Consider the following 72,089-nt stretch of genomic DNA (forward strand, 5'->3'; position numbering starts at 1 on the left):
CCCCACAAACCAAAAGAGACCATGCTCTTAACTATGTTAACTTGCTCTACCAGAGTAATAGATGCTTATCCTGCAAGAAAGATTTTGTTTTTTTTATAGAAGAAGAAAAAGAATTCAACATGCAACGGAGCAATGGAATTCACACTCTGCATTTAACCCATCCCCTTGGGCAGCAGCACCCTGGGAGCAGTGTTGGGTTTAGGGTCTTGCTCAGAGACCTAGAGTGACAGTTTATGGGAGTGGGGCTTGAGGCACTCCCACAGATGATTGCCATGAGATTTTTTGAATTCTACAAACTCCCAAAAAAACATGTTGCCACAAGCTGCTTCATCCTCGATACATAAATGTTTCGGACAAATAAAATTCAGTTATGCGTATTATGTCATAGTGTCAACCAGGTCCTCTGAATGGCTACACAACAGGCATCTTCGACATTTAGGCCACAGCTCGTGGGACTCATACTGGCCGTCTTCACATTTTTCCCACATGTATGACTCTGTGTATTTTTCAGGAGAGCAGTAGCTAAGCAGAGGCATAAATAGAGAGAGCTACAGAGGGCTAGCATTTCTCATTCTCGTATTCATTGACTTCCTGGGCAAAGTCCCGAGCAGCAGTCTTAGCCGATATGTCCAGACTTCACTCTCCCCACAAACCTCCCTCCAGCTCCTCTGGGGAATGACAGGGGCATTTCAGGTTAATAATAATAATTGAACTTTATTGATCTCACATAAACATAAATGTATCTCTGCCTTTAACCCATCCCCTTGGCCAGCAGTGGGCTGCTATTGTACAGTGCCCGGGAGGAAGTGTGGGGCTAAGGGTCTTGCTCAGGTTCCCAAAGTGCAGGCTGTGAGGATCATACCGGGTTCTTGCAACCTTCTCAGAGCACAAGCGCACTGCTCTAACCACTAGGCCAACACTCTCCTGAGATGAAGTCCATCCCACGTGTCCAGGACTGTATCCAGGCACTTTACAGAGACTATTCTGTCAGAATCCAATTGACTTTGAAGACATGCTCCTCCTGGATGAGCTTGGTGCAATGATTTCCTTTGCATTTTGACATTGACTCTTCAGCAATTTCTCACACAAAGCGTGCTTGTAGCGAAAGTGGAGAGAAAAAACTCCCTTTAAACAGAAAGAAACCTCCAGCAGAACCAGAACAAGACTCAATGTGAGCGGCCATCCGCTGAGGTACAGGTTCAACAGAGCTATGGCTCTGGGTAAGTTTGGCAACTGGATTGAAAAAATCTAGGATTATTCTTATTCTACTCCCTTAATGGTGAGAAATATTCTGCTCCTGCTTTACGAAGGGTCCTCTTATACAGCAGTAAACTATTTTTCCAGACTAGGTAGGATTCCCGTAGGCCTGTGGAGCGATATCTTCTCCCCAGTTTCCTAATATTTTGCTTCAAAGTGGACAGCTCTGCATTGAACTTGAATTAAGCTTTCCATTTTTACATTTCTATTTGTTTGAAAAGGCTGTTATCTAAAAAAACACTGAGAAAGTTAGAGATCCCATCAATAAAATAATCAGTTTGTGAAAGGGAATAAATAAATAAATGGCAGCCCTCTGCAGTATTGTTAGGCGATACAGAGAAAAAAAAGTGGAACGGGTTCTTTAAACTTTATAACTGCACTATCTGATAGTGATCTGCTAAAGTGAAACCTTTTTTTGGAGGAGCAGAACTCTGTTAAAGTAATCCTGAAGGTTATTAGAAAGTGGTCAGAGAGGACAGGGTTGTGAGGAAATACTGTTATTTCTTCACATTCTATGCCGTATGTCAGCACAAGATCCAAAGTATGAAGATGAGAATGTGTGGGACTATTAACATTTTGAACAAAGCCAAGATAGCATTAAAGGCTGCTCTTAAGCTATCGCCTTCAATGTCAGCATGGATGTTAAAATCTCCCACTATGATGACCCTGTCAGTATTTAACACCAAATCAGAAAGGAACTCTGAAAACTCATCTAAAAATTCAGAGTAAGGACCTGGTGGACGATACAAAGTTACAAAAAGAAGAGGTTTTCTTGCTTTGCTATTTGGATGAGGGAAACTGAGGGTTAAGTGCAGTGATGTCAAAAGTTCACACATTTGTTACTTAAATAGAAGTATAGGTACTGCAGTTTAAAAACACTCTGGTAAAAGTTGAAGTATCAGCTTGACCTCTTTACTCAAGTAAAAGTGAAAAAGTATGTGCTCCAAAAACTACTTAAAGTATAAAAGTATAAAGTAACCTTTAAAAAACAGCCAGATGCCACTAGATGAACTGAAAGCTCAATTTTCGACTATTTCTAAAACTTCTCTGAGATAGGGCCAAGGATGAGGGAGGTCTTGTTGGTCTCCGTCTCCCGATACGCTCTCGCCTGTGTCCGACCTTTCAGACATTTCAACATCTTTTTCTGAATCCCACATTGTAGCATGGCATAGACAATTCACGTTAGCAGTTTGAAGAACACCTGCTTGCTTCTGATGATTTCCTTTAGCTAACCAATGAGTGTTTGCGTTATAGGACTCATCCAATCACACTAGTTTTCACTAGATGTGGGTGGAGCCAATGATCTGCATTGGATGGAGCACATGACGGGAAATAAAGAAAGCATGCATGAAATAAAGAAATTAGAAACATTAAACCAGAGGTAACCAATTAAAAATTAGCTGGTTAGAATAAAGAAAATCCTCAATCAGTAAAGATCTATAGACATTTTTATGATCTGTTACTTTAAACAGAATTTACCGCTGAAATAAAATGAGGTGTTTATGCATTCATGTTATACATTGAATTTTGAAATAAATAATAAAAAAAAAAATAGAAATTGCCAAAGATTGCATCCCATGCTATCTCAGAGGAGTTGAAACTTGTATGACTGTATTCTAGTATCTTCATCAGTACACAGGAAAAGCGATCTAGAAATAAGTAAAAATTTGTTAAATTAAGTGCATTTACCCTGAATTTGAGTAGGTAAATTAGATAGTTTGTAAATGGAATGTGTAGTTTTACACTTAAAATAAGATATTTAGATAATATGCACTTGAAATAAGACAATGCAATTGTTTTTTCTTATTTTAACCCTTTAAAGCCCGATCCAAGAATAAAAAAAACTGAAAATTACTTTTTTTTGGTTTGAATTCCTTATTTGGCCTTTTAACAAAATATGTAAAAAGAAAAACATAAATACATTTTTGATATTAATAATTCATTACTATGCGATAAGTCAAGATTATTTTTGAGTAGTCTTCTACTGGCTGTTATCAGGTATATCTGATTGTGTACAATAGGATTTTGAGCAAAGTTTTTACCATTAAATTATGTAAAAGGTGTCAGACGCAAAACATTTCAGAAACCGTATGTATCAAATACAATACATTTGGTATTACAGGGTTACGTGTCAATTGTCTTGTTCCATTGGCAAGACGTCTCTTCTACCTCCTCAATTAAAGACAAAATGCACTTATTTTAAGAAAAAATGACTTATCTCGATTTTGATTTTTTTCCAGTGTAGTTAAAGGTCAAGGGTCAGAAAATGCTAATTCTTCCTGTAAAACAATAACAACATAATTGTTGCTTTATGATCTGAAGCCTTATATGGAGCTTTTAAACAGGCTTTTGAAAAACTTTGATAATTTGCTGCTTCAATATTATAGATTTTATTAGAATAAAAAGCTAGCAGATGTGCATAATCAAAAAATAACAGAAATACAATTATAGAGCATTTAGTATTGTAAGAAAGCCCACACTGTTTCTGAATAAATACATTATTGTATGAGTTAAGTTATGTTTATGTCTCTTTCCTTCTAAGTCTGAAATGTCCCATGCTCCTGAATGCACCATAGCTATCTGACGCTCCTGAATGCATCACACTGAACGCTGGTCTGTGTAGATGCGCGTTTGATTTTTCTCTTAAGACAAAGCTTTGCAGTTTCCAAACTCCTGTCAGCATCACTGTTTATTGTTGTGTGTGAAAAACAAGAGACTAGAACAAATAAATCAGCCGAACCTCGAACACAATCTTTGGATTTAATGTTGTTCATAACACCCGTACTGGGGATGCTTATCTCAGCAGGGATGCACTTTTTGGCATAACACCGGACCGCAGTCCGCTAATCCGTGACCTCTGCATTAAACCGAAGCCGAGAGTAACGAGTAACGATTGCTATAAAAATGTAAGGAATAGAATGAGTAAAAGTAATGAGTAGAAGTCAGAAGTAGAAGGGAAATTAGCAAGTTCAGGCAGGTTCACTGGAGATAATCAAACTAGAAAAGGATTCAACCAGAGATGGCCAGAAACACTACCAGTTAATGTTAATCATCCAGCTCTCAGTGAAGGCTCTGCTGCACCTTTAATCCCAGCTCTCTGATGAAGCTGACAGGCTATGTAGGCAGCCCAGGTACTCCACCAAGATCCTCTCAGGTGAAGATGCATCACTCACACTCAAACGCACACACACACAGAAATCCTGACATTGTCTCATTTATGCTCACATAATATTCTTGCTGCAGCCAGGTTTCTGTAAGGCAACATAAATCAATGTGATTATCACAAATCAAGTCATTAAATGGCAGACTTTTAGAGGAAAGAGATCTTATGTTCAATAAACCACATTAAATAATTTTACCTTTTTCCCCAATTAGGGTTACAGTGGAATCCACTTATAATGGTCATGTTGGTCCAGAGCCAATTTGAACACTATAAGTGGTTGATTACTAAAACCAAATTTACTGTTATTTTACTTATTTTTTATGCAGAATATCATCTAAATGTCATTTGTGAGGTTTTCGAATGAGAAAAATGAAATGAAAGGGATAGCTTTCACATTTACTGAATTTTATTACAGTTCCATGCAACTTTAATTACAGTTTACTGCGCTGTGCGCAGACATGGCTCTGGTAGCCTACGTAACTAATGTGCTGTACGCAGCTCTACAGTGCAGGTTTTTAGCCAAGTCAGAAGTTTGAAGCAAACGGTTTCATAGAACAACAACATAGATTATAACTCCATAGGCTACAGAAAATTAAAGCTAGCCTACGTCTGTTTTGTGTTGCGGCTCTGCTGCACCGCAGGTTCCCTGGATCAGAGTGTTCAACACCGAGTTCATTTCTTTTTCAAAGTGATGTAAAAGGTCAAAGTTTTTGAAGCCAACATGCATGAGACAAGTATTTAAAATGCAAACTGCATTCATCATCTCAGCTCTGGAAGGGACAACAGTCTCCTCCTCCTCCTCCTCCTCCAGCAGCACTGGTACCCGCACCAAAGCGCTCTCGTACCTCCGCGGTGATGTCTTCATCCATCCATCCATCCAGACACAGGAGTGCTGTCATCACTTTGGATCCACTTATTAATTATTTTTGCACATGTTTCCATTCATAAAATGGCCAAAAATGAAAACTATAAGCGGATTTCTTAAATACAATAAACAAATTATTTAAACAGCATTTGTATAGAAATTATTTTGTCCCAAGCCTTTTGATCTATATAAGCGGTTGATTACTATATCCATGACCACTATAAGTGGATTCCACTGTATTTTAATGTCAAGTAGATTATCATCATATACTTCTTTGGAAAGCTTTGCTAATTTATTAGATTTATTTTTTCGTGTGCAGGTGTGTGTCTGGATGGAGTAATGAGTGGGTAACAGTAGAGAAGCTGCAGAGAGGTTTGTTAAACTCCAACTCTGCTTCCTGCTCTGCATCCTGGGTTAATGTAGCTTCTCTTCATTGGCTTCCTTTTAAATCCAAAATAGAATTTAAAATCCTCCTTCTCACATATAAAGCCCTAAAACACTAAGCTCCAGTACTGAGATGAGGTATTGAAGTGGTTTGGAAACCGTCCTGGGATCTGGCACTTTATAGTTCACTGCTTCCAGGCGAAGGAGATAGCGAAGATTGTGAGAGAATCAGGGCAGTAACTTAGCCCTCCCTCCTTCTCATCCCCTCGGACCAAGCTACCCAAGCCTAGTGACCTCCAAACTAAACTATCAGAATGTCCCAAGCAGCCCTGGGGGGCTATTGTTCTTTAAAGTAGGTCAAAGCCTGTTGCTATCACAATCAATTTGGACTGATTTGAGAACAGTGGGGCTGTAGACAGGGAGACACTGGCTACATGGCCTATCACTCTTGTTGATATAAGCTGATGGAACAGGAACTAATGATGGTATTCTTTCAATTTCATCAACCTTTTTTTCATTCTATTCTCACAAAACGTGTTCTGTCTCCCTATGCTCCTCCACATTGTTCTTCACACCACCCCCTCTCCCTACACCAAAGCTTTCTTCTCCCCTTCTTCTATAGTGTAATTAGTCAAGTGGAACATATGGGGCATCATATTACATAACCCAACAACAGCTGCAGCTAGAACAACGTAGATTGGGATCCGGGGCCACACTTCTTTGGCACAGGAGGTCTACGGCATCTAGCTGTGTCAAACTTTATAGATTCTATGTCTGAAGAAGAAAGCTAAGAAGAAGCACATGCTGGTGCTGGCCTCTTCCTTTCTTTAAACTAACAATCAATGGATGCATCCATCATCTTAATGTACCATCCACTGAAGTTTCCTTAAATATTAAATGATCTAAGCTATAAAGAAAACATGATGGTAGTAATATCATGCACCTGTAGGTTAATGAAAGAAGAATTATTTTAGCCGCCGGTAAGAGTGATCACTATTTTTTTTTCAGTGCTCAATTTTAGCAAGAAAATTGAATCAGCAAATGCAGTCAAGTAAAGGTAAAAAAAAAAATGAAAAGAAAATTTAAAGCACAACGAAGTTAAATCAATTCAGACTGGTTTAAAGAACAAGGATGAAAAAAATATATAAAAGCAATGATAGAAGAAGACTGTGTGATATAATAACCTCCGTAATCTTAACATCTCTGTCAGGTTTAAGACTAAGATACACTATATTGCCAAAAGTATTTGCTCACCCATCCAAATTATTGGAATCAGGTGTTCCAATCACTTCCATGGCCACAGGTGTATAAATTCAAGCACCTAGGCATGCAGACTGTTTTTACAAACATTTGTGAAAGAATGGGTCGCTCTCAGGAGCTCAGTGAATTCCAGCGTGGAACTGTGATAGGATGCCACCTGTGCAACAAATCCAGTCGTGAAATTTCCTCGCTCCTAAATATTCCACAGTCAACTGTCAGCTGTATTATAAGAAAATGGAAGTGTTTGGGAATGACAGCAACTCAGCCACGAAGTGGTAGGCCACGTAAACTGACGGAGCGGGGTCAGCGGATGCTGACGCGCATAGTGCGAAGAGGTCGCCAACTTTCTGCAGAGTCAATCACTACAGACCTCCAAACTTCATGTGGCCTTCAGATTAGCTCAAGAACAGTGCGCAGAGAGCTTCATGGAATGGGTTTCCATGGTCGAGCAGCTGCATCCAAGCCATACATCACCAAGTGCAATGCAAAGCGTCGGATGCGGTGGTGTAAAGCACGCCGCCACTGGACTCTAGAGCAGTGGAGACGCGTTCTCTGGAGTGACGAATCGCGCTTCTCCATCTGGCAATCTGATGGACGGGTCTGGGTTTGGCGGTTGCCAGGAGAACGGTACTTGTCTGACTGCATTGTGCCAAGTGTAAAGTTTGTTGGAGGGGGGATTATGGTGTGGGGTTGTTTTTCAGGAGCTGGGCTTGGCCCCTTAGTTCCAGTGAAAGGAACTCTGAATGCTTCAGCATACCAAGACATTTTGGACAATTCCATGCTCCCAACTTTGTGGGAACAGTTTGGAGCTGGCCCCTTCCTCTTCCAACATGACTGTGCACCAGTGCACAAAGCAAGGTCCATAAAGACATGGATGACAGAGTCTGGTGTGGATGAACTTGACTGGCCTGCACAGAGTCCTGACCTCAACCCGATAGAACAACTTTGGGATGAATTAGAGCGGAGACTGAGAGCCAGGCCTTCTCGTCCAACATCAGTGTGCGACCTCACAAATGCGCTTCTGGAAGAATGGTCAAAAATTCCCATAAACACACTCCTAAACCTTGTGGACAGCCTTCCCAGAAGAGTTGAAGCTGTTCTAGCTGCAAAGGGTGGACCGACGTCATATTGAACCCTATGGATTAGGAACGGGATGTCACTTAAGCTCATATGTGAGTCAAGGCAGGTGAGCAAATACTTTTGGCAATATAGTGTATGTGTTTTAGGCCAAACAAATGTTTTTAACGGAAAAAGAGCAAAGCGCCACGTCAACTGGTGCATTATGAGGCATTTTGTCTCATCGGCAAAGCTTGAAGTAAAGAAAAAATATCCTGGAAAAGTGTCTATATCAAGTCGGTGAGATTATTTAAAGGTGTTTATAGATCAGAACTTCTATGTTGCTTTTCTATGAACCCAAGATGGCCGCTCACACTGAGCCTGGTTGTGATGGAGGCTTCTTCCTGTTTTCTTCTGCACTATCACTGCATGCATGCTCAGAGTGAGGGACTGGTGCTCGGAATGAGTCAGCAGCACACTGAAAGGGAATATCTGCTGTTTCTACCTGCTCAGTCAGGAGGAGACAATCCTGCAAATGTCAATTTTCTGCAATAATCTCGTTTTCCGGACACTTTATAGACCGTATGAGTGAACTGGAGGGTTTAAAAGTGTCAGCAGTCCCATCGTACCATTAAACACCACAACCACGACTTAGGGCTGCAGGCGCCGGTCAGACTCGTCTATCCGGAAGTAAAGTCAAAGAGAAAAATTCCCTTCTTTGCACATGAGATAAATGGATTCATAGACGCTTGTAGCTCTGCTTCCACAGCAGACCCAGTCTCCTCTCAACATCCTCTGTATACTACATACGGCGGGACGTACAAGGAGGCTGAAACTCGCCTGATGCAGAATACTCTCGCACAAGTGAACATCAGGCCAAAAATCATGTGGTGTTTAGAAAACTAAACCAATTCAATGGATTTCCTCTGTGCCCTGAGATGACGAGTGAATCATGAATTGTAGCTATTTAAACATAGTGCACTGAACTGAATGTGATAATTGGCCGCTCACACTGAGCCTGGTTCGGTTTCTTCCTGTTCAAAGGGAGTTTTTCCTCTCCACTGTCGCGACAAGCATGCTTAGTGTGAGGGATTGCTGAAGAGTCAATGAGTCGATGCAATCAACTGGTTTTCCTTCGATAGAAAACTTTGACCCAATCTGACTGGATGATCTGGTTGAATTATCTCTATAAAGTGACCTGAGATGACATGATGTGACTTGGAGCTATAGAAATAAACTGAATAGAATTAATAGTAGAAATAAACTCTTCAGGATCTCCTCAGATGATCAGACTTCCTCGGTTCATCAGGGGAAGCATTTTCTCTAACGGAGAGGGTGCTAGTGACTAGCTCTGGTTTCCTGAAGGGGTTAGAAAACAGCTGTTTCTTAAAAACACATAAAGTTCCAGTTTAGTTGATATTTTCCTTTTAAATTTTATGGGTATAAATGACTTCAGAAAGACTTTACGTCTGCACCTGAACAGGGGAACTATGTCTAATTTACTTCAAAAATGATCTAAAAAAAACTGTCTTATTAAGAGTATTTACTCTTAATTTAAGTTGATAAATAAGATGATCTGCCAATGAAATTAGTATTTTTACTCTTGAAATAAAGTTATTTGATAATATGCACTTGAAATATCTTTCTCATTTTATCTTGGCAAAGTGTCTCATTTACCTCTTCAATTCAAGAAAAGATGACTTATTTGAAGAAAAAAACACTTATTTGAAGAAAAAATGACTTATTTGAAGAAAAAACCACCTCTTTAGATTGATATTTTTTGCGATGGAGGAACAATGCAGGTCTGGACCCTCCCATGTCTGGTATTTACAGCAGGATCCTAAGAAGCCTCCAAGTCTAAGCCTGAAGCATTTTGTTTTGAACCGGCCCGACAACAATTAGATCTCTCACCTCTTTGTCCTTAAACTGACTAAACCCTAATCATAGATTATGGGGTTGATTAGCCATGTGTTATTCCAAGCTCCACATAATCCTGGGAGCCTTTTTTTTCTTTTTGCTGCCACCATATGGGGCAGGAACTGGACTGGACCCACAGACTGGAACCTTTAATGGCCAGACACTGAACAGGTTTAGCTGTTATGTAATAGTCTTCCATCTGCTCATTCAATTTGAGGACTTTAGTCCTATATTTCTCTACATTTCAAATAATGTTTTTAATTGCTTAATGGGCTTATTTTTTTACCAAAAGGTTAAGACCAAAAAATGTAAATGAAATTTTTTAATAAAAATATTGCATCAAGTTTGAATGACATGGTTTTAACACAGAACTCTGTGAAGGATGTTGAAATGTAGATTATTCCCAGGATGGATTTTCTTCTACTGAGCCTGGTTCTGCTGGAGGTTTCTTCCTGTTCAAAGGGAGTTTTTCCTCTCCACTGTCGCTACAAGCATGCTTAGTGTGAGGGATTGCTGAAGAGTCAATGAGTCGATGCAATCAGCTGGTTTTCCTTAGATATAAATAGGCCTGAGATAATCGCTGGTGACAATTCTCATTTGTCAAGGTCATAGTCATTCCAAAAAAAAAAAAAAATGTCAGAAATAGCATGGAGTTCCTGGACCTGGAACTCCACGCTATTTCTGACATTTTGAATAGAAAAAGCTTCCTGGATGGAAGAGAAACGTCTTCAAACTTAGAAACAAAGTCCAGTGGATTGATTTTAAATTTCTTTTTTTAGAATGACTGAAAAAATGTATTAGATTAAATGTGATAAATCAATTATTAAAAAAATTGTTGAAAAATTAGTTGAAAATTTTCAACTAATTCTGAATAGAGGCTGTTAAACAACAGAGCGATCCACTTAGAGCAGGAACTATACCAAGATACAAAACAGAATTTCATTGACTGAGCAGCTTAGAGCAGGGAAATAAACATTTCCATTCAGAAAGTGCAGCAGTGATCAGAATGTAAACAGTGTAGAAGAAAAAAAAACAGTTTAAATTATTAATTGATCGAAAAATTATCGACAGAATAATTGATTTGCAAAATAATCGCTAGTTGCGTCCCTTGATAGAAAGCTTTGAACCAATCTGACTGAAAGATCTGGTTGAATTATCTCTATAAAGTGACCTGAGATGACAGGATGTCCATTGGAGCAATACAAATAAACTGAATAGAATTGAATCCTGCAATGTTTGGCAGATTCAGATATTATTTTCAAGAAAATCGTTTACATGCAGTTTAAAAGGTAACAGATAAAAAAAGATTTATTTAAAAGAGTTTTATTTCTAAATGTCACTTTTTCTTTGTTTCATTTAAGTTTTTCGTCTGACTGACTGAGGTTCATGCAGCAGGTCTTGATGCTCGGTACAGTTTCTCTCTGAAATCGGATGTTTTTGTTGTTGTCTTTCACACTATGATCTAAATGAAACCACAGTCAGACTAAACAGTTCAGGACAACTAAGGACACACAGCAGCATACTGTTTCCAGAAGTAATGGTGGACCAAAGGATCACTAGAAGTGTTCAGGAAAGCTTTGCTGTAAAAAAAACATGATGATGGAAGCTGGTGTGTTTTTTATGATGGAATCAGTGAGCGATGCACTGATATAAATAATCTGCTTGATTTACTTAAAAAATATAATGAATTTTTTTGCATAATTTTATTATGTAGATCCAACAACACCAGTCTTTTTAGAAATTACTTATTTTTCCTGTTTGCCAAAATAAAATTTTCACATAAAGTTAACTTAATTTAAGCATTGCTGTAGTCATTTTTGTGTGTGGGGGATCTACATAACTTTAAGAGTTCCAAATATGTACTTTTGTTTAAATCCAACTTAATTTTTAAATTTCCATATTACAAATTATAAGTGGGATCTACTTTGTTTTAAAACATTTGTTAGTGTATTTTAAAGTTGCATGTACTCAAATTTTCTAATTAGCAACTGAATATTTCTATTGAAAGTAAACATGCAAATAGTTATTTTTTTCACTATTTACTAGTTTCAGGCAAACAGAATGCACGTAGAATGTGCTCATCAAATATGGAAATGTAGTTATAACATTACACAAAGCTGAAAGTTTGGCCAAGTGATATTAAAAACTAACGAGTATAATAATATATATACACATGAGTGATTTTGTACAATTGAAAATTGTGCTAGTGGTGCTACAGGAAAGCTCATTAAGTGAAACTTGACAGGCTTTATTGTCGTCAGAATTATGGTTACAAAAAGGACTTTTCAATAACTACACAAACATTTACATAATATTTTCTACACAATTCTGTTAATACAGTCCTGTAAAGTAACACACTCGAATACTTTAAGGAACAAGGTGCTTTTTGGGAATTTAGGTTATTCACCGTATCCCTCACAGTTAAAGAAATTCCTACATACACTATTTTCATCTCCGTGTGTAAGGAACTCTGATGCACTGACTGCTAGCCTAGCTTAGCACAAAGACTAGGAGCAAATGGCTCCAGTTAGCATACTGTACTCAATAAGTGAGAAAAAATAACACCAACATTTTCCTATAAATATGTTGGGATTTGTATAGTCACAGTGTGTACAAACAACAAGGTCATATGAGACAGAGGCATCTTCTAACCGTTTACATGCTGGGAACTATATTGTCAGAAGGCTTTGTTTCCTTCAAATGCTCATTAACAAACTCACAAACATTTTCCCCATAACAAAATGCAAGAGTGCAACTAGAAAGTCAATTCGAAGAACCGGAGAAATTTAACTGCAAAACTTTCAGAGTGGATATAACTCAAACCCTCTGACATCAACAATGCTTATATCGTTTTCAGGCCAGTAAGCTAATCTTTAAATCGTGGACTTTGGAGGACATGTTTTTGGTAACATCCTCCAGCTCCAGAAAGATCTTCTGAAATACTTCAAATGTGTATTTCAGTTTCTTCGGATGACTAAGTTCCAAGGCATAAATAAGGCCCATAAGGTAGGTGCAAGCATGTGCTACACTGGAAATACCAAAAAGGACCTCTGCTCCCTCGATGGCAATTCCAGCTTGCTTCTCCAGACCTCCATCTTTGGCTTTGCTGACAACAAAAATGTTGAGGACAAATGTAGTGATGGCTTCTTGTATGGCTGCAGAATCGTCGTCACCACAAACCTGTGAAATATATCAAAGAGAATTTAATCTACTATATATTTGCTATGAACAGAAATCTGGGTGGCATTACGTGGTTTCTTTGCTAGTTTTGATCCATATACTTGTGTACAATTTGTGCCCAAACAGCACTGGTAGGATGTGCTGTGTGTTGTTTATATTTGGGTGTGAATACGTGGGTTGCTGTAGTAGTTTTAGCTGTGCTGGGATTTAACCCAATTTTTGTGTAGATCATAGGTCATAGTCAACCAATAGTCATGTTCATGAGTATGTATGCATATATATAAGTGTGCTGTAAAACTTTATATATAAATCAAGAAATCCATTTGAAAATCTTTCAGTATCAATACAAATACAGAAATATAATTTCTTTACCCGTTAGTCCTCTGATCACAGTTTCTCTTCTGGACTCGATGCTGTTGTCCTACAAAAATATAAAATATGAGATCATCTAAAAAGGTTTGTTCATCCGTTCATCTTCAGAACACAAATTAAGATTTTTTTTTAATGAAATCTGAAAGCTGTCTCGCTCCTTTACATACAGCAACGTCATGACCACTTTCAAGGCCCAAAAAGAAATTAAAGACATAGTTAATGTGACTACAGTGGCTCAACCTTAATGTGATGAATTTGTGCAAAAAAAACGCATAAAAACAACGACTATTTTTAACAACTTCTGTGTCAGTCTCCTACGCTGTTTATGTAGTAAACAGAGAGTTAAGCCTAAACGCCGGCTCACTACTGGCCGACACTTAAGCAAAATGATGCATGCATATGGAGCTGACGCAGGAGGTAGCCAACCAGAGGTCAATACTGAGCTGGCATTTTGAAGTAGAACATGGAAAGGCAAAGCTGTGTTTATTAAGTTAACATAATGTGAAGCTGATATGTAAAAGATTATTCCTTTTTGTGGGTGTTTTGTGTGTACAAAGTATTATTGTTGCTTCATGGCATTAACGTTGAGACGCTGGAGTCACATGGACTATTTTAACAATGACTTTCACACCTTTCTAGACCTTGAAAGTTACAATGGTGTTGCAGTCAAAAGGGGGGTCAGAAAGCTCTTACATATCATCAAATATGTTAATTTGTGTTCCGAAGATTAACTTAAGGATCTTAATAGTCTTACGGTTTTGGAACCACATGAGGGTAAGAAATTAAGGACAAATTCCTCCTCGATCTGAGAAAGACAAAAGGAGAGATGCAGAAAGATTTCACAAAATTAATTCAGAAAATACATATTTTAGAAAAGAATTAGAAACACAGGGAAAGAGAAACAATACCAAGTAGAAATGTTACCAAGTATAATTGTATTCTAATAACTCTAGAAATACAATTAGAACGACATTTAAGTGGTCTGATGTTTGGAAAGGGATGCTGCACCCTATAAGAGTTAATTTAAGTGCATGGTTTGAGTTTAGTGAAGTTAGGAGTTTAGTTTCAACAAATTCCACACTACTACAACCTTGCCAGACAAAGTACTTGGTATTACAAAGGTAATTAGACAAGTATTCAAATGTTCTAAATACCTGGGAAAACTCAAACAGGGCAGGCCATCGAGCATATAAGTCAACCACAGGTGGTTTCTGGATCACATCTTTACGACGCAGTGAGAAGGTGTTTGCCATCTTCTCATGAATTACTCTGTTGTTGTCTCTCTTCTTGTACTCATAGAGAAGTTCCCTCTCCTTTTCAAGGGATTCATCCGTTTCACCTTGAGGATGAGGTGGGAGATAGTTTACCTCAGATTTCTTTGCTTTTTTTTAAGTTTTTTGCTGCAGTTTTATCTGCAGCTGACTTTCTCTGTCAATTTTGACATAAATAGTGACCACATACAAAAGCTGGAGTCTTAAATCTTTCTAATATGATAGCTCAGTTTTTAAATTAAGTAAAATGTTCTAGGCAGTTAATAATTGTAAACAATAAGCTGGGGCTGTCAGCGATCTTTCTACTTAAGGGGGATAAATATAAAAATCTTACTCTATAACAAAAGGTCGACCTCGGCCCTTTCCATAATGTTGTCAGATACTTAGAATAATAATATGAGCATATCAGTGACATTTAAATTACTCAATTGCCCATAACGTAGACCATGTAAGACTGGGCCTAACGTTAATAGTTTCACGTCTGAAGACTGAAAAGGTCTAAGCTGAACCGATTTGAAATATTGTTGTTCCCATCAATCACTTAAAAACAAAGAAATATATGTATTAATTTTAAAGGATAAAATACAGCTAAACAATGTTATAGTCCTGCTCTAAAAATCCACATGCTTACGCTACATGCCTTATTTTATTGCTGAATTCTAGCGTTAACTTTAAATTACAAAATAACAAACTATTGTATCCCCACTCGCAAAGTTTCAAATAATGCTAGGCTACTCGTAAGCAACATAACGTTAGCGATGCCAGCGCTAACACTAAAAAATCCACATACCGTTACAACAAACACAATCTTCAAATTACATTAAAAGCCTCATTTTTCTACAGCAATTTAAAAACTATGAAGAATGTACAAACTGAAGTACATTAAATATTTAACTAACTTCATTCTTACCTTAGGTTCAGTCCACATGTGCCTCTTCATTTGAAATGTAAGGGGTTTCCAGACCAACAAAACAGGAAGGGTATTCTTCTTCTTCTTCTTCTTGTTTTATGGCGGTTGGCAAACAATTAAGAGGTGCATTACCGCCACCAACCAGTAATGAGTGTGGATCAAGACAGACATGCTCCAAAAAAAAAAAAAAAAAAAAAAAAAAACTAAATTCTTTTGACTAAACCTGTAGCCAATAAATAACGAAAAAGTAATCTTCCTTTAAATCTTCTTCCCACTGTTTTTGCCAATCTTCTCGTATCTTTCTTTTAAAAACTTTTAACTTCTATTATACTCATATCGATTTTTATATCACTCTTACTTTGGTTTATTGCCATCCGCCTCAAGTTTTTGTATAACTTGATCCAACGACATATTCCTCATCCCCAAGAATTTTTCAGCTCCTTTAACAATGATTTTGATTTTCTCATTTTTATGTTTAACCTGGTCTGTGCAGTTAATAACATAAGCCACAAACAAAACAAGTTTGTCAAAGTCAACAGGGTTAAAAACCCTGGCATGCTGCTCTGGTTCTCGCCTTAATTCTTGGATGTTACTCACAGTTTCCTTTTGCTTTTCCTGAACCTTCTTTAACGCCTCAGCATAACTTAGATTGTTTGTTGATTTCACTTTTTGAACCTCAACTGCTTTCTTCCTAACTTCACACCCTCCATATGTTGCCCTGTGCTCTCCACCACAATTACAGCATTTAATCTGAGTATTTTCACCACATTCTTGTATTTTGTGCTCCCCTCCACATTTTAAACATCTCTATTTGCCCCTGCACACTGCAGCAATGTGACCATATCTCTGACACCTGTAACACCGAAGTGGAGGAGGAACATAAGGCCTGACTGGATAGCACATGAAACCCACTTTAACTCTCTCCGGGACTTCTGGAGTAGAAAATTTCAGAAGCACAGATAAGCTGTCAACTCTCTCATTGTTCACTGTTTTCTGCAATCTCTTTATATCAATGACTTCAACATTATGGATGTTATGCTTTAATCTCTCCAGATCTTCATTAACCGGAATTCCGTAAATAACTCCTCGGGAATCTTTCTTTTCACCCAACACTCTTTTACTCTCCACTCTTTTCTTTCCAATGCTTTCAACACTCATTGCTTTCCTTTTATGCTCTTCTGATTTACAGACGATTAGCAAATTTCCATCTCTCAGAGTTTTAGCCATTTCAACTTCCCCCACTTTCTTTTTTAGCTCCTTAGAGACTGTTACTGGGCTCAGAATAATATTTTCATCTTCCTTTCTGAATTTTAATATTATCTTCACCTCTTCTTTCATGATTTTTTTACGTACACCCTTGCTTCCATCATCTGTGCTTTCGTCTTCAAGGTTTCTTTTGATTCCTGAATTCTCAAAAGTTCTGCCCGCTTCACTACTTTTGGATTTTCCACTTCTCCGGTAACTACCAACTGGCATCCAACTATCCGAATCACTTTCTAGCTCTTCCTCATCCTCTACAACTTGAGCCGCCGTCTTGATCCCACAAACTGGCTTTTGACTCGGATCAGTGTCATTGTCATCGTCGTCTTCTTCCGACGAGGACCCCCAAACCATTTCGCGTCGCCGAAATCTCGGAGACCTGCTCATCCAGTTGCAGCTTTTTTGTTTGTTTGCTTTTTGTCTCTCCAGCTGGAGGAAGGGTATTCCGGGAAGGGGAAATTTTTTGTACTGAGTAAATGAAACAAGGTATTGTTTGTTGTGTCTATGTACGTAAAAAGATTGGCTGGGATTACTTAGATTAATTTTGTAAGGGAAAAAAATGCACAATGTCTTTTGTTTTGAACAAACGCAGGTGAATTCAAAACTAAATATATTATGTAAAGATACAAACGTAACATTTTATTGTTAATATCACACATTTTGATTACATAACATTTACGTTCACTCAGATTTATTTTTCTCAGTGTGGAAGGTGAAAGCAACATGACCCCATTATTAATCACAGGGGAAGATAAGAAGAAAACAACAACACTGTTACTTGAAGCTGTTAGTAAAGCAGTCAGTGATGCTGCTACTGCAGACAGTCTGGGTTGATGTGTAGATGGAAGCTGGGTTTGATAAGAACACAGTACTTTTATAAGTATCTAATTTACTCTAACATATGAAAATGGTTGAAATTGGATCTATTGGGGAGTAAAGGGTTCTGAATCTGGTGTTTGGTTGGTGTTGACATAAATAAGCTAGCTAATAATAATCTTTTTAATTTGATTCTATTCAGTTTATTTCTATAGCTCCACGTCACATTCTGTCATCTCAACAGTCCACCAGATCATCCAGTCAGATTGATTCAAAGTTTTCTATCTAAGGAAAACCAGCTGACTGCATCGACTCATTGACTCTTCAGCAATCCCTCACACTAAGCATGCTTGTAGCGACAGTGGAGAGGAAAAACTCCCTTTGAACAGGAAGAAACCTCCAGCAGAACCAGGCTCAGTGTGAGCGGCCATCTGCTGAGGCCCACTGGGGTTCAAGGAGACAGAAGCAGACATAGAAAAAGAAGCATAGATACAAAAGGCAACTGTCAACCAGCTCCACAGGCGGCCCTGTCCAGGAAACACACAGCCAGGCAGACGAGCTCCGAGCCAGCTCCCATGTCAGAGGATGACGAGAGCACATCCAGTTAGTCACAGTCAGAGAAACAGGACTATACTGGAAAACAGGCCAAGCTCCAACATCTAGAAACAAAGGTGTTGATGGCAGCAGCACAGCTGATATTTCTCTCCAGGATGGAGTCACAGCCAAACAGGAACAGACCAGATGAAGCTACTATGAGAAAAAGCAGAGAGAGCAGAACGTTAGAGATTGAACTAACAGATTCTGCAGGGTGGGAGAATAGAGATAGAATGAAGCAGAATGATGAAAAAGGGGTCCCTATGTCCTCCAGCAGTCTAAGCCTATAGCAGCATAACTATAGAGATAGCTCAGGATAACCTGATCCACTCTAACAAGAAGCTTTATCAAGAAGGACAGTTTTAAGCCTAGCCTTAAAAGTAGACAGGGTGTCTGCCTCACTGACTAAAACTGGTAGTTGGTTCCTCAGGAGAGGAGCCTGATAACTAAAAGATCTGCCTCCCATTCTACTTTTAGAAATTCTAGGAACCACTAGTAAACCTGCAGATTGAGAGCGAAGTGCTCTGTTAGGAACATAAGGAACAATCAGATCTCTGATATCAGATGGAGCTTGGCCATTTAAGGCTTTATATGTGAGAAGGAGGATTTTAAATTCTATTTAAATTGTCTGTGTTTATTGACAAAGTGTCTCACTTACCTCCTTGATTCAAAACAAAATGCACTCATTTTAGGAAAAAGATTTAAATTGTTTTCCAGTGTGTTGAAGCTCTGGAGAGGATTTCTCCCACAAGAATTGTTCATAAAGTGAAGAAGATGATGGACAACAGTGAGCATCCTTTTCTGTTAAACAGCAGCAGAGTCTGATCTAGAACACAGACCTCTACACACAAAAAATATAAATCTAAGTAAGTCTTTTTTTCATAAATTGAGGAGGAAGGGAGATACTTTGTCAATGGAGCAAGACAATTTACATTAAATTAAGAAAAATTGTATTGTCTGATTTCAAGTGCATTTTATCTAAATATCTTATTTCAAAAGTAAAAATACTAAATCCATTGGCCAATTAACTAATTTACCTGCTCAAATTCAGGATAAATACACTTTTTACTTATCTTTGGATCGCTTTTCACCTCCAACAACCCGTAGAAAAGCTGTCTGTGAGTTACTACAACATTTCATTTCCCTTTAGGTCTAATACAGTATCTGTAAATTGATGAAAATTGAGTAAATACTATAGTTTGCATGTTTTGTTCATATCTACAGATTTTTAGTTTTGTTTTCTTCCAGTAAAAATTTTCTGTTTTGAAATAATTTTGTTTATTTAATAAAAAACTATTGCTGGAAAATGAAGAATGATGAAGTTCATGTCTGAGTTAAACATTGAAGCATTTTTGCCTGATCCACTGTTTCAGTCATACAGCTAATTCTCCACGATAGCAGCTTCATAAAAGATGTTCCTTCTATCCGAGAGCAGCGAGGTGGAAAGTTAAACCTGGGACCGTCTGATCACTCAGGAAACATTTCAGTGACTGAGTCCAATACAGCAGCCCTCACTGCAGCATCTGTGTGGGCTAATGAGTGTTCAGGTCAGGTGGCCAAACGGAGGCAAGACTCGGACTGTCAGTCCGATGTCCATCTCCTCATTCACCTGCTAATAGGATCAAAGCAGGAGGGTCATGGCCGGGCGAGCGGCGAGGCGTAAACTGATGGTAAACGCGCGCCATTCTCCCAATACACCCCAGATGGAGCATGGAAGCCATCCTGGGGGATTAGGACATGGCTCACCACGTTGTGTCTGTGGATGATGGATTTACCCAATGCTTTGCTGCTTCCACCTTCTAAGTGTCTGTTCACGACTTTCTGGATGACACATCCACGTGGATTATATCCACTCATGCCAAATAATCTTCAACACGTCCCCCTTTGAATGAGTTTAATGTGTTTTGAGCTCTCCAGCCTATCTGAGATCTCCTTAGACCCTGCTAGCATATAGTGTGGAACAATAGCAGCAGGATGTGGAGTGTGTATTGTTTGCATCTCCTATAATAATGACCCCATTTAGTCATAAACAATATAAAGTAGAAGGGGCTATTTCTGTTTGGACTCTGCGGTCCCAAACACGTCCAAGTTCATTTCCATCACTGTGTGAGACGTGTGGATCCAGCTTTGACCGTCCTTGTTTCTTTATTGATTCATGGAAACAGCCTGATGATTTGATGCTCGTATTTCTACTGGGATCAGCTCGATTCTGCCGCTCGCCCGCGGTCGGTCGTGGAGGCACCTTTAATGCAGGGATCTTCCACCATATGGAGGCCGAGCGATGAGCCCAGCGGAGCGCACACATGCAAGCTTGTTAACGTGTCAATTATCGGACAACACGCCATCCACACCCCTAACAACAGGAGGCCCCACTGATACAGCCTGCTGCCATACATTAATCAGGATCCATCAGATTATATTAATACCTCATCACAAGCGGATGAACAGCTTCCAAGGATACAAAAGGACATCTTTTAAAATTAGCAGTATTGATGAGCTAAATATTTCTGGCTGGATGGCCTGGCTCTGCTGTTGGCTTGAAGCTGGGACCACAGCTGATAGGGTTATTGATTATCACACATCTATCAATCCATCTGATAGCAAAGCAGATGAAAGAAGACATGAAAAACAACAACATCTTGACCCCTTCTTTCCTTCAGTCCCTTCACATCAGGCTCCAGCTTTGTTTTGGATGAAGTAATAAATGACAGATTAACAATCAGTGTTCTGGTACCAATCCTGCACATTTCCCCTCTGCAATATTCCAGAGTTCTGCTTCTGCTCTTACTTTGCTTATTTTTCTCTCCTTTGTTCATTAAAAAACCTACTTTGAAGACTTCTTTGTTTACTAAAGAGACGGATGCTTCCTGCAGACTGATCCATCAGTCAACTTCATCAGCTCATCACCCAACATTTTGATGTTCACCATCTTTACCACCCTGTTAGGATTATTATTATTGATGATGATGTGTGAGTTTATTACACCTTAATATTATCTGCCTGTTGCCTGTCAGAACTAATGTTTCTCCAGTAGTTTTTCTTTTTTTTTTTTTATAAAACAATTCCTCTGTCTGGCTATATACAGTTATCATCTTCATTCTGCACGTGGCAAAGATGTGGGGATGGAATGAGAGCGGCGTCCTTCCGCTAAGAACAGAGTGGAATAATTTGATGAGGCTGGAGCCATGGATGCCTCCTCATCTGCAAACGTGTACAATCTAATGACTTTCTATCAGAAGCTGTAGTCATGTCTCCTGGTTATTTAATACATTATGAGGTGTTATTTAAAGAGTTTGTTCTAAGTGAACTGTTCTCAGGAAAAGACTGGAGAGAGAAAGCTTCATGGTGTCAGGTTGGCTGGAGGCTTGAGAAGAGCGCCCAAATGCAGAGACTGAAGATGAAGGTGGTTTCTTGCAGATTGAATAAAAATGTGGCAACAGAAGCAAACTCCACAAAACAGATAGACAAGATCCACAAACAATACAGAAAACCAGAAAACTCACTTGAAGGGGAAGAAATTATGACAATGAACCAGTAAACAGTGACTGAGCAGGAGATGTCTATATGGGAGAGAGAAACAAAGACCAGGCTAATCCGCAGACTGGGAGCAGGTGTGAACAGAGGAATCTAGAAGGGAGCTAGGGAAAAAGGAGACTGACACAAACAAGGAAAACCTAAGAACTAGAAAAGCACAAAATAGAAATAAAACTAATGAAAAGTCAAAGATAAAACTTAAACAGAACCAAAACCATGAAAGTACCCCCATCTAAGGGTGGATCCCAGAACCCCTAAAACAAAAACAACCCACCCAGGATGGGAGGATGGGGGAACAGGAAGGAGGGGACCAAACAAAAACCAAAAACAGAAGCAAAAAATAACCCACCAGAGGTGGGCAAGGACAAGCACATTCTCTGAAGGCCAGCCATGAGGCCAGAGGCGAATCAAAGTCACTGTAGGCCGGCTGTGAGGCAGAGGGTGAAGCAGAGCCTGGGGAGGACGCCGATGAAGGAGGCCCTCTGGAGGACAGTGACTGTGCAGCAGGAACCTTGTAGACCGGCGTCTCTGCAGCAAGAACCTTGTTGACCGGCGTCTCTGCAGCAGGAACCTTGTAGACTGGCGTCTCTGCAGCAGGAACCTTGTAGACCGGCGTCTCTGCAGCAGGAACTTTGTTGACCGGCGTCTCTGCAGCAGGAACCTTGTAGACCAGCGTCTCTGCAGCAGGAACCTTGGAGACCGGCGTCTCTGCAGCAGGAACCTTGTTGACCGGCGTCTCTGCAGCAGGAACCTTGTAGACTGGCGTCTCTGCAGCAGGAACCTTGTAGACCGGCGTCTCTGCAGCAGGAACTTTGTTGACCGGCGTCTCTGCAGCAGGAACCTTGTAGACCGGCGTCTCTGCAGCAGGAACCTTGTAGACCGGCGTCTTTGCAGCAGGAACCTTGTTGACCGGCGTCTCTGCAGCAGGAACCTTGTAGACTGCCGTCTCTGCAGCAGGAACCTTGTTGACCGGCGTCTCTGCAGCAGGAACCTTGTTGACCGGCGTCTCTGCAGCAGGAACCTTGTAGACTGCCGTCTCTGCAGCAGGAACCTTGTTGACCGGCGTCTTTGCAGCAGGAACCTTGTTGACCGGCGTCTCTGCAGCAGGAACCTTGTAGACTGCCGTCTCTGCAGCAGGAACCTTGTTGACCGGCGTCTCTGCAGCAGGAACCTTGGGGACCAGTGTCTGTGCAGCAGGAACCTAAGTCAGGGAGGGCTGGCCCACTATGGGGCTCTGGTTTTGGGAAAGCTGGCTGTCAAGGAGCTACAGGAAATAGGAAAACTAAGTGGGGAGGCATGAAATGAAGCAAATCCTCTCTTTCTCCATAAAATAAGTCCCATAAGTGAAACTTAAATTAAGAAGGTGACTCCTGAGACAAGGAAAATTGACCTGGTTTGGTGGTGGAGAGAAGCTAGCAGTAGGCTAACGCTGGGCTAACATGCTGGGGAGGGAGTGGCAGCTTCAGATTGACCCGCTGGGGAGGTCGTTACATTTCTCCACCGGCGGCGGTGCCTGCGTCTGCAGGCGGCAGGCAGCGCCAGAGGTGCAACCCTTGGAGAAGGAGGAGCAGGGTTTGTAGCAGGCTGAACTGGGGAGCTCCGAAAACTCTGCATCTGATTTAAAGTTTCCATTTTTACAGGCGCAAATTGTAAATAATTGTTATGATGCCAACATCATATGTTGAGAAAGAGCTCAGACCCGCCAGTGGCTGAGAAATGAATTCATGTCTTTATGAAATGGTTCGAGGAAAATATCATTCGGGTTTAGGAGCGTCGGAGTATTTGGTTCTTATACAGAGAAAGGCAATGTTTGCTAGCATTAGCATTAGCAACCAGCTGGCAAACAGCCTGGAACGAGAGCAGGCCAGTCCCAGTGCACCTCTCACTGGTCGGGAAAAAGTATATATGAAGCTCTAAGTATCTTTAATTTAATAATTGTTTTAGTCAGAATTGAGGATTCTGAAGAAGTAGAGTTATTTTGCTCAGTTATATTTGGGAACTAAGATTTTCATTTCTGCTTTTCTAACAGTTGTAAAGTTTGTATAGTATGTATACTAAGGTTTTTCCTTCTATCACAAAAAAAAACTAGCAGAGAAAACCGCTTCTTTTGGTCAAAAATGCAGTTTTTTTTATTTAGGGATTTCTCTCTGATGTAAGGCAGGATTCCTGTGTTTTCTCCTAATTTAAAGATAAACTGTAAACCATTAAGCTCTTTTAAAGACAGAGTACTAAGATCTCTCTACCTCTACTGAGAAACCCGCCTTCACTTTGTGTCAGGATCGACGGTTCTTTGGGTCAGAATCCTTCCTTTAGGGCTGATATCTACCGAGTTCTGTTGCTCCTTACTCCTCATTCATACAGACTCCCTCATTTGCCTCTCCTCCATTTCTGCACAAATAGAAGCCCCTCTAGTTAATGTGGTTATTCCCCAACCACACCATGACAGACAGGCCCTTAGATCCGCTCCATTCTTACAGATGACAGAGTGAAACGTGTCAGTTTCTAAAATCCAAATAAGCCAGGCCGGTCAGACCCGGCCAGCTAGATGAGTGCGACATGGAGTAAAGCAGATGGAGTAGACTGCTGTATGGCACACTTTGGTAGGGATAGATATTATATTTGGATGTTGGAGCTTGGCCTGTTTTCCAGTGTAGTCCTGTTTCTCTGACTGTGACTAACTGGATGTGCTCTCTTCATCCTCTGACATGGGAGCTGGCTCGGAGCTCGTCTGCCTGGCTGTGTGTTTCCTGGACGGGGCCGCCTGTGGAGCTGGTTGACAGTTGCCTTTTGTATCTATGCTTCTTTTTCTATGTCTGCTTCTGTCTCCTTGAACCCCAGTCGGCCTCATCAGATGGCCGCTCACACTGAGCCTGGTTCTGCTGGAGGTTTCTTCCTGTTCAAAGGGAGTTTTTCCTCTCCACTGTCGCTACAAGCATCCTTAGTGTGAGGGATTGCTGAAGAGTCAATGACTCGATGCAATCAGCTGGTTTCCTTAGATAGAAAACTTTGAATTAATCTGACTGGATGATCTGGTTGAATCGTCTCTATGAAGTGACCTGAGATGACATGATGTGAATTGGAGCTATAGAAACAAACTAAATTTAACTGAATTGAAATTGAATTAATTCAAATTTAGGGATTCCTTTCAGTAGAAATTAAAGAATTAGCATCACATCTTTTGAGCTGGAAGAAATAAAGTCTTGATAGTTAGACAAAGGGATTTTTTATACTTGGCAGAGGATGATCAGCCACATATAGTTTATTTAGTAGGGAGAGCAGGATGAGTCATACTGATGAGAGCGAACTATCTGAGTGGAGAGTGAAGCACAGACTCTGAGCTAAGCTGCACAAAGATGCATTTCTGCACAAGCACAGCTGGAAGAGCAGAGTTAGTCAGAGTTGTGGGTTCAGTACCAGCACTGCTGCCATGATCCATCTCTGCTCCTGCACAATGAGCAGCGCTGCACGCCAGGTGGGCAGCATGACCAAACAGGATGTAGCAGCACAGCTGTTACTGCTTAGCAGTATAATGATGCATTTTAAATGTCTGTCAGACCCCCTAATGTTTTTATTAAGTCTTATCTAGTTGACGTAATATTTCACTGCCGTCAAGATTTAGTCATCAAAGATCAATGTTTAGCTCATTACTTTTCATTATCATCATGAAAAAAGGAGCTTCAACAAAACAATTTCATCATTGTTGACAAAAACAACAGTGCCCAGGGTAGCACAGTGCAGCTCCGAGCCATCAGTGGGTGGATGGCTGAATGCAGTGTAAAGTGCTGATCAGTCTCCTGACTTTAAAAGGCTGTTTATCGTTTCCAGTTGGTCTGTTTAAAGCCACATGACAGAGCAGGTCTGACGCCATCCTGGATCTCATCGGATGCCTCAACACATGAAAATACCAAAAAGAGGCTGGGGGACTTCCTCTGGGTCATCTCTACTCCTCCCTTGGTGGGGGTCGGATATCCTGGGTTGGGCCCTCCTGGGCACCTTTGCTCTTGGGGTCCTGTTAGGTTTAAACACCAAACATTTTATGCAGTAACCTGTAAAAATAAAGACACAGAGAATTTTAGTATGATTTACTTGCAAGGAGAGTGATCAGAGACTGTTCAGTTACAATTCTCCAAACCACTCTGAAACAGCTCTGCCCTCACAAGCCTTTATTAAGGAACGCCCTAGCTACAATGTTGGTTCCGACTGCTAAAAGGGAGGAGGAGGGGGTGAAACCCAGTCGGAACCAGAAGTCTGCATAACATCATACAGTATCATGAGATAAGGAAAGCTTTCACTCCTTTCTCCGGTGTTAGTGCGTGCATTTCCCTGTGTTCTCTCCTTGAACCGTCTGACCTTGAGCAGCCAGCTCTCACATTCAGCACTCCATCTGCACAGACTTAAAACATTAGTACAGAACAAGCAAGTAAAATACTTCAACACTCTTTATGATATAAGTAAAATAAGGATAACAAAATGTGTGAGCATAATTATATGATCCCAGTGTGTAAGCATAATAATATGATTAAAGTAGAATAACTTGTACAATTAATCCAACAGGTCCCATTGGACGTCCTGGGCTTTGGGTCCCCCGGCGCTGGCTTCGGTGCTCTGGGGGGGCGTGTCTTTGGCTCTTCACAACCACTATTGAGCATTTTTCCTTTGGATAAACCTTACATGCACAGGTGTACTCTCACAACTACAGGTGCTTGGTTCCAGGTACTCAGAGATTCACTTCCACACAGAAAGCCCATATTCTTATCTTCAGCTACCACAGAATACATGTCAGATTAAATAATACTACTTCAGCGACAGTATCTAGGTGTTATTTTATTGTATATCTTGTACCATGTCCATTGGTTGTGCTGCAGGTGATGAAGCAGACTGAAGTTTTTTTGTTTTTTTTATCATTATCTCCCTTTTATCTCCTCTTTCTTTCATCTTTTCTCCTTTTTTACTGTTTTTCTTCTTCTGTTTTACTTACATTGCAGTGTCCATATAATCTGTAATACCCCCTGCATGAATTACAATAAAGCAATTTATATGCATAAATCAAGCGGAACACTATGGCGATAGCCGTACTGCTCCACTTGTGAAAGTAAAAGTCTGTTGGGCTCTTTTTGCTATCAAGACCATTATTCTTATTGCCAGATTGCCAGACAGGACACTGTTAAAAAAAAAAAAATACCAAAAAGCTGGCGGTCATACTGGTCGAGAGTGGGTCATGGGGGTTAGGTCTAAGCTGAGACACCAGCCGTCTGTCTCTAGCTCCTTTTGGGGAAGCCAAAGGTGTTCCAGGACCAGCTGAGGGACATAGTCCCCCCAATATGTCCTGGGCAGCCAGCAGCTGCTCTACTCTGAGCTGCTCCCTGATGTCTTTGCTCAGTGGCCTGCCAGCCTGTGGAAGAAATTCGATGTTCTTATGATCTCCTTCTTTCAGTCGTTCATTCGTCTTCTGACCTAAAGTCAGGGTAAATGTAGGGCTGAGCCCAATGGTCAGTCAGTCGGTTGCTGTTCTGTTAGACCAACATACCTATAGTCAATATGCATGAACAAGACATCAGATTTCTGTTCATCCCTTTAGTTTTTAACAAAAAACTATTTAAGGTCAGATCACCATACACTTCAAAAAACACCAAAAAGTAAGTATTTAATTTTTTTGAAGAGGTATGCTCATCTGACAGAACAATGACTCTGAATGTCGCCTTCAAAACAATGTGCAAATGTGTAAAACTGAAAAAATGCCAATCATTTCTCTTGTTTCTCTCTCATATACAGATTAAAGCTATATTATATAACTTTTCTTAAATAAATCTATATCTGTCATCAAGTTGTGAAAATATGTAGCTTACCTTTCTTTGTGCTTTTTTTCAAGGTGTCGATAAAAGTTGGACGTAGTCTCTGATAGTGAAACACTGCAGAACTTACATTGCACTGTATGCTTTTTTCTCAATGTTGCTTTACAAATATGTTCTTTGTGATTTAAATAGTCGAATTTTATAACGATGATTTGGCCGATATCTTATCCCGTTCTCAGACAACCACTTGTGACTTTCAATCGAAGTGCCGCAGCCCGCGCGCAGGTGAAAGGGGGTGGGCGGGACAGCGGTAAAAAAACAACAACATGCACTTACCAATGAGACAGGTTATTGCTTTGGTTTGAATCCAAGCACCCAATAAAAAGAAGGATCTTTAAGAAACTGATAATATTCTGATGAATAGCGTTATTTCCAAAGTTGTGGTCTTGACTGGTCTTGAAATAAAATGCCGAGTCCTCAGCGCCCGAGACCGAGACAAGACCGAGACCAAATGCGGTCAAGTCCGAGACGAGACCGAGAACATCAAAAAATGGTCTCGAGACCAAGACCGATCTCGAGTACTACAACACTGCCATGAGGAGTAAAAAATTTTGAGATTTGTCTGTTCTTAGCCTCACAGGCTCCAAACGAAGGTCATGAGAGATAAGAATGAGTCACACAGCCTCCTCATGGCATGAAGGGGAGGACTGCTGTGGTGAGGAGATCCATCTGACCACTGAAATATATATTAACCTAACAGGGACTAAAGTAGTTTTGCTTCAATGTTCAAGTGTGAGAAAGTTCTTTATGCAGGGGGTGGGTTGGTTCCCCTGGGGGGAGTGTGTGTTGGGAAATTGTAAGGTATAAATTAGGGCTGCAACAACGAATCGATAGAATCGATAAAAATCGACTTTTAAAAGCGTTGGTAACGAATTTCATCATCGATTAGTTGTGTCGCGCGATTAATGCGTCATCCGCCGCCGTCCTCATCACATCCACTTGACTGAAACGGGGGAAGAAAAAAAATATATACGGCAGAGAGAGCCCGCTCCGCAGGTGCAGTGTTGCCAACTCAGCGACTTTGTCGCTATATTTAGCTACTTTTCAGACCCCTCCAGCGACTATTTTTCAAAACAGCGACTAGCAACAAATCTGGCGACTTTTTACGGTGTCACTGGCGGCTTTTGGAGACTCTTATGTGAAAGCATGTATCGTTCCTACTCTTGTCCTCCAGCGGCAGCAACTGCCGTGGGGCGCCTCCCCCATCCCAACCCCGTTCTCCCGCAGGAGTCCCTCTCAGCGCTGCTGTCAGAGCCGCAGGATGTTTACCCTCAGCGTCCAGACTGCAAATGAAGCGCGCACGCGCCGGGATTGACGGCGCAAATTGATCACAATAATTAAAGTAGCTTGCGCTTTGTAAAGTGAAAAAAGTCGTAACATGCAACTTTTGTCAAAACAAATTAACATGGCACGGAAGCACCACTGTTATGATGCAGCACATAAAAAAAAGAAAACACGTTGGAGCCTTCGATGGCAGTGAAAAGAGCTGATCAGCAGGGTGAGCGAGCATGTTTGTTTGGTTTTAAAGTGGGAAAAGGTAACGTTAGTTTCTCAGGTAGGTCATCTGATGCTTTCCTTACCTTGTTAGTAGGTTACAGACAGTGATAAGGTTGGCTTCTTATTTTACTTTTAATTTCATTTGAATTAGCTTAAGCAGCGTTTATATTTACTTTATAAATAAATTAACTTGCAAATTATGAGGGCAAGGCTTTTAAAGTTTAAATCTTCTGGCAAATATAAAGTAAAGAAGATCCTGCAATTTATGGAAGTAAAGCAGAATAAAATCCAGCAAGATCAGTAATATGTCAATTAATTCTATTTGCCACATTACATTCCCATGTAAATATCTGTCTTTGGAGGATGTGTTTTTAGCACCCCTAATTCTCTCTTTTTTATTCCAAATACAACTTATAATTTGAATCGCAGGGCTATTTTTATCTCGATGGTTCAGTATTTTATCAAGTAGCAACTTGAACTCAGTCAGAGCCTATCTCTCCATCTGAGGACGTTAGATACATTTGAACCTTATTGTTTGCAAGAAATGCCTCTGCCTCAGCTTCCTAACCCCACAACCTCCTGGATTCAATAAAAAAGCAAATCAGGCGATAGTCAATCTATATAAAAAGATTTATTTTAAAAGGTGCTCAAAGGTTGAACCTCAAATTATCAATTTCATCTGCAGGAAGAATTTTGAGCAGTTTCTCTACTTTTAGGATGATAGTTGCAAACACATTTCTGGGCATTTTAAAAATTATTTTCCACCTTTATTAAAACTTAAAGCAAAAGAAAAAGATAGCACTCCTTCAGCTCTCCCTGCACATCGGTAAACCAGGACATGCAGCAGGATTTTCATCCTGGGGAAGTCTTCCTCAGTCAGATGGTGGAGACATCAACTGCTGAAGAAACAACAGGAAAGAGAGAAACTTGGGGAAAATTAAAAGCACATGGAGCTTCGTTCCCCAAAGCAAACGCTAAAATTAATAGAGAACATTCCAACAATGAGGCTCAAGTTGACGGAAGAGGTGACCCTGTGTCCACCACCAGGCAGAATTTCCCAGGAAAATAATCCATCTGCAGCCCCAGAAGTCTGTCAGGCAGCGGATGACCTTGTTATTGAATGTTGTTATTAGGTTTAGCAATCAATAGCTTATATTAGCCTGATTCTGATTAGGAGAGTGCATCAGTGCATGTTTAGAGACATCAATAAGGACGATTTCTTTACCCAGGTGAGTCTGTTGCAAAGTCTGTGCAGAAATGAACAGAAGATAACAGAGATACACATCAAACACATTTCATTTTACCCTTTTTTTAAAGTTTTAATACAAAGTACTGATCCTCCCCAACACAACGTTCAGCAGGTCCCTGCAAAAAGAGCCTCCAGTAGGGTAAGCACAGGTACAAGCAGCACATGGAGGAGCCATTCAGTGACATGTGGAGAAAGATCAGGACCATCAGGTGCATCAGCATCTCAGCCATGATCCAGCTCCACCTTCAACAGCTTCTTCACACACTGTGACTCTCAGAAGGACTAATCAGCTTCTCATCCTGCAGCTGCACCAAGTAACCTCCACCATGAGGTAGATCATCACCAACAAGCTGCAGGTCCATAGATTCTGTCAGGTTGGACCCTAAAATCAGGGTTTTTCTGCAGTTCTCCATGGTCCCTGTCTGAAGTCCTCCGTCATTCAGCCATACAGCAACCGTTTCCTGACCACCAGCAATACCAAGGATGTCCTTGTGGTCTACATCCATCCATTTTGTTCCTCTTTATCCGGGACGGGGTCGCAGAGGCAGCAGTCTAAGGCCCCGTCCACACGAAGTCAAAACGAACACGAAACGCTGATATTTTCCAAAACGTTTGCCGTAAAGACGGAGACGTAAAATAAATGTGAGCGTCCACACGAATGCATGAAAACGCTGCAAAATGTATGCCAGGCCTGTAAGTGGCGCTGTGGTGCCAAAGCAAAAATAAGCGACGAAATGTTGGGCATGCGCACTAACATTTATACATGTTTGCCCTGCGGGCCCATTTTCGTGGTTAAGTCAAATTCAGGTGCTGAACTATGTCGTCGATATTGCTCTGTTCTTCCTGGAGATATTCCAGAAGAAGAAGATTCTGTTGTAAGCCCGACAGCAGGGTGAGTAGCATGAGCAGGAACGGCGCCATTGTTGTTGTGATGTGTCGCGCATGCGTGTTTAGAGGCGACGCTATGACGCATGCGTGTAAAAAAAAATATGCGGTTAGAGCGTAAAGATGGAAACGCGAAAACGGCGTTTCAGAATCTTCCCACTCTGAAGGCTGAATAAAAAAAATATCGTTTACAGACCCCCGAAACGCCGGCTTTGTGTGGATGAGAGGCTGGTTTGGTGAAAAATTTGTGCGTTTAGGCCAGGGTTCGTCTTCGTGTGGACGGGGCCTAAGCTGAGATGCCCAGACTTCCTGATCCACACACACCTCCTCCAGCTGCTCCCCGAGGTGACACCAGGCCAGCTCAGAGACATCGTCCCTCCAGCGTGTCCTGGTCCTTCCACCAGGCCTCCTCCCGATGGGACACCTCCAGAGGGAGGCGGCCAGAAGGCATCAGGAACAGATGGCCGATCCACCTCAGCTGGCTCCTTTGGACGTGGAGTTTTACTGTTTTCACATTAAGGTTTTTATTGCTGCTAATAATGATCATGTTCTCTACGTTATTAATATCAATATCTATTGGGAGATTATGAGAATTTAAAAACCTTTAAACAATAAGGTGAACTTGATAAGATTTTTATCCCTTTAAAAATAACTCAAACAATGACATAGTCCTGAGTTTTTAAAAAAGCAGCTCAGCTTAGATCCGTCAGGTTAGAGGGATTTTCCTTTGAGAAGAACTGCAGCAGGTGAGTCAGTGAGAATATCGGCAAGAATACATACTTAGGAAAAGTTTATGGAAATATTATGCAAATAAAGTGTGGAGTGGAACACCCCACACTTCCCCAGCTGAAGAGACGCAGTAGTTCACAACATCGGGGGGGGGGACTGACTGATAGCGCTATAGTTGGATTGAAATGAGAGTGTGAATGTCAGGCCCTTTGCAGGACAGGAGCTGAGGTTGAACCACTGCTCTCACACAGCAGAGCGCCAGAAAGAGCAGCCGCCAAGCTCACCTGCAGGAAAACATGCCCAGGCCTTAAAATCCACAGCGCCGATCATTGCCTTTACCCCTAATGGAACACAATTAAAGAGCATGAGTTAAAAACCCTCATCTTTCAGGTTATGGAGCTCCTCTCACTAACATGTTGTATAAAATCTGTAAGTCGTGAGGCAGCTCTGGAGGAGCAGTGGCAAGCTGAAACATGTAGCCACCATACATTTGCTGAAGCATGGTGCAATGCTCATTCAGAGCAGTTTTGTATGTAGAGGGGCTTAAACACACACTTTCTTCTGACTGTCAAACACATAACAGTGACACCACACTGAGCCTCAGCTTCAGTTTCCAGTTTTTAGAGCGGTCTGGCTGCAGGCCTGCACAATGAGGTCACCTGCACTGTTAGTACCAGAAGTTCATTCCCAACGTTTTTTATGTAGCCTTCAGGAAAGGCGCGTAGCACGTATGAGCTGCCTGATTTTATTAGAGGAAGAAAAATGCTGAGGCCATTTCTCAATCTGTGTACTTGTGTGTTCTCGTGCGCTTGTGAAACGTCATTATCCTCAGCCCTAGTACTGTTCCAATTCACCAGAACAGCAGACCTAGAACGAACAAAGTCCCCGGATGTTGTTCTCTCCCCTCCCTCTTTACCCAGCATGCATCAGAGCGGACTTGTCCGTTTTCCAGAGCTGACCAAGCATGCACTGAGGCAACAGCAGCTTCCACCCGATCTGGATCTGCAGCACCATCCGTTAGCCCATCTGTAGCAGTCATGGCTAATGTTAGCCATCTGCAGTAGCCTGTGCTAACATTAGCCATCTGCAGCAGCCAGGGCTAACATTAGCCATCTGCAGGAGCCAGGGCTAATGTTAGCCCTCTGCTGCAGCCAGCGCTAATATTAGCCATCAGAAGCAGCCAGGGCTAACCTTAGTCATCTGCAGTGGCCAGGGCTAATGTTAGCCATCTGCAGCAGCCAGGGCTAACATTAGCCATCTGCAGCAGCCAGGGCTAATGTTAGCCAATCTGCAGCAGCCAGGGCTAACATTAGTCATCTGCAGCGGCCAGGGCTACCGTTAGCCAATCTGCAGCAGCCAGGGCTAACATTAGCCAATCTGCAGCAGCCAGGGCTAACATTAGCCATCTGCAGCAGCCAGGGCTAATGTTAGCCAATCTGCAGCAGCCAGGGCTAACATTAGCCATCTGCAGCAGCCAGGGCTAATGTTAGCCAATCTGCAGCAGCCAGGGCTAACATTAGTCATCTGCAGCGGCCAGGGCTACCGTTAGCCAATCTGCAGCAGCCAGGGCTAACATTAGCCATCTGCAGCAGCCAGGGCTAATGTTAGTTATCTGCTGCAGCCAGCGCTAATATGAGCCATCTGCAGGGGCTAATGTTAGCCACCTGCAGCAGCCAGGGCTAACATTAGCCATCTGCAGGAGCCAGGGCTAATGTTAGCCCTCTGCTGCAGCCAGCGCTAATATTAGCCATCAGCAGCAGCAAGGCTAACATTAGCCATCTGTAGGGGCTCATGTTAGCCATCTGCAGCAGCCAGGGCTAACCTTAGTCATCTGCAGTGGCCAGGGCTAACGTTAGCCATCTGCAGCAGCCAGGGCTAACATTAGCCATCTGCAGCAGCCAGGGCTAATGTTAGTTATCTGCTGCAGCCAGCGCTAATATGAGCCATCTGCAGGGGCTAATGTTAGCCATCTGCAGCATCCAGGGCTAACATTAGCCATCTGCAGGAGCCAGGGCTAATGTTAGCCCTCTGCTGCAGCCAGGGCTAATGTTAGCCAATCTGCAGCAGCCAGGGCTAATGTTAGCCTTCTGCACCAGCCTGTTTGCAACGGCCAAGCCTACCGATATTCTGTCGGCAGCATCCAGGGGTAACATTAGCCATCTGCAGGGGCTAATGGTAGCCACCTGCAGCAGTCAGGGCTAACATTATCCATCTGCAGCAGCCACGGCTAACATTAGCCATCTGCAGGGACTAACGTTAGCCATATGCAGCAGCCAGGGCTAACATTAGCCATCTGCAGGGGCCAGGGCTAATGTTAGCCCTCTGCTGCAGCCAGCGCTAATATTAGCCATCAGCAGCAGCCAGGCTAACATTAGCCATCTGCAGGGGCTAACGTTAGCCCGTCTGCAGCAGTCCTCTCTCTGCATAGCCGTGTGTGAAGTACCGCTGGCTCTGATGGCGAGTTTTTTGTTTTATTTGGCTAAATGTTCATTTAATTTGTGTTTATCTGTTCATTATTATTCCTCAACTTAATGAAAAAAGAAAGAATTGATTATTATTTTTTATTAAATAATCAGGATATTATAATAATCAGGAAATTATAATCTTCCTCAGATCAGAGAAGTTGCTTTAGAGTTACTGAAGGCAGCTGCTCACCAACCAGGCTCACATCTTGTTGGAGTGGCCCCGTATCACAGATAGAGAAGCATTTTATACAACTATGATCTGCCACGTCATCATTACATCATTTTTACATTATTCTTACATCATCGTTGCATCATAGCAGATGAGGAGACATCCATGGCTTCAGCCTTGCATGGCTCCTCGCCGCTTAGAAAGATCCACTCTGTCTAAGCGCCACTTCATTCCCAAGTCTCTGTTAGATAATGAAGATGATAACTGGATACCCAGACAGAGGAACTGGCCTAATTAGATAAACTACTGGGGAAAACATGAGTTCTGACACCCAACAGGCAGGGACTATTAGGGTTTAACACATTCACATCATAATAAGGATAAAAACTTTTATTAGCATGCTGTTGATTAAATTAATTGTTTACTGAACTTCATATCATTTTATTTGAAAAACAGTGAAATGTTTTTTTTATCTTATTATTTCATCTTTAGGAAGTGATTTCGAGTTGAAAGGCACCTTTCCCTCACCTGCATGCTAGCTAGTTAGAGGCTCATTGATGCCGTGAGCCTCATTCACACATACTTATCAACCTAGAGTCCTGCAGACTGAAGTTGTACTGAATTTGAATATGCGATGGAGACCCTACCCCCATCTAAAACTCCTGCTGACCCATTGTGTTGTGAGTGTTTTCTTTTTCTTCTTGCCCTTGGCCCTACATGGCCCCTAAGGACCCACCCATGGAGCTGGGATGGAGGTGTTGTTGGGTCAGTCGGGGTGCAGGCATGGGGAGCCACACACAGATCCGTGTTCGCGGATCACTTCACAGGACAATCTCCCTATCCATCTTTTAGGGGTCATTGTAAACCTGCCCTCAGCTGATGAAGGAGTTTCATTCACCAGAAAAAAAACTTTTTTCTCTTTTTTGCTGTGTGGGGAAAGCCCTCACACAGTGTGTATGGGGGATATGTTTTCCTTACCCCGTGGGGACAATTTCCAATGAAATATGTTACATTTTGGGGACTTCTAGGACCAACGAGGAGAGGCTTTCCTCTCAGGGTCTAGGTCTAAGGGGTGAATTGAGTCTAGGTTTACAGTTAGCATGTGTTGCTAATGGTTGGGCCATATAAATGAATGCAATATGAATGAAAGTCAATGGAAAGACCCCAGAAGGATAGTGTAACACAACCTGCGTGTGTGTTTGTAGCTGAAGAGGCTTTAGCACTTTAAAGGTGGTGAAGATAGATGCTTTGACAGCCTGAAAAACACAGTCCTTTCCTGTTTTAATGGATGGACATCAATATTCTATTCAGTTTATTTCTATAGCTCCAATTCACATCATGTCGTCTCAGGTCACTTTCCAGTTCACCAGATCATCCAGTCAGATTAATTCAAAGTTTTCTATCTAAGGAAACCAGCTGATTGCATCGACTCATTGACTCTTCTGCAATCCCTCACACTAAGCATGCTTGTAGCGACAGTGGAGAGGAAAAACTCCCTTTGAACAGGAAGAAACCTCCAGCAGAACCAGGCTCAGTGTGAGCGGCCATCTGCTGAGGCCCACTGGGGTTCAAGGAGACAGATACCCCGTTTACACTACCCTTGAAAAACTGAGCCGAGACCGGTCCGAGCTCAGTAACTGAGATAACTTGTCGTGTGTGAACGGAAACAACCTGAACTGAACCGAGATAGACATAACCGGACCGCGCTAACTGCAGACCAGTTCCCGAGGTGGGTTCGGCTGGGTTTTTTCCTGGCTCGGTTCTCTGATAACAAGAGCGCATGAGCAGAACGCGTCATCGCCGACTGGCTGAACATGCCGATTCACACTCCATTCCAGTAGTTGGCGGTAATGCCCCACCGGAAGTTGCTTGCCAACAAACACAATACAGAAGAAGAAGAACAAGTATAAACAACAGAGATCTTCTCCACGCAACATTTTCAATAATGGCTTCAAAAGAGCGTGGTGCGACCTGGGATGACGCCGAGACTGAGGCCGTTATTGCTATATGGGCAGAGGACGCTATCCAGGCGATGTTGGAGGGCGCGAAACACAACCACAAAGTGTTTAAAAAGATTTCGGACGAAATCACGGTAAAGGGATACGACCGAGACCCGAAGCAGTGCCGAGAAAAGATAAAAAAACTTCGAACACATTATAAGAAGATTGTCGACCACAATAACATGTCGGGGCAGGCGCGCTGGAAGCTGTTTCAAGCGAGGGGGGCTGATGGCTGGGTTGGAAAACACATGACGTCATTATGTTGAGGGCTGTGGCTGACGTTTTTAACATAATATTGTAGGCCTACATTTGTCGCCAAAAACTGCCATTTAAAATGCATGAACATTTTAAACTTTATTTCTTCTCTTTTAATCATTCAAAACAAACAACAGCTCCCAATCAACAGGATCAGGAATACTTGAATAAAACATGGCCTAAATATCGCCTAAACTAAGCATTGAACGTCTTGAAAGTCCATTCGACTATGGATATGGGGAATGATTTCATATCTGAAACAAAAAACACACACAAAAAAAAAAAAAAAAAATTAACTAATTTCATATTTTATCACTAAATAGCTTAATACAGACATAATATTTAGTGATATGCAGCCTTATTCTAGCGTAGACTTCTTCAGCCACAGGACTAAGATGAATAGGCACATAAATAACGCTAAATGCGGCAGTATAGGGGAATTAAAACCATTTCTTACCTCGAAATAGTCAGAAATACGTTTCTGCTGCCTATTGCTAGCCATGCCTAAACGAATGTGAGGTGGCGGAAGCTTCTGGGAGAGTAGCCTAGTTTTTTATGAAATCTTAAAATAATGAATCATTAGTTTATATCTTATACACAGCCCATTATTTTAATCCCATATCAAACACAGTCTTTTAAGAAATAAATACATAATTAATTTCATGTTTTTAAGTACAATATTATGTTACTCCACAGCCCCCCGACATGGGGGGCTGATGCTATGACGAGGGAGGCTGCAGCCCCCGCAGCACCCCCCTTCCCGTGCCACTGAGTCGGGGAGAGGAAGAAAAACGTGGAAGTTCTACGGTGCCATGGATGAAGTGCTGGGCCTCCGTGCATCGTCGAGACCTCCAGTACTTATAGAGACCTCTTCTCTAAACCCTGCAGCAACAAGTATGTTACCGAAAATCATTAGTTTTTTATTCTGTTGATCTACTAATCTACTAAGAAATGTCTTTAGCTTTTGTTTCCATTTTAGTGGAAGATGATGCAACACGAGGAGCATGAGTACAGCACGCATGATGGTATGTAGGCTCTACAGCAGCATGTCCACATTTATGCTTCAACAACCTTTGTTTACAGTATCAGTGTTAAAATTACAAATCTGCTGCCATTAAAAAATGTGTTCAATTTAATCTTCATATCTTTCTCTATCAAATTGAGATCTTTGTTTACTCTTGTAATACGGCATTAAAAGTAGCTGTAGCTCTACATGTAAATTTGAGGGTGCATGTATTTCAGATTCAATATTTATCTATTTTCTTTGTTCTTGTTTGTTGTTTATTGCAGAGATGGATGATGAGCGGTCTTTGAACGAATCTATAGCAAGTTGTGTTTCTGAGGAGCCAGGAGGAAGTCGCATTCCTGAAGGTCCTGGCGATGATACTCCTGCTGCCAAGGCTCCTGAATCATCTGTTAAACGCAAGAGGAAGAGCAAAACCGTAAAAGCTATTGACTCTACAATAGAGGAATACATTAAAGCTCAAAAACAGTCTGATGACCTTTGGCTGGCAGCATTTAAAGAACATGAGGAGTCAATCCAACGACATCAGCGCCACATGATGCAGGAAATGGAAAGGAACCGATTTCAGGTAAAAATGCATTTCTTTAATTAATCAGAAAATGAAATGTACATTTGACATTTACATAAATTGTTTTTTTTTTTTTAAACAGGCTGAAGAGAAACAGAGGGAACACGAGATGCGGATGATGCAGATGATGGTCCAGTTGTTGACTCAACCAGCACAATTACAACCTCTGAACCCTGCGTCCCCTTCGACTTCTGTGCCAAATTTTTCGACTTATGGACCTTATCAATAACTGAAAAATATTGTAAAATATGTAAATTTTTTTATTGTTTTACAAATGTACAATACATAACATGTTTATACAAAAATTGTTGTTGTTACTGACTTTTTCAAAATATACACCACACTAGTAATTGCAAAATTATGTAAAACTAAACTGTAAGAAATTATTTAAAATACATAACATTTAAGTCGATGTAGGCTAATTTTGCTCTGCAAAGTAACGGCAGAGAGCATTTCTTATATTGTGGGCATTGTTAATATCAGGATTGTTATCTCCATCAACCAAATTGTTCCTAGGTGGCTGATTTGCCTCATTGGCCCACTGATCAAGGAAATCCCCTCCTTGCATCTCACAGATATTGTGTAGGGTACAGCAAGCAGCGATGACATTTGGAACATTTGATGTCTTGTTGTCAACTCGTTTCAAAAGCCTTCTCCATCTCCCTTTTAGCCGCCCAAAAGCGTTCTCTACCACCATCCTGTTACGGCTATGGATGTGGTTGTATTTTTTTTGGCTTCTGTTGTCCCTGCATTTTCTGGATAAGGCTTCATCAGCCAGGGTAAGAGAGGGTATGCTGGATCGCCAAGTATAACGGGAGGCACCATCACACCATCAATTTCTGTTTGAAGATGGGGGAAAACACCATTTTCTCAAATCTGGTATAGACGGGAGTTGACTAAAACACGAGCATCATGAGTGCTTCCTGGCCATCCAATACAGAGATCTCTAAACATATACCTGTCATCTACAAGCGCTTGCATATTAATGCTATACCAGCCCTTTCTATTAAAATAATCAACTCGGCTCTCCTTGGGGGCGACAATGGGTATGTGTGAGCCATCAATAGCACCTATGCAAGTCGGATATCCCCATTTTTCTTTAAATGACTCCATCATATTTCTAGCCTCTATATCAGTGGGGAGCTTTATGAACTGTGGTGTCAGATGAAAAAATATTGCTTCACAAACATCCTTGACAAACATGCACAGTGAGGCTCTGGATATTCCGAAAAGGTGAGCAATGGTCCGATAATCTGATGTGGTTCCAAGAAACCACAAGACAGCACCAACTTTCTGCTCCACAGGAATAGGCTGTCGCATCTTCGTTTCTGCCTTGGAGACATGAGGCCTGAGCGACTCACAAAGCCATTTGAAGGTTCTGTAGCTCATTCTGAAAAAAAAAGAAGAAATTTCACAATATTTTTGCATTTATTATACGCAGTGCTTTGTCGTTTTTCACTTTATTAATTCAGAAATCAAAACAAATAATGGTTTCATTCATCGCATTGCTCTTCAGGAAAAAAATGGGTCTATCAGTTGAAGTATTAATAACCCTTATTTAAAAAATGGGAAAGAAAATCAGCTTTTTTTTGTAATTACCTGAAGTTTTCGATCCATTGCTGAGGGTTGAATGTCTCTCGTACTATATAAAGCCACCAGTGTTCGCTCCGCTCTCTCATCCAAACCCTTGTGTAAGCACAACAAAAATAAGGGAGACTTAAAAAAAAGCGAAATAATACATCTCAAATGCGGACAGTTAATGGAAAGAACAGGTAACAAGTATACTAGCTTCCCTACCGTTCCACACGGTTTCCAGTGATTACTCGGCTCAGCAGTGTGATGAACCTCAGGGTCCGTCGCTGTTTCCGGCGTCTGTAAATCTGGAGTAGACGATAATTTCCCTGATCCACTTCCCAAAAGCCGACTTTCTCAAGTACATCCGCGCAAGGTTGCCGTCTTCGCCTGACCCACCGCAAACACCGAAGTACAGCAATAATAATCAAGCATAACTTTCTGAATGTGACGGGCACCGCCATTTTGATTTGCTTGATTCCCTCCTCCTTCGTCTTCTTCTTCTTGGGTTTTACGGCGGTTGACAAACAGCGTTTGGTGCATTACCGCCACCAGCTGCTTGAGTCCCTCCTTCAATCCTAGCAGTAATACCGCACATCGTCACTAGGAGGCGAGGAGTCGAGATAACCGAGATAAGTGTGACGTGTGAACGGTCGTCAAATCTGAGCTTGGCCTGGTTACCGATCCAGGCTCGGACCGGTCTCGGCCTGGATCGGTTTTTCAAGGGTAGTGTAAATGGGGCAAGAAGCAGACATAGAAAAAGAAGCATAGAAACAAAAGGCAACTGTCAACCAGCTCCACAGGCGGCCCCGTCCAGGAAACACACAGCCAGGCAGACGAGCTCCGAGCCAGCTCCCATGTCAGAGGATGAAGAGAGCACATCCAGTTAGTCACAGTCAGAGAAACAGGACCACACTGGAAAACAGGCCAAGCTCCAACATCTAGAAACAAAGGTGTTGATGGCAGCAGCACAGCTGATATTTCTCTCCAGGATGGAGTCACAGCCAAACAGGAACAGACCAGATGAAGCTACTATGAGAAAAAGCAGAGAGAGCAGAACGTTAGAGATTGAACTAACAGATTCTGCAGAGTGGGAGAATAGAGATAGAATGAAGCAGAATGATGAAAAAGAGGTCCCTATGTCCTCCAGCAGTCTAAGCCTATAGCAGCATAACTATAGAGATAGCTCAGGATAACCTGAGCCACTCTAACTAGAAGCTTTATCAAAAGGAAAGTTTTAAGCCTAGCCTTAAAAGTAGACAGGGTGTCTGCCTCACGGACTAAAACTGGTAGTTGGTTCCACAGGAGAGGAGCCTGATAACTAAAAGATCTGCCTCCCATTCTACTTTTAGAAATTCTAGGAACCACTAGTAAACCACTACTTAGTTCCACAGGTGAGTAACATAAAAAATCGGTTTTAACTTGGAAAACACGTTTATAACATTATAAGAAATCTTTCCTCCACTGGCACCACAAGTTCTATGTGAAAACTAAAGGTGCTAAGACTCTGAATAAACTGCAAATATAGATAATAAATGGATAAAAAGAGAAGAGTTGAGGAGAACCAACTGTTTCAGCTCACCTACAGATAGAGAACAGGGATTAAACTACAACTGGGGGAGAAATTACACCTTAAAAAAAAAAAAATCATCAGATTTCCTAAATGGATCCAGCATGAACCCATTTGGATGTTTCCCACGTGGAACCCCAGGGTGGCTCACTTTTTCTTTTACTCGTTACACACCCTATGGTATGTACCAGTGAATGAGATTGCTGCAAAATAAAGAAAAGAATGCAAGCAACCGTGCACTGCCTCTACATGCTGATCCAGGAGTGAATCTTGCAGAGTCAACGACTGGCTGCAGTCAATCTGCCTGTCATCTCCGTCCGTCTGATAAATATCATTATATGAATCATCTCAGTTAAATTGAATTTATTTTTTGGTTTGCACTTCTGTAGGAAAGAATGTGAGCCCAAGATTCCACCAAAAGCAGACGGTTGTCTGAATTTCGTAGATGAAGAGGTTTCTCCCTCCATGCCTGAAGAAGACAGAATAAAACCACAGTGCCAGTCAGAGCAGATCCCCGTCAGACGTCTACCTGTTGTGTCTTAGCATGTTGAATATTATTCATTGTAATGTGTTTACTATGTTGTGGTCGCTTCACAGGTCTGCCTTAATACCGCAGCAGCTGATCCAGAACGCCTGCGTCCTCACTAGAAATAAGAAAGTGGAGAACATCAGCCCAGTTCTAAAGCCCTTCCATCGCCTCGCTGTTTAATATGCCTCTGTTAAACCTCTTTCCCAACCGCTAATCGGCATTAGGATGCTGCGTGTTTGGTGACATCATGATGATACCTTTGCGTTGATGATGTCACCAGTGCAACAGAAATCAGGAAAGTAAACAACAGAGAGCAATGTGGTAGTCAGTGTGTTTTATTGTTTCTCTCTGTTATCTGTCTGAATCCATCTCACCTGTTGCTCCATATTTATTCAATGGAAACAGAGTTGATTCTGCTTTTTAGATCAGAAGCGACTGGCGCGGCGTGTTGGCGTCTGTATGTTGCGTTCAGTGGTATCACGTAATTTAGTGGGTGATGTTGGTGTTCTCACAACATCCCTATCAGAGCCGAGGCGATTTTAACGCGGGTCTTTTGACATAGTTGAGCTGTTACCACTGCCACTAAAAGCCCATTGTTCCCGGGTTTAAACAAGCTTTTCGGCCAGTGGGAAAGGAGTATAAGTCTATCGTATTAGTGCTTATAGAAACAGGAGTATTTGTGTGTAATAGTATGTTAAGGTACATGATGGACCTAAATGGGTTGCTAAATTACTATTATATGAGCTACTGTGGGTTCATATCACTGTCGCCCTATAGTTCAACATTGTCCTGCGATCAGAGTTAAGCCTGGTGTGCACTGTGCGATTTTTTTAAATCTTTGCACGCATCTGCTGCTCACACTGTACAACTCCAATTCACATCATGTCATCTCAGGTCACTTTCCAGTTCACCAGATCATCCAGTCAGATTGATTCAAAGTTTTCTATCTAATTGGCATTTCAGCAATCTCTCACACTCACAGGAGGAAAATGAAAAAGAGAGATCACATCTCTCCTATCCTGGCTTCTCTTCATTGGCTTCCTGTTAAATCCAGAATAGAATTTAAAATGCTCCTTTTCACATATAAAGCCTTAAATGGCCAAGCTCCATCTGATATCAGAGATCTGATTGTTCCTTATGTTCCTAACAGAGCACTTCGCTCCCAATCTGCAGGTTTACTAGTGGTTCCTAGAATTTCTAAAAGTAGAATGGGAGGCAGATCTTTTAGTTATCAGGCTCCTCTCCTGTGGAACCAACTACCAGTTTTAGTCCGTGAGGCAGACACCCTGTCTACTTTTAAGGCTAGGCTTAAAACTTTCCTTTTTGATAAAGCTTCTAGTTAGAGTGGCTCAGGTTATCCTGAGCTATCTCTATAGTTCTGCTGCTATAGGCTTAGACTGCTGGAGGACATAGGGACCCCTTTTTCATCCTGCTTTATTCTATATAGTTAGTGTGAGGGATTGCTGAAGAGTCAATGAGTCGATGCAATCAGCAGGTTTTCCTTAGATAGAAAACTTTGAATCAATCTGACTGGATGATCTGGTGAAATGGAAAGTGACCTGAGATGACATGATGTGAATTGGAGCTATAGAAACAAACTGAATTGAATTACTGGTTATTTCAACAGAAGACTGAAGAGATTTTAATTTAGTTTGGATGCTTTTAAGTAACTGTTTTGGTCACTCTGGTGACAAATAAATACATAAAGTAGCCAAAGTTAATTTCTAAAGACACAGTGGAACTGAGACGCAGCAGTTTAACATCTTTTGACATAAAAACGTCAAAGTTTATATAGAAAGCTACACCTTTGACATGGATCTATTTTTTAATACTTGTGTGATCAAAGTTTTCAATCTGGCTGTTGCTGTTGTTCTAAACTTTCCCTGTCCCTTTAAATATTCCTCTGCTGTTACCATAACGGTGCTAGAAGAGGCTCACTCCAAAAGTCACATGCTCCTGCTTCCTTTGTTTCCCACAGAAACACTATCCATCTGAGCATGAGGGGGGAATGTGTGACAGTGCTGCTCTAAGGAGGTTCTTTTAATAACAACATCAGATGGAAAACTAAAATGATTTAGTCATATTTGAAGTTTTAATGTATGCCAACACAATTTGGAAATGTTGGCCTTTTTAACAGTTTAAGAAATGTCAGAAAGATACAATTAAATCTCCAAATTTAAGCTAAGTTAAATTCTTCAGATTGTCTCTGATATTGCAGTGGTCTTCAGAATGTTTACCCTAAATATAGCAGCACTGGGACATAAAAAACAATGTTTACCACACACAGGAGCTTTATTTCAAACAAAATGTGAAAAATCAGATTAACTGAAAGGATTTGGGGAAGGGATCGCTGCGCTGCTTCTACTAATTGGTCATTTAAATGTCTTCACTAGGTGTATATATACAATTTTGTTTACTCTATAGACTCCACAGGATCAACAAAGTCAAACTCTGCTCTGAAAGTTGGTAAAGCTTGGTTCAGGCATTACGGTAAAGCCCACAGCCCAAAGAGGAATTCCTGGAATGTGAAAAGCTCTCATTCATATTGAGAGTAGATTGAAACGTTCTGAATTTACACGTGTAAAAAGTGAATGTGAGCAGATAAATGTGAGCCACATTGGAGATGGAGGCTGGATTGATGTGTATGAAGCTCTAAATGTCAGACTTTACGGCCTTTTGCCGTCCACTGCGGCATCCTTTGTTGGGTTTAAAAGGTTGTGTGATTGTGGATGAATAAAGCAGCGCTTGTTGCCTTTATCTAATAGTTTTATTTGCAAGTATTTGTGCCGAACGACTTTGATGGGGCGGTCAAAGACAATGTCAACTTTTGCAGTGCATTGAACTTTTCCCCACATAAAAAAGTTACAGCAACAGTAATATTCTGCCTAGTAACAGAAATTCTTCCTATTGGTCCAGCTCCAGTCTCCTCCTGTATGTGTCTGTGCATGTGTGTGTGGGTGTGTGTGTGCAGGAAAGTCTTTTATTTCACTGGAAGTTTTAGAGTTTTCCTCATTGATTTGTAGATAGAGCAGTTTAATGTTAAATGAGTAGCTGGGTGAATAGTTAACCTAGCAGCAAACCTGATCAATGGAGTTTAGGTATAAACAGATATAATGGAGCAGAGGCCTATAGCTGGGAGTGCAGACCCCTGGTTTAAACACAGACTCTCTGAATGTCAGACCCAGAATGTTCTGTGGGTTTTAACTGCTGCATGAGGAGCGGTTTGCTGCACAGCTGCAATAAGAAGCAAACGAGGCTCCAGCTGCATGCTGGCTCGGGTACACGCTTGTTAATGGAGTAATAAACACTCGGTTGAGTTCATAGGTGGATGGATGGGGTGGTGTCACTGACTGAACTCTCAGTGCAACAATATTCATCCTGCTGCCGATATGTGGAGTAAATAGGATGAATGAATGCGGCAGTGTTTCCCTGTCCCCCATGTGCTCACCTCATGTTTGCTCACAAAGCTGCTGCCTTCATTCAGCGGAGGAAGCGCTGCTATCGCCCCCTACCGGCGCACAGCCGGCAGGCCCCTCCAGCAGCGGCCATGCAGGCGGTAGGGGTCTTCCCCCTTCCGTCTCTCTATAGGTCTACATCTATGTATATAACACAATCCTTCCTCGCGCACATTGCTTTGATCCCCCCTCCCTATTTAACAAGAGTGACGTCACCGCACGTATCAGCGCCTCCTCCTGGAAGTGAAGCCTGTGTGTGCGGCCGTGCCCGCGCGCGCGCTGCTCGGGGAGCGCGGGGCAGGGGTTTTTTGTCTCGCGGACCGAAGCGGTCTGTTCCTCAGAAGGCTCGCGCACACCGAGGGAGCAGCAGCGCGAGGCAGCGAGCAGAACAAAGGGATTTAACTCCGCCGCCTCCCGTGTTTGGCCCGGACCGTCCAGCCCTCCTTTAGCCCTGGTACCATGGAGGAGCAGCTGCTGTGCTGCGAGGTGGACTCGATCAGGAGAGCCTACCAGGACGAGAACCTCCTGAATGACCGAGTCCTCCAGACCATGCTGAAGGCGGAGGAGAACTACCTACCGGCCCCCAACTACTTTAAATGTGTTCAGAAGGAGATTGTTCCCAAAATGAGGAAAATACTGGCCACCTGGATGTTGGAGGTTAGTTTTTAGTTCAGCTTCTAACCGATGGCAGCTTTCGCAGTGTGAGGAAATAAAGAGTGAAGGAGAGAGAATGTTGGTGTTCGAGGCTACCGCAGCAGCCGCTGCTCCTGCAGCGCTTAGACCTCCGCTCCTCTCATCCATTTCTACTCAACTTATTACAAAGTACAGCTTATTTTATGCCATTAATTTCTTCAGAGGGAATTATTTCCTCCTAAATAACACCAATGTACACGTATGCAGTGTGGCCCGTGCCAGAAGCCTGCTCTGCGCCATCTTGTTGACGCGCACGGAGATAATTTTAATATAATAAAAAATGTAGAAAGTGAAGAGGGGTGACAGTGGGCCGATAAAATGCAGAATAAATGTTTTTGCAGGCTGGGCTCGTGCTTTGCTGTGTGCGTGTCGTCATTTTCCAGACATTAACCGCTAAAGTTGGGCTTCCGATCGGCGCAGCCTGGAAGCTTTCTGCGGATAAAACGCGTTTTTTCATCGATCCGACAGAAAAAGTGCGACGGGAAGCGTCGGCTTTGGTTCCTGATGCCTTATTACACATTTACATCCACTTTGGGATGAAGTTTTTGGCCTCTTTGTATTTTTAAATAATTTTTAAAGCGGCGTATCGCGGAGGACTCGCTCGCAGCGCGTGAAGCGCCTTTATGGCAGAAATATTTTTTAAAATTCCATTTTGGTCTCTTTCTGGACTTTTTTCGCCCAGCATGATCAGGCTTTCGATGAGGATCGTTTCCATGCCTTTTTTAACCGCCTTAGTAATTTTTAAATATTTCTAATTATTTTTTGAAAAGATGACGAAGTTGAAATTAGAGTGAAACTTGCTTCTACGCCACCTTTGTGTCTCTGCCAGAACTGTACTCACTAATGATCATTTTCTCTCTTCTAAAGTTCTACATTAATCGCTCATAAACAACCTGTTGGTATTTTAACTTTTATCTTTTTTATTTTGAATTTAGATTTGATGATTTTTATCCAACTGTGACTTTTAATTTCTCTATTTTAATTTCTCTATGCTAGTGACGTTTAATTTCCTTAAACCTCCCTGATCTGACCGGTTTAATGTTGTGGGAAATGTTGCTGCTCCTAACGCGCTCCTCTCTCCTCCCCAGGTCTGTGAGGAGCAGAAGTGTGAGGAGGAGGTTTTTCCGCTGGCGATGAACTATTTAGACCGATTCTTATCGGTGGAGGCCACCAGGAAGAGCAGGCTGCAGCTGCTTGGAGCGACCTGCATGTTTCTAGCATCCAAGATGAAGGAGACGGTCCCTCTGACTGCAGAGAAGCTCTGCATCTACACGGACAAGTCGGTGCTACCAGGAGAGCTGCTGGTAATCATCACTAATGCCAGAATATGAACAGCGTGGGAGGAAACCCGCGTGGGGAGATGTTTGAAGGCCTTTGCGGTTTATCAGAAATCTAAAGAAAGCGATCATTCAGGCTACTAACTAGTGGGAGTTCATGGTCTTTCCCATGGAGACCATCAGCTCACATTTTATGAATGGACTCTGAACATACCTTCAAAAGAAGGGCTCACAGCGACACCCAGTGGCCGCTTGGTAACGATGCAGCCAATGGAAAAGTTTCCCCATCAGCTCAGCTGTGCTGGTTTAGGATGGAGAGTTAGGCCCCAGCTTTTAAACACAACAATAAAATCATAACATTATGAAAATAATGCGGTTTTATTACAAGGTTGTAATGCATACATTTCTGCACAGGGAGATCAATAGAGTCATAATATTATCAGAATAAAGTCATAAAATTACTTGACTAAAGATGAAATATTCGGAGAATAAAGTCATCATAGCAGAACTCATTTCACACAGAACTTAATACTGATAAAAGTTCTAATACTGATAATAATTTGATGCTAAAATACTTATTACTAATATTTCCTTATCTATGGAACCAAAGTATAACTTAACAAGATGCTCAAAGTTCCTCTTTTTAGGGAAGATAGAGCTTCCTGTAAGAGTTTTTATAAAATACGACTTTATTGTCATAATATTACGACTTTATTCTAATAATATTGCAACTTTATAATGATACTATATTATTCTCATAATTTAAAGACTTTATTCTTGTATTAAAAATAAAAAATCATGCCTTGCCCTAATTTCCTGTCATACTGATTTGATATAAAACCTTGAGTCTATATTAGAAATGAGGATAATTTGTAAAAAAAAAAAAAAAAAAGGGAGAATATGGCAGCTGAAGGCGTTGCTATGGAAACATGTATTAATCCATGAGAGTCTGTCTCTGACGGAAAGCGTTGCTTCTGTCCACAGCAAATGGAGCTGCTGGTTCTGGGTAAACTGAAGTGGGATCTGGCTTCAGTCACTCCTCATGACTTCATCGAGCACTTCCTGTCCAAGCTGAAGATCCACCCGTCCACCAAGCAGATCCTCAGGAAACACGCCCAGACCTTCGTGGCGCTCTGTGCAACAGGTTGGACATCGCTGTCACCTTCTGATGGACCTGCTTGGTTTTTGTTCCTAAATGTTGCTGAATGATTCTGATTTTTATTTGGGTTTTTTTTTTCTCCAGATGTTAACTTTATCGCCAGTCCTCCATCGATGGTGGCAGCAGGAAGCGTAGTGGCCGCGGTTCAAGGCCTCTACCTGAAGAGCCAAGACACGTCCCTGTCCTCAGCCAACCTCACCAACTTCCTGTCTCAGGTCATCCGCAGCGACCCGGTAAGAAGCCCCGCCCCCTCCATATCCAGTTTATCTATCCTGTTGGAGGTGTAACTGACCTGTCCTCCCCCCCCAGGACTGCCTGCGGTCATGCCAAGAGCAGATCGAGTCCCTGCTGGAGTCCAGCCTGCGCCAGGCCCAGCAACACAGCGGCGCTGTGGAAACCAAACGCATGGACGAGGAAGCTGACCTGTCCTGCACGCCCACGGACGTCAGAGACGTCAACATCTGAGGAAGCTCCGCCAACCATTTCTCACGATAAACCTGTCGATCAAGGAGATGCGTGTGTCGGACAACACAGCGGACGGGTCAGGGAGGGGCGCTCCGTCCCCGCGTGCACATCCTCCGCCTTCTCCTGCTTCCTGGTTGGCTGCCATCGCAGCCTCTGACTCCAATCACCTGCCTGCTGTCTGTAATGGCTGCCGGTAGCAGACAAAGCGTCCCGCTGCCATGCAGCACGTCTCCTGCCAGTGACCCCTCCCCCCCTTAAGGAAAGGACGCTACCTGAGAGAACAGATGCTAAACATGGATCTCCTGTGAGCTGGAGATTAAGCTAAAGGAGTTTAGAGGATAGTTGTCTTTTTTTTTCTTATGTAATAAACTAGGAATCTTTAAATGCTTCAGATCAGACCGTCAGTCTGCTCCTGAAATCTGACTTTTATTAAAACAAAAGCTGTTTTACTTTCTTTTCCTTCCCCTCTGTCTTATATATAGAACCACTTTAGTCCATCTCTCCCAGTTCTTACATTTGCTTGTTTTGTCACTTTATTATTTTAGTCTTATTCTTCTTCTGTTCCATATTCCTGGTTGGATTCCGTAAAGCCAGCATAAAGAGCCACATTGGTGTTTTGAAGCTAGCAGCTGCTGATGTGGACAGATAGAAAGCTTTGTTCACTCCTCCACAGCATCAATTCATTCACTTGGTTGTTAGAATGGAACATCAGAGGGGCGCCTCTGACGAGTCCGTCTTCATTTTACCAGTGGTTTTACTTTCCTACAAAAAGCACTTTTGGTCAGTAATGCTGGCTCAAATGAAAAAGAAAATCTCACATCCATAAAGTTTTTAACATAAACACACCATATATGGAGATCTATATATATGAAAGGAATGATGGGTGTGTTGATGAGCTGGAATCTTTTGGACGAACAGATGAAGAAAAGTTTTTGCACCCATTGAGGCAAAGAGTTGACGAGCGGCTCCCACACAGAAGGTTGACTTGTCTGAAAAGTTGTGGGTCAAAGTCTGATGCTACGTTTCTGTATTTATATGCAGAAATGATTCCGATTACTTCAAACAATCCCAGCTAAACATCAAAAAGTTAATCTTTTATCTACCTGCGGGGCAGAAAAAGCTAAACGTCCATCGTGCCTCCCGGTCCCCAGAACACGTCCCACTAACCCAACAGATGCTAAGGGAAAGATTTCTGCTCATGGCTTCCAGGAAATGGATCAAGCGGAGAAACGAGGAGTGATGAGACAATTGACATGATTTTGCACAAACCAGAATGACACGGGAAGAGAGGGAGAAGTTGGCGAGCGTACCGAGGCTTGAAAAGGGTGAAGATCACCACAAGGTGTGTCTGATCAGCCGTAGAGTTAAAGTCAGGGTTCCTGCACGGGAGGGACGGGGTGTGGTGCGGGATCTCTATGCTAGGTTTCTGATTGTACATTACACATAGAAAGTAGGAGAACAACACTCCTTTTATTCTGCTGCTATAAAAAAATAAATCCCACATACATGTTAAAAAAAGTAAAAGATGTTAAAAAAGAAGTGGATGAAAACAATGCTTTGTTGTTTTTTGTTATTGTTTGCTGCTATGTTTTGATCGTTTTTATTTTATACACATAAATGTCAATATTGCGCCATTCTGGGTTGGAATTTTCTCATAGAAAATTGTTATTGACATCCTCATTTGTTGTTTTGTGTAGAATATATATATGCTCCTTTTTTTATAATTACTTTATATAATTCCACAAACTATTGTCAAAAAAAAGAAAAACAAGGAAAAATTAGATATATAGACGTGTTTGATCCACTATACCTCATGTGACAGTCAAGATCTATCTCTGACTTTTAGTCTTTTTCTTTGTTAATTTTTTTAGTCCTTATTCTATTTGCCTGTTGGATCAGTGCCTACCAGCTCTGTTAAACCCGAAGCATCCATTAGTCCAGGGCATGCTTTCATACTGGTGCCATAACAGAAAATGGGATATCTATTACTCTGTCGAGTGTTAAGCTGTCTCGGTAAAAAGAGACTTTATCCCCTTTACGCCCATTCTGGCCTTTCTTCCTCCCCCTTTTTATATTTATACAAAAAGAAAGGCTTTGTGCTCCAATATTTGAACTGTTGATGCGTTGGTTTGAGTTTGTAAATCGATTCGGTGTCATGCTCAGTAAGCCATAGACCTCTTGTTGTTTTCATAAAAATTACTCCACTTTACGGCAACGAACCGTGTGCTCATCTTTGTGCTGACTACACAATAAAGACATTGATTAGATGGAGTCTTATAAACTTCCTGTGTGCTTTATTTTATTTATCCAGTGTTTTATTGTCTTTACACTGTCACAAGTACATTGCAACGAAATGAAACCCATCCCGTTTGGAAGCAGGAGGCTGCCATTGCGCGGCACCAAGGGAGCAGTGTGGGGTTAAAGCTTGGTTTATGCTCAGAAACCAGGTCGTCTGTGTGTTTGTCGCAGTTTACGCAGATATGACCGCAGACAGTGCCACAGACAGGAGGCCTCTGATTGGTCAGTTCTAAATCCGCTCTACACTATGTGTATTTCCCTTTTGGTACCTAATGGCAGAAACTGCTTTAAAGCTGTAGGGCCATCCACAGCGACCGGCACACTTCGGACACTAACCGAGACACTGTACCGGACGCTAGTTTGTAGCTAGCGTAACACACAGCTCCATGGCCAGTCTTTGGGGAACACTCACGGGTGAACTGTCCGGCGTTGGATAAGGGGTTGTAGATGGCGAACAAGCACGTCAAACCGACACACGGACACCCACAACACTAGCTAGTTCCTGATTGTCCCTCTGGCGTTGTGGCGTGAAATAACATAGCGCAGACCACGCTTCAATATTGGCCATAAATCAAAAATATCTGCATCATACCTGCGACAAGCTGCAACACACTGCTGCGGGAGGACAAACATCCCTTAAGGGTCTTTGTTCAGGGACCCAGAGTGGCAGTCTGTGGGAGTGAGCTCAAACTCAGAAATTGAGGATTTTAAGCGCTATGTCCGAACCACTAGGCCACCATTCCCCAAAGCAGGCATTCAGGGTAACCTTATTCCACGCCACCACGCAAGAGGGCCAAACAGGAACTAGCTGTGGGTCTAGATATGGCCGAGGCGGTGAGGAAGTGGGGTCAAGTATGTGCGACAACAGAGGGATATGAGGGCCAAAAAGAGCGGGGATCCAGCTGGAAAAACGGTACCAACGTTCTCACGCACCTCGCTCTTCTAGCTAGTCCATTTTCACCAGTCGTTTTCTAAAATGGCCGTCATACAAACAAAACAAGCCGGTAAGGAACCAAACAGGAAAAACGTATAGAGTAGAGCGGATGTAGATCTGACCTATCAGAGGCCTCCTGTCTCAGTCTCCCCAGTCACCTACAATTTTGGAGAGTCTGGGGAAGGGGTGGGACATATCTGCAAACACTGCGACACACAAGCAGACGACCTTGTTTCTGAGTATAAATCAGCCTTTAGCGTGAATGGTCTTGCCTAAGGACCCAAGCCGGGGGCGGGGGGAGAACGAGCCAAGGCTTCCTATTTGCAGGACAGGTGACTTACCACTTGAGCTAGCCAGCCGTTTTACTGGTGGGTCATTAGGCTATTTTCATTAATCTACAGTAATCCCACATTTACAGTTATAAGGTTTGAGAACATTTTCCTGAGCGGCTCTCATAAAGCACATTTTCTCAGCGTGTTTCTGGTTTTCTCAGAAAAGTGGAAATCAGGAGGATAAGTGTCGATTCTAGGCAGCCCTAATATGTTATGATTTATTTAAGGATCTGACCCAAAATGCAGTGAACCACTCAGAGAGCAAGGCAAAGGTTTAAACAGGTTTATTGTGGTAAGGTTTGAGGGGTTGGATCTGGTAGTCAGAGGGCTGGTGAACCAGAACTGGAAGGGAGGAGGGTAGTTCACAGAGGTGGGAAGCTTGGATGCTGTAAGGATAATTCTAGTGAGGGACTCACATTTTGGAGGGTTCTTCTCTAGCTTCAAATGCAGTCTGTGTGGGTTGCCCTAGTGAAGAGGGGACTCATTGGGGTGAGAACAGGTAGACCCTTCGTTGGACCCAGAGGAGTATGAGAGGACTGCCACTCGGAAATCCAGGAGAACTCGAACAGAACTTGTGGAGGTTAATCCCCTGCTCAGTGTGAGACTCAAACAATCCTTCCAGGGGAAGAAGACCAAATAATCCTGCTTGCAGGATGACTTCCCAAAACTGGCAAACACTCTGGCGCCGAGGTAGTGACAGTCCACTACTTAAGTACTCCTCCCGATAATGATCCAATGAGACGCAGGTGTGCAGGGAGTACAAACGAGGATAGGGCGCCACCTGGTGGTGGAGGGAGAGACAGAACAAACAATAGACCACACAAACTGGATTCCTGACATAATAGGCATTGGTCAGCATGCCTGAAAGCCTGGATCCAGCCCTAACCTTGATACATCTGATTGATATGTGTATGTATGTAAGGTATAATTGCTTATTGTCAATAAAAAAATAAACATGTTTTCAATAGCAAGAACAAAAGAAGATTCAGCAGGCTGCTCTCATTAGCAGCCAAAGTTATGATGCTGAAACTTGTTAAATTCCAGGCAGCATATCCTCTAAGAAAACAAAAATAAGGTGGAAGGAACTATTTTAATCATAGTTCATTTCAATTTAACTACAATTTCTAATCAAAGTCGTCTTCATCTGTAATCAGATCAAAGGTAAAGTTGGACAGCCTCCAAGCCTGTGCTTAGAGGAGCTCCATTTACTGACATGAAGGAACCATCTCACAAATGTTCAAACAAAGACTTTTCACATCGTTAAGAACAGTAAACTACGATCTACCTCCTTTGTAAAGAAGCAGTTTTAAGCTGATTACTGTAGAAACTAGCCAGGAACCAACTTGACAATGTTGTGCTCCAGTCGAACTCAGAAGTTGGATTTATGGATTTATGAACAGGACATTGCAACCGGAAAGCTTTCAAAGTTGTAGGTATGACTGTAGGCAGCAGCACAGCTTAGTGTTTTACTGTAAAACCCAAGCAACCGTTTCAGTGAGGGAACAAAATAAAAAAAAAAAACTTCTCTAAATGTTCCAAGACCAGAAGAGACATTTAGGAGTGCTCAAACTTCTTCCAATCTCCACTGACTGTTTCACCCACTTTTAAATAGCTGTATAGAGCGGGACTATATAGTGGACTTTACACCGACTCAGTTAACAGAACGTTTGGATAGATGATCAGTACTCTTAACTCCCTGATGGCAACTTCAAAGAACCAATAAAACCAATTTGACACAATTGGTCAAAACTGGACCCCAGCAGCAGTTTATTTATTTGAAAAGTTTTATGTGGGCGACCTTGAAATCATTACATTAATCATCGGTAATAACGCTTTGGTGTCATGATCTTGGCTCTGATGACAGGCTGGATTACTCATTTCATTCTCCTGCCTAGCTCCGCCAAGTTTCTCATTACCGCTCATCTGAGCCACCTGCTCCAGGTTCTATTTAACCAGCCCTCTAACCGACTCAGTTAACTGAACGTTAGATTATGCCAGATTATTCTCGAGCCTTCGGTGAGATTTCTCTAGCGCAGTTCATAATTACTTACTAATGCCAAGTAAAATGTGACAAAGACAACTATATTACTCATGAAATATTTATTAACAACATATATCAACATCAACGTATCTGACATCTACCAGAATTTGGACAGCTCCACTTATGTCAGCAGATTTGTCTTTTTGTAGGGAAAATCTGCTGCTTGCCTGCAGTTTCTCCTTCAAGTGTTGTTCAATGCCCACAGACATGTCGTAGATTCTTCTCTTGATAATAATATCAGACACCGGCACAGTGGACAGCTCATTTGCGGCATCTGGACCCAGCATGACACCTGCTATCTTTTCCAAGGGGGTAGGATGAAAGCACTGCACAGGGTATTAACATGGGTATTTATTTACATGGGTATTCGCACTCTTAAGCCTCCCTGGTAAGGTCTATTCCGCTGTTCTGGAAAGGAGGGTCCGTCGGATAGTCGAATCTCAGATTCAGGAAGAGCAGTGGGGTTTTCGTCCTGGCCGTGGAACACTGGATCAGCTCTACACCCTCAGCAGGATCCTGGAGGGTGCATGAGTGTTTGCCCAACCAGTCTACATGTGTTTTGTATATCTGAAGAAGGCATTTGATCATGTCCCTCGAGGGGTCCTGTGGGGGGTACTCTGGGAGTATGGAGTAACAGGCCCTTTAATAGGGGCTGTTAGGTCTCTGTATGACCGGTGTCAGAGCCTGCTCCGCATTGCCGGCAGTAAGTCGGACTCGTTTTCGGTGAGGGTTGGACTCCGCCAAAGTTGCTCTTTGTCACCGATTCTGTTCATAATTTTTATAGACAGAATTTCTAGGCGCAGCCAAGGTGTTCAGGGTATCTGTCTTGGTGGCCTTATGATTGCATCTCTGTTATTTGCAGATGATGTGGTTCTATTGGCTTCATCAGGGCGTGATCTACAGCTCTCACTGGAGCAGTTATCAGCTGAGTGTGAACCGGGATGAGGATTAGTGCCTTCAAATCTGAGACCATGGTCTTGAGCCACAAAATTGGTAGAGTGCCTTCTCCGGGTTGGGGAGGATGGACTGCCCCTAGTGGAGGAGTGTAGAGCTGCTGCTCCTCCTCCACATCGAGAGGATGCCAGAGGCATCCTAATCAGGTGCCTCTGGCATCTGATTAGGATACCTCCTGGACGTCTCCCTGGTGAGGTGTTCCAGGCACGTCCCACCTGGAGGAGGCCCAGGGGGAGACCCAGGACACGCTGGACGGACTATGTTTCTTTGCTGGCCTGGGAGCGCCTTGGGATTCCCCCGGAGGAGCTGACCTAAGTGGCTGGGGGGAGGGACGTCTGGGGCTCCCTACTGAAGCTGCTACCATCGACCCCGGATAAGCGGAAGAAGATGGATGGAAGGAGGGTATTTATAGCTAGCAATAGCTATTTTAGCTATTGCGCAAATATAAAAAACATGTATTTCACAGGGTATTAAATGGTAAATGCACATTAAATTTTGTACCAGTTATTGCAGTTGTAGTGTGGCATTGTAGAGTCTGGTTGCAGTAGGGGTGAATGACCTGAGGTGGCGCTCCTTTTTCCAAACACGGTGTAAAAGTCTTTGACTAAAGGAGCTGCTCAGCTCCTCTCCAGTCTGCTGCAGAGTGTGGGAGGTGGTCTCCATGATGGATGGAAGCTTAGACAGTCACTGAGTCCAGAGTGCAGCTCAGGACAGAAACGGCCTTTCTCACCAGTTTGTTTAGTCTCTTTCTGTCCCGCTCTGCGCTGCCAGGGGCCCAGCAGACAACAGTCCAGTCCAGTTTATTATTGACGTGAACACCCAGGGATTTGAAACTCTCCACACTTTCTATGTCCTGCCCCTGGATGTTCACGGGGGAGTGAGTTGGGGGTCTTCTCCTAATGACCTTATCTGTGATAATCACAGATTGATTTATGTTGCCTTACAGAAACTTGGCTGCAGCCAGAGGATTATGTGAGCATAAATGAGGCAACTCCTTATAGTTATTTAAATTTTCACTATCCAGAAATTGTGGGCTAGGAGGAGGAGTAGCAACAATCTTTCAGTCTGACTTACTGATTACTCCAAAGGCAGTTAATACTTAGAACTCTTTTAAACATTTTGCCAGGACTCTGCTGGCTCTGCCTTTTTCTCCCCTCTCCGCAGGTGTCTAGAGCTGACAGGTGGGCATGGTACACACCTGTGGCTCGTTCAGCGGCGTGTGGCCTCGCTACATAAGCAGCGCTCTGACAGCTGATGGACGCCAGTGTTACACCTTGTTGGTGCGCTAAAAGGCCTCTGTATGTGATATTTTACCTTTCTCAAGCGCTAACCCTAGTCTCCTGTGTTTCTCAGGTTGCTTCTCCTTGTGGAAAACCTTTTCAGCTATCCCTTGTGCTCAGACATCTTCAGTTGAAGATCTCAGGTTCAGACTGTTCCGGATACGGCTCCGAACAATCCCTCCAGAGTCACTCTGGTTCCATCAGCTTCCATCAGCTGCCCCGGATCCCTCCTCCGCCGCTGCTGCTCGGGCCCCTCCTCACGGACTTCCATCAACCTGCACAAATGTCACTCAGTCACTAACCAGCATCTCGGGATGTGCCCCACTAAGTCCGTCTCTTCACTCCCCCTGGCCCGGTTCCATCATACAGTGGTTTTATTAACGTTTTCTCTCACTCGTTCTGCCAATCTCCTATACGTGTCTAACTTTTGTTCTCACTGCAGATCGGTAACCGTTTCCTCTGCCAAGCCTCAGCCTCCAGTATTCATTTGCCTTGCTGTTAGTTAAATAAACATCTGAAACTGCGTTTACTCTGTGTTTACATCAACAACAGCTGGAGTAAAAATGCTAGATCAGTCTCCAGCTTCTGCTCTCCAGACATTGAGTTTCTGACTGTTATCTGCAGGTCGTTCTATCTGCCCAGAGAGTTCAGTGTGGTTAGCATCACTGCTGTTTATGTGCCCCCCAGCGCTAACACTAAAGAGGCCATGAAGACTCTACACCAGAGCTCTCTGAGCTCCAGTCTGCACACAGAGGGTGTTGTCATCATTGCTGGGGATTTTAACCAGGCTAACTTGAAGACTGTTCTCCCTCATTTCTACCAACATGTGGACTTTGCAACTCAGGGTGAAAACACTTTAGACCTGGTTTACTCTAACATCAAAGATGCATTCAGAGCAGCCCCCCCACCCCCACCTCGGGTCATCAGATCATCTCTCGGCCATGTTTATCCCTGCATATAAGCCCCAGCTGATCAGGGCTAAACCGACAGTTAAAGAGGTCAGAGTGTGGTTTGAGGGCGCCATGGAAACAACTGACTGTTTTGAATGCTCTGACTGGAACATCTTTAAGTTTGCAGCAACATATGACAACTTATTAAATATTGATGAGTATGCCATGACTGTGTCAGCCTACATCAACAAATGCATTGAGGACGTCAGCATCAAAAAGAACATCACCACCCGGGCCAACCAACCACCCTGGATAAATGGAGAGGTTCGGAAATCGCTAGAAGCACCAAACTCAGCTTTCAAGATAAAGAGGCACTGAGAACAGCGCGTGCCAACTTAAATCCTGCCATCAGATCAGCGAAGCAGAACCACAGCCAGAAGATCCAGGATCTTTTCCACGATGACAGCAACACCAGGAGGATGTGGAAAGGCATTCAGATGTTCACAGACTACAACACACCCTCCCCCCCAGTAGATGCAGCAAACTGACTTCCTAAATGAACTGAACAACTTCTTTGGAAGGTTTGAGTCACTAAACAGCCTCAAGCAGTGAAAGCTGTTCCACACCAGTGGGAGGAGGCACTAAACCTGGACGTAGCTGAAGTGAGGAAAACTCTGAGGAGAGTCAACCCAAGGAAGGCCCCAGGGCCTGATAACATACCTGGGCAGGTGTATAAGGAGTGTGCAGATCAGCTGGCTGGTGTCCTCACAGACATCTTTAACACCTGGCTGGACCAATCCATAGTGCCAGCATGCTTCCAGTCTGCCTCCATTATTCCAGTCCCAAAGAAGCCTCAGGTCGCCTCACTCAATGATTAGCGGCCTGTCGCTCTGACTCCCATCATGATGAAGTGCTTCCAAAGGCTGGTTAAAGAACACATCGTCTCCAGTCTGCCGCCAACATTCCACCCGTTCCAGTTCGCCTACCGATGGAACCGCTCCACTGAGGACGCCATCTCTGCTGCTCTCCACCTGAGCCTGGCACACCTGGAGGAGAAGAACACCCAGCTTTCAGCACCATCATCCCACAGCATCTGATAGGCAAACTGGAACAGCTGGGCTTCAATACACCCCTCTGCTATTGGCTGCTAGACTTCCTCACCAACAGACCTCAGTCAGTCCGGGACGGACGGAACGCTCTGATGTCATCAGTCTAAGCCCCTCCCCTCAGGGCTGCGTCCTGAGCCCCCTGCTGTTCACCCTGATGACACACGACTGTTTCCCCAGGTTCACCACCAATCACATGGTGAAGTTTGCAGACGACACCACGGTGGTGGGCCTCATCAGAGACGACAACGACCTGGACTACAGAGAGGAGGTGGAGCAGCTGGTGGTGCAGGGATAACAGCCTGATCCTGAAGGTGGAGAAGACCAAGGAGATCATGGTGGACTTCAGGAAGAACCGCCCTAACCACGTTCCACTGCTCATCAACAGCTCAGCTGTAGAGGTGGTCAGCAGCACCACATTCATCACAGACACCCTCACCTGGACTAGAAACACCACCTCACTGGTCCAAAGGGCCCAGAAGCGCTTGGACTTCCTGCCCCCACCCATCCTCCCCACCTTCTCCAGAAGCACCATAGAGGGCGTTCTGACCAGCTGTCTCACTGTGTGGTGTGGAGGCTGCAGCACCTCAGACTGGAAGAAGGTGAGAACAGCAGAGAGGATCATGGGGGCTCCTCTTCCCTCCAGTAAAGACATTTCATCACAGCGCTGCGTGTCCCGAGCCCGTGGCATCATCATTGACCCCTCACCCCCCCACCATGGACTGTTCTCCCTGCTGCCCTCTGGGAAGAGGCTTCACAGCATTCAATGCAGGACCAGCAGGTTCTGCAGCAGCTTCTTCCCCACCGCCATCACACTGATGAATGTTTTGTAGAAATGGGTTATTGTATTGTATTTTATTATTATATTTTATCATTATTAATTTATATATTTTTAAAAAATGTTAGAACTGTAAATGTACAGTCATTTTTACTATTTTTCAAGGCTGCAATTTTAAAAGATGAAATTGCCCAGTGAGCTGGTTCTAAACAAAATTTATTTTTGTTTTACACTTGTGTAAAACAAAATGACAAATAAAATCTGTCTAAGTCTAAGAATGTGAAGAAATAACAGTAATTCCTCACAACCCTGTCCTCTCTGAAAACTTTCTAATAACCTTCAGGATTACTTTAACAGAGTTCTCCTCCCCCAAAAGAAGGTTCCATTTCAGTAGATCTTTATCAGATAGTGCAGTTATAAATTTCAAAGAATCTGCTTCACTTTCTCTCTGCTCTGTGTCACTGAGCAGTGCTGCAGATTGCAAAAGCTTAACTTATTCCCCTTCACAGGTTGATGATTTTGTTGATGGGGTTGCTAGTTCTCTGCGTACTGCCTTAGACAACGCAGCTCCTTTGAAAATGAAAACCGCTAAAAATAGAAAGCTTGCTCCTTGGTTTAATGCAGAGCTGTGCATTATGAAGCAAAATGCTAGGAAACTGGAGAGAAAATAGGCCTACGGGAATCCAACTAGTCTGGAAAAATAGTTTACTGCTGTATAAGAGGACCCTTTGTAAAGCAAGAGCAGCATAGTTCTCCTCATTAATAGAGGAGAATAAGAATAATCCTAGATGACTTGGTCAGTTATCGCCTATATCCAATCTTCCTTTCTCATCTAAAATTCTTGTGAAAGTACAGGTGCTGGTCATAAAATTAGAATATCATGAAAAAGTAGATTGATTTCAGTAATTCCATTTAAAAAGTGAAACTTGTATATTATATTCATACATTACATACAAACTCATATATTTCAGATGTTTATTTTGTTTAATTTTGATGATTACAAATGACAACAAATGAAAATCTCAAATTCATCATATCAGAAAATTAGAATATTGTGAAAAGGTTCAAAATTGATGGCCCCTGGTGCCACACTCTAATCAGCTAATTAACTCAAACCACCTGCAAAAGCCTTTAAATGGTCTTTCAGTCTAGTTCTATAGGCTACACAATCATGGGGAAGACTGCTGACTTGACAGTTGTCCAAAAGACGACCATCGACACCTTGCACAAGGAGGGCAAGACACAAAAGGTCATCGCTAAAGAGGCTGGCTGTTCACAGAGCTCAGTGTCCAAGCACATTAATAGAGAGGCGAAGGGAAGGAAAAGATGTGGTCGAAAAAAGTGTACAAGCAAGAGAGATAACCGCACCCTGGAGAGGATTGTGAAACAAAACCCATTCAAAAATGTGGGGGAGATTCACAAAGAGTGGACTGCAGCTGGAGTGAGTGCTTCAAGAACCACCACACACAGACGTATGAAAGACATGGGTTTCTGCTGTCGCATTCCTTGTGTCAAGCCACTCTTGAACCACAGACAGCGTCAGAAGCGTCTAAAGAGAAACAGGACTGGACTGCTGGTGAGTGGTCCAAAGTCATGTTCTCTGATGAAAGTAAATTTTGCATTTCCTTTGGAAATCAAGGTCCCAGAGTCTGGAGGAAAAGAAGAGAGGCACTTCATCCACGTTGCTTGAAGTCCAGTGTAAAGTTTCCACAGTCAGTGATGGTTTGGGGTGCCATGTCATCTGCTGGTGTTGGTCCATTGTGTTTTCTGAGGTCCAGGGTCAACGCAGCCACATACCAGGAAGTTTTAGAGCACTTCATGCTTCCTGCAGCTGACCAACTTTTTGGAGATGCAGATTTCATTTTCCAACAGGACTTGGCACCTGCACACAGTGCCAAAGCTACCAGTACCTGGTTGAAGGACCATGGTATCCCTGTTCTTAATTGGCCAGCAAACTCTCCTGACCTTAACCCCATAGAAAATCTATGGGGTATTGTGAAGAAGAAGATGCAATACACCAGACCCAACAATTCAGAAGAGCTAAAAGCCACTATTAGAGCAACCTGGGCTATCATAACACCTGAGCAGTGCCACAGACTGATCGACTCCATGCCACGCCGCATTGCTGCAGTAATACAGGCCAAAGGAGGCCCAACTAAATACTGAGTGCTGTACATGCTCATACTTTTCATGTTCATACTTTTCAGTTGGCCAAAATTTCTATAAATCCTTTGTTTTTATTGGTCTTCAGTAATATTCTAATTTTCTGATATGATGAATTTGAGATTTTCATTTGTTGTCATTTGTAATCATCAAAATTAAACAAAATAAACATCTGAAATATATGAGTTTGTATGTAATGTATGAATATAATATACAAGTTTCACTTTTTAAATGGAATTACTGAAATCAATCTACTTTTTCATGATATTCTAATTTTATGACCAGCACCTGTAGTTGCCAAACAACTTTCCACTGTTATGCTGATGATACCCAGCTATATCTGTCTATAAATCCAGATGAAGCTAACCCATTACATAGATTACAGGCATGTCTGAAGACATAAAAACCTGGATGACTCTTAACTTTCTGCTTCTGAATGCAGACAAAACAGAAGTTATAGTCTTTGGACCAGAGTCTCTGAAAAAGAATCTGATTAGTCAGTCACTTCATTTGGATGGGATTAAACTGATTTCTTAAAAAATCTTGGTGTTGTTTTTGATCTGGACCTGTCATTTAAATCCCATACCAAAGAGGTTTCTAGAATTTTCTTCTTTCATCTGAGGAATATTGCAAAAATGAGAAATCTCCTGTCCAGGGGTGATGCTGAGAAACTAGTCCATGCATTTGTTACTTCAAGGCTGGACTATTGTTATTCTTTACTATCAGGAAGTCCACAAACTGTAGTTAAAAGCCTTCAGCTGATCCAAAATGCTGCAGCCAGAGTTCTAATGAAAATGAAAAAGAGAGATCATATCTCTCCTATCCTGGCTTCTCTTCATTGGCTTCCTGTTAAATCCAGAATTGAATTTAAAATCCTCCTTCTCACATATAAAGCCTTAAATGGCCAAGCTCCATCTTATATCAGAGATCTGATTGTTCCTTATGTTCCTAACAGAGCACTTCGCTCTCAATCTGCAGGTTTACTAGTCGTTCCTAGAATTTCTAAAAGTAGAATGGGAGGCAGATCTTTTAGTCATCAGGCTCCTCTCCTGTGGAACCAACTACCAGTTTTAGTCCATGGGGCAGACGTCCTGTCTACTTTTAAGGCTAGGCTTAAAACTTTCCTTTTTGATAAAGCTTCTAGTTAGAGTGGCTCAGGTTATCCTGAGCTATCTCTATAGTTATGCTGCTATAGGCTTAGACTGCTGGAGGACATAGGGACCCCCATTTCATCATTCTGCTTCATTCTATCTCTATTCTCCCACTCTGCAGAATCTATTAGTTCAAACTCTAACGTTCTGCTCTCTCTGCTTTTTCTCATAGTAGCTTCATCTGGTCTGTTCCTGTTTGGCTGTGACTCCATCCTGGAGAGAAATATCAGCTGTGCTGCTGCCATCAACACCTTTGTTTCTAGATGTTGGAGCTCGGCCTGTTTTCCAGTGTAGTCCTGTTTCTCTGACTGTGACCAACTGGATATTCTCTCTTCATCCTCTGACTTGGGAGCTGGCTCGGAGCTCGTCTGCCTGGCTGTGTGTTTCCTGGACGGGGCCGCCTGTGGAGCTGGTTGACAGTTGCCTTTTGTATCTATGCTTCTTTTTCTATGTCTGCTTCTGTCTCCTTGAACCCCAGTCGGCCTCAGCAGATGGCCGCTCACACTGAGCCTGGTTCTGCTGGAGGTTTCTTTCTGTTCAAAGGGAGTTTTTCCTCTCCACTGTCGCTACAAGCATGCTTAGTGTGAGGGATTGCTGGAGAGTCAATGAGTCAATGCAATCAGCTGGTTTTCCTTAGATAGAAAACTTTGAATCAATCTGACTGGATGATCTGGTTGAGTTGTCTCAATAAAGTGACTTGAGATGAAATGATGTCAAATAAAGTGAATTCGACTTTTCAATTTCAAACCAGTTTAAAATAATCTATTTCTTAATTTATAATTTCAATTAAAATATCATTATGACTGGAAAATGCACGGCCATAGATCTGTGTTCCCTTTAAAGGCAAAGCGTGTTTCCTCCTCGCTATGGAGGCTCCTAATTCCTCATTCTTCCCCCTCCTTGCTCTCATGGAGCTGTTGCTGTGCTTGTGGGGAAACCTGATGCCATCGTTTCATTCAGAGAGCCTTTCTGTGGCTGCGGCCGGCTGCATTTGTCACCACTGCTTTTCATGTCACCACTCACCACCTGCTCCCCACATTCCACCACATTCTCTCAAAGACCTCCTCCCTCCTCCTCTAACTCCTGCTCTTCTTCGTTCCTCAAAACCTTGTTTCTTCCTCTGGATGTCTTCTTTGGTAGTTAAGTCAGATAACATTGTGTCATCCTCAGCTGCTAAATTTATTTCATGTTTCTATTTGGATTTTGGATGTTTCTCTTGACAATAACTCCTCCTTTCTCGATCTTTTCTAAGCTAAACGCTCCAGATTGTGCTAAAACACTCATCTGAATGGAGCCTCTCTCCCATTTGGCCCCTGTCACCCTCTCCTCCCTCCTTCCTCGTTTTCTTTTCTGTTGGGCTTTAGAAGCTGCCGCCTAGTAGACAGCATTCACCTGCCGCCTGACACCACATAAACCAGCTGCTACTGTACCTCTCCACACAGATTTGGTGCCATTGGTTTATTGTCAGCGGGCCTCTGAAAGCCGAGGAGTAAGAAGGCTGTTGCAGAAAACATGCAAAGTCTGGATGAGAAATACAGATGTGTAACATGTACATGAACATGTCTACAGAGAGAGAGAGAGAAAAACAAAAATCATTGCAAAGCCTTCGCTAGAGATTAACAACAGGTCAAAGCATGAAGCTTAGTTGAAGTTGTATTTTTTGTGAAGTCAAATAAGCAAAACAAAAGAATAGTGAAAGTGGACTTTGGGGTGGCTAACGTTAACGACACAGGAAGCACTTTTAAAAAAAGCCAGCAGCAGGCAGGGGTGGTTTCAGGAAATGTGGGGCCCTAGGCAAAGACAGGCAGGGGGCCCCCTGAATAGAGAAGTCAACACATAGAGCAGACCCATTCTCCAGATAGAGAAATGTTAATAGAATAGACATCCATTATCTGTTCTAGGTTCTGTCCCTCTCTTCTTGTCCCTTTTCTTCTTGTTTTCCTCTCTATGTTTTGTACTCAGCTCAGCTGACTTTTCATGCTGTCTCTAAAGGAATGAAAGATTGTTTCCAAGCACTAAGCTCACTTAGCTGATTGCTCCTTCCTGTGTTTCCAAAAAGGCAAAAGTAAATAACCCAGTCCTCCTTTTCACTGTAGACAAGCCATGATCTGCTTCTCTGTTCTCCATTTTTCATTTGGATGAAATAATAGCTGCATGAATCATGACAGCAGACAAGATAGAGGAGAGCAGGAGGCGGGGTTACCAATCTACTTGCTCTGGAGAGCAGAGTTCGCTGCTTTTAGATGTTCTTTGATCTTTAATGTGTAATTACAACCTAACACCACAGGAGGGCTGTATAGAGACCATGTTCACGACAGAATCTGGAAAAATAAAAGAGGAATTCTTGTTTAGTGCATTTTCTCTTGATTAACTGAATATTTTCAGAGTAAAACATCCTGTTCAATGCTTTCATCTTTTGTGTTTATTAATGATCTTTTTAGCTTTTCAAACTTTGGTTCTCCAAACAATCAACTGTTAATCCTTCTGGGATAAAAGCTGGCAGAGTATTTATTTGATCACTTGATCCATTTTCATCTAAATGAACAGAACTATTAATACTTCTAAGTGACTGTTTTATACCATCTAGTAAGAATGAATATTTGATCATGAAACTCCATCTCTAATAATAAAGGAATATAAAACAGGTGGATTGCTATTTAATGGCTTAGATCAATATAGCAGCATTCGTTAGAATTTAGTGAGAAATAAAATATTTAACAGTTTTAGGATGTTTAATCATGACTCCTCATTGCCCTCTGGTGGCTGAGGATTGTTACTACAGATTCAATGTTAATCAGATGTACAGTTTCTCATTGCTTTAATTTGAACTATTATCTGGTCAGATTAAAATCAGGTTATATTATTATAATTAAACACAAAGAAGATTCACAGCAGATTTTTATTTGATCGGGACAAAAACACCTCCTGTTGATACAGAGTGAAACACAGCATCTAGTTCTTATGGTTAAAAACTGTCTTTAGCATAAAATCCCACAGTGCATTAAAATCTGTCAGATTAGGATTGAGTGGGAAATGGTGGATAGAACTGTCTTCAGCCTCTTTATCACAAAATGATTGAATCAGAAGAAGCTTCACAGACCTGAGGCTCTAAAGCTGATTTTCATTCCTCTTTTATAGCCAGACTAAGATCATTAGTAGCTGATTAACCTACAGGCTTATTGGGCGCCCTCCAGTGGACACAGCTGGTAACTACAGCTGTAGTGAAGGTCAATCAGTCTCTCTTTATCAACCATACTGCTTTTCCTTTGAACTATAATGATGTCATCATTACAGAAGTTAACAGCTGTATTGATGATGGACGACAAGTGTTGTATAGTAATGAAGTCAAATACTTCAGTACCATACTAAGTGTATATTGGAGTACTTTATACTTTCAATTCTATTCAGTTTATTTCTATAGCTCCAATTCACATCATGTCATCTCAGGTCACTTTCCAGTTCACCAGATCATCCAGTCAGATTGATTCAAAGTTTTCTTTCTAAGGAAAACCTGCTGATTTCATTGGTGTAGCACAGTGCTTTTCAATTATTTTCTGTTACGCCCCCCCCCCCCCCCCCCCCCCCCCACACACACACACACACACACACACACACTCCCCACCGTGACTATCCATCTCTGCATAACATTTTATCCTTATTAACATTAAAGAAAAGTAAAAAAGTAAGACATATGGTTAACTTTATTAAATCGCGTTTTAAGTCAGCAACAGAAAAGATTTTAAGTGCATCAATGCCTAAAATAAAAAATGAATGAATCCTTCTTTAAACTGTAAACATGTTTGACCAACTAATTGCACCATTGCAAAATAAAATACAATCAATAAATAATATTGAATAATTATAATAACTAATAAACTACTAATACTAAAACTATATTGAGGTTAGCAACATAAACTCAGGAGCGCAGCATATTAAACAATTGAACCTACAAAACAAAAATGAATTGAACAATTTGTGCTCATTTTTTCTTTCTTTTTTTGATTAAAATGAGGAGGAAGTGAGGTTTAATGGCTACAATCAGCACGTTTTGCAGTGCACAGCTTTTCCAAGTGAGGTTGGAAGCATGATAGTGCAACTCTCAGCTCCTGCTCAGTGTTTAGTTGGACCTGTACTTGGTCTTCAGTGCAGCAGCAGCAGAGAAGCCAATCTCACAAAGGTAAGATGTTGCAAAAGGAAGCAGAATGCTGATAGCTTTCTTTCTCCCCTAAGAGTGAATACTGCCTCTCTACACTCAGCCAGAATGCACCGAATGTCTGTGATGGGATCCTCAGTCTCGATGTGGAGTCAGACGTCATGTCAATGAACCCGTCCTCTTCTGCAGAGCTGAAACCAGTTGGAGCTGGAGCACTGAAAGGGTCTCTCACCCAGTCATACTGGGAACTGTTTTAAGGGAATTACTATTTAAAGAATCCAATCAGAGAAGAGAAAATATGTTGCTTAATGTGTGGAATCTCTGAGATAGCATCATAGTCATTAGTGTCCACACATTCATGCAGGTCCTTCATCAAGTTGCCTGCCCCACATTGCAAGCTTTCGGGTGAAAGAGCTAATCTTGTCTGTGACCTGAGGGAGGTGTTTATCTTTCCCTGGAAGCTGTAGATTCGGTTCATTTAGCTTTCCCTATGTCACTCAGGTAGGCCAGTTTTCCCAGGAAGTTCTCATCACAAAATCTTTCTGCCACTTCGTACTTGTGCTCCTGCTCCAAAAACACTCTGATTTGCTCTCTGAGCTCAGAAACTCGGGACAAGACTTTTCCTCGCGGCAACCACCTTGCCTCACTGTGATAGAGCACAGCTTGATGTCCAGCTTCCATCTCCTCACAGATGGAAGAGAAGACTCTTGTTTTTAGTGGTCTGGTCTTTATAAAACTGACTACATCTATGATGTCAGTCATAACCTCACTTAGGCCCCGTCCACACGAAGCCGAACCCTGGCCTAAACGTACAAATTTTCATCCATACGAAGCCGGCGTTTCGGGGGTCTGTAAACAATCTTTTTTTTATTCAGCCTTCAGAGTGGGAAGATTTTGAAACGTCGTTTTCGCGTTTCCATCTTTACGCTCTAACCCCATTTTTTTTTTTTTACACGCATGCGTCATAGCGTCACCTCTAAACACGCATGCGCGACACAGTATCACAACAACAATGGCGCCGTACTGTGTTGAATGGTTGCTGCTAATGCTACTCACCCTGCTGTCGGGCTTACAACAGAATCTTCTTCTTCTGGAATATCTCCAGGAAGAACAGAGCAATATCGACGACATAGTTCAGCACCTGAATTTGACTGAACCACGAAAATGGACCCGTAGGGCAACCATGTATAAATATTAGTGCGCATGCCCAACATTTCGTCGCCTGTTTTCGCCTATTTTTGCTTTGGCACGACAGCGCCACTTACATGCCTGTCATACATTTTGCAGCGTTTTCATGCATTCGTGTGGTCGATCACATTTATTTTACGTCTCCGTCTTTACGACAAACGTTCTGGAAAATATTAGCGTTTCGTGTTCGTTTTGACTTCGTGTGGACGGGGCCTTAATTCAGGGGAAAGTTGCCTGGATGAAATTGCTTCTCTGTGTATAATACAGTGTGTCCACTCAGCAAGAGGTGAGGCTGTCTTGATGAGTCCTTTTCTCTTTCCTGCCATGCTTTGTGCACCATCACTGCAAACACCAATCCACTTTAGCCCATTCTCAGTCAGAAAGGAGTCCAGAATTTTGAATAGCTCCTCAGCTGTGGCTCTGTCTCTGGCATATTTACAAAAAAGTAGATCCTCATGCAGGGAGTTTGACAAGTCAAACGTACATAAGCAATAAACAGTCTTTGTTGCTGTCAGTTGCTTCATCAAACTGTAAGGCAAAACATTTGAGTTTATCTACCAGCTGTTCTTGAAGACGTCATCTATACGTCTGGGAACAGTGTCATTGGACACACTGCAAAAAATGGAAATCTAATTAAGCAATTTTTACTTAAAATAAGTGCATTTTTTCTCCAATTCAGTATGAAAGTGAGACACTTTGCCAATGGAACGAGACAATTTACATTTAAAATAAGATAAAACTATTGCATTGTCTTATTTCAAGTTCCTATTATCTAATTATCTTATTTTAAGAGTAAAGATACTAATTTCATTGGCAAATCATCGTATTTACCCACTCAAATTGAGGGTAAATACACTTAATTTAAGAAAATTTTACTTATTTCTAGATAATTTTTTGCAGTGCAGAGGGATAGCTTTTAGTTTTGCTGCAGTGGCGTCGTCCAGCAGACAGAGACCATGTCTAATGCTGCAGGCAGTATCAGCTCCTCTGCTATGGTGTGGGCCTTTTTGCACTGCGCAGTTTGGTACGCCACCTTATATGATGCTAACAGCGCTCCATGGTTTACTGAAGTAGTTTAATTCAGCTGTGGTGCTGATTTTCATGTTGGTTGAACTTCTTTTAGCTGTTTAGCTGAACTGAGCCTGTTGTTCTCCAGATGCTAATGCTGAGATATTCTGGAAGTTGTTGCTGAAAGTCAGATGGGATGTTGGTGTAGAACCAGTCTGGATTATCTATTTTCAAGTTTCTATGTCAGAAAATTTAATTTGGATCAAGATTTGAAGCATTTTGATTGAGAAGATCCAGAAGCTGAAGAAATAAAGCAGCAGCAGGTTCTACTGGGTCCAACGTTGTTCCTGTAGGTCTCCCAGTTTAGATCCACATTCCCAGTGAGTTTGATCAAGTTTCAGGTTTAAAGGAAAAGTTGGCTCACATTCAGAATTTAAATCTGAAATGATTCCATCCTGTTCAATAAATGATCAGTGTTTTTAATTCAGAGTAATTTCCATGTGAATGTGCTTTACTGGAGGCATCCATGTTTGTCCAAGAACACTACTGCCACCTACTGGTTTGTGACGTCACGGTGCGGTATCGGCTGTTGATCAAGTCCCAGTGCTGTATCTGGTGTTTGTCACAACGCGCTATTATCCAAGTCATCTTGAAAACATTCTTCTTCCAAATGTTGGCTACATATTACGGGTTTTTTCTCTGGCCAGAAGTGCGATGGCAAATCCTCCCTCTTCAAGTTGGCGATCCAACGACCAACCCGTCCGTGGAGGATCAGGAATCAGAAAGGTGGAATAACTCTTTTTTTCACTTTTACCCGATGTATTCCAACATCCAGCTGCCATGCACGTGGGCATTGTCAGTTTCACTATAGCTCTGGTGAATTTCAATGGTGCAGTCCTCTGGAAATCTTCAATAATTGTTGTTGATTGCAGATGTGTCTAGTAGTTCCCATTGATTTTGCTTGTAAAGCGGGGAGAATGGCGCTAAGCTTACCGCACCGTTACGTCACTGCTGGAAGATGGCAGGAGGGAGGGGTTACTATATTTGGGCAAAAATGGCCGCTCCCAGACTCAGTGATCATGACGAAAATATTATTTTTATTTTTTTTACTGATTAACGCTTAATTCATTAAGTCACTGTTTTAGGTATAAATAATGATCCATGGATTCCTGGCTGAGCGAACTTTTCCTATAAAGTCTCTGGTATCAAAGTGGATCCAGAAGCAGTGAAATTGATCCAGTAATCAGCCATTTATGTAGTTCAGGTGTGGCAGCAAGAAGAGGAACAGAGATGGAACCACTGAGCGAAGGGAAGAAATCTTTACTTTTCTTCCTTCGGGGTTCAATCTAGGATCAAACAAGGTGTTTTTATTCTGAAAAAAGGACCCTGGACCCGCTGGTTCTGTCAGGTTCTTCCTGTCTATCAGGTTCTGTTGCTGTTGTTCTGTTGTTGGTCTGCAGACGTTCTACAGGACGTTTAAAGGTTGTTGATGTTGCAGCTCTGTGGATCATGTGACCTTTGTTTGGGTCGGTGCAGCTTTCTAAATGGACCCTGTTGGTTCTGGTTCTCCTTCATGTGTCTTTAAGCCGCTGCTCTTCCCTCACATATTTATTCACAATGCAAAAAACACTAAGCAACAAGCTACATGCTGGGAACTCATTAGGATTCTTTTATTTCCTAAATTCAGGAATGTTGGTTTGGATGCAAAAGGAATAAAAGTTTGAAATCTCATCCATCAGTTTTTTAAATTTATTTTGGGGCTTATTTAAGTTTAGAAGCTAAAACTCAAATCATTTAAATACAAATTTTATTTGATTAACTGTTTTTTAAAAATCTTTCTGAATGTCTTTTTGTTGTTTTCCCACCAACTGAAGATAAATGTTTTAATTGGTCATAATTTGATCTATTTGCAGATATTTCCATGAATTTAATGACTCTGCAGAGAAAATGAAGCTGATCAGAACCAGAACTGCTGTCAGTGTTGGACCTCCCTGGTCTGAGAACAGAACCTCTTTCTGCTGCCATCTAACTCTTTATTGGAAACAAAATCAAAATCTTTCTTCTTTTTAGAGACTAATTGTTCAATTCTATTCAGTTTATTTCTATAGCTCCAATTCACATCATGTCATCTCAGGTCACTTTCCAGTTCACCAGATCATCCAGTCAGATTGATTCAAAGTTTTCTATCTAAGGAAAACCAGCTGATTGCATCGACTCGTTGACTCTTCAGCAATCCCTCACACTAAGCATGCTTGTAGCGACAGTGGAGAGGAAAAACTCCCTTTAAACAGGAAGAAACCTCCAGCAGAACCAGGCCCAGTGTGAGCGGCCATCTGCTGAGGCCGACTGGGGTTCAAGGAGACAGAAGCAGTCATAGAAAAAGAAGCAGAGATAAAAAAGGCAACTGTCAACCAACTCCACAGGCGGCCCCGTCCAGGAAACACACAGCCAGGCAGACGACCTCCGAGCCAGCTCCCATGTCAGAGGATGAAGAGAGCACATCCAGTTAGTCACAGTCAGAGAAACAGGACTACACTGGAAAACAGGCCGAGCTCCAACAT

General features: G+C 42.2%; 2 protein-coding genes and 1 long non-coding RNA gene across 3 annotated transcripts; 2 read left to right on the forward strand and 1 right to left on the reverse strand.

Moving 5' to 3' along the window:
• Positions 1 to 14,246: 14,246 nt before the first annotated feature.
• Positions 14,247 to 15,706, reverse strand: LOC119795183. Its single transcript, XR_005282304.1, has 3 exons — positions 15,636 to 15,706; positions 14,609 to 14,793; positions 14,247 to 14,259 (listed from the first exon to the last, which is right to left on the reverse strand). It is a non-coding gene; the product is annotated as an uncharacterized LOC119795183 (long non-coding RNA).
• A 20,924-nt stretch (positions 15,707 to 36,630) lies between these two features.
• LOC119795192 lies at positions 36,631 to 38,908 on the forward strand. Its single transcript, XM_038303051.1, has 4 exons — positions 36,631 to 36,777; positions 37,920 to 37,965; positions 38,231 to 38,532; positions 38,615 to 38,908. The coding sequence occupies exons 1-4, from the start codon at positions 36,631 to 36,633 to the stop codon at positions 38,759 to 38,761; spliced, it is 642 nt and encodes a 213-aa protein (XP_038158979.1). The 3' UTR covers positions 38,762 to 38,908.
• A 7,209-nt stretch (positions 38,909 to 46,117) lies between these two features.
• ccnd1 (cyclin D1) lies at positions 46,118 to 51,533 on the forward strand. Its single transcript, XM_038303046.1, has 5 exons — positions 46,118 to 46,315; positions 47,440 to 47,655; positions 48,613 to 48,772; positions 48,872 to 49,020; positions 49,097 to 51,533. Exons 1-5 carry the CDS (start codon positions 46,118 to 46,120, stop codon positions 49,250 to 49,252), a joined length of 879 nt encoding a protein of 292 aa, XP_038158974.1. The 3' UTR covers positions 49,253 to 51,533.
• The last annotated feature ends 20,556 nt before the right edge of the window (positions 51,534 to 72,089 follow it).

Source organism: Cyprinodon tularosa, unplaced genomic scaffold (assembly GCF_016077235.1).
Source record: "Cyprinodon tularosa strain WSP-4 unplaced genomic scaffold, ASM1607723v1 ctg502, whole genome shotgun sequence".
Lineage (NCBI taxonomy): Eukaryota > Metazoa > Chordata > Actinopteri > Cyprinodontiformes > Cyprinodontidae > Cyprinodon > Cyprinodon tularosa.

What these genes read in the sequence shown, in the direction of transcription:
- LOC119795192 (XM_038303051.1), top strand. Translation starts at nt 36,631, where the DNA reads ATGGCTTCAAAAGAGCGTGGTGCGACCTGGGATGACGCCGAGACTGAG. An exon ending in TGAGTACAGCACGCATGATG is followed by an intron (nt 37,966 to 38,230) that starts GTATGTAGGCTC and finishes TGTTTATTGCAG; the next exon opens with AGATGGATGATGAGCGGTCT. An exon ending in TGGAAAGGAACCGATTTCAG is followed by an intron (nt 38,533 to 38,614) that starts GTAAAAATGCAT and finishes TTTTTTAAACAG; the next exon opens with GCTGAAGAGAAACAGAGGGA.
- ccnd1 (XM_038303046.1), top strand. Translation starts at nt 46,118, where the DNA reads ATGGAGGAGCAGCTGCTGTGCTGCGAGGTGGACTCGATCAGGAGAGCC. An exon ending in TGCTACCAGGAGAGCTGCTG is followed by an intron (nt 47,656 to 48,612) that starts GTAATCATCACT and finishes TTCTGTCCACAG; the next exon opens with CAAATGGAGCTGCTGGTTCT. An exon ending in CGTGGCGCTCTGTGCAACAG is followed by an intron (nt 48,773 to 48,871) that starts GTTGGACATCGC and finishes TTTTTTCTCCAG; the next exon opens with ATGTTAACTTTATCGCCAGT.